The sequence below is a fragment of the Hyperolius riggenbachi genome, chromosome 6, assembly GCF_040937935.1.
Source record: "Hyperolius riggenbachi isolate aHypRig1 chromosome 6, aHypRig1.pri, whole genome shotgun sequence".
Classification (NCBI taxonomy): Eukaryota; Metazoa; Chordata; class Amphibia; order Anura; family Hyperoliidae; genus Hyperolius; species Hyperolius riggenbachi.
The window spans coordinates 253,545,408-253,617,496 of record NC_090651.1 but is presented as its reverse complement, the minus strand read 5'-3'; the positions used below and the strand labels follow the sequence as shown (position 1 = coordinate 253,617,496).

Genomic DNA, 72,089 nt, shown 5'->3' with positions numbered 1-72,089 from the left:
CATTTAAAATGACAGTTTAGCAATGAAAGGGAAGAAAACAGCATTTTTTATCCTGCAGTCTCATAGATGGTAGGAGCTGGAGGACAGAAAATGAGTCAGGAAAGAGTTAACTAAGGAAGAGAAGCGACCACTGCTACTAGGAAAAAAAAAGAAAAAGTCATAAATTAGGATTAGATAAATTAACAACTTTTGGGGTCAGTGTCAAAGCTGTAAAAGAGGTGAAGAAACTGCAGAGCTCACTGATGTTTGGGAATGCCTGCATTAAAACTCAGCGGAACTTAGTTCTATCTGCTTTGTAATGCAAATTTCTGGTATTTCTCACATTGATCTGTAAGTCTATCACACAAAGGAATGGATTATCAGGTGACTGTTATGATTGATCCTGATTGTTTTAACACATCAGGAAGTGAGAGAGAGATGCAGGGATTGGGGAACTCTGGAATTCAGCTATTAGTGCAGAGCAGGGCGCTGGATGGCTGCGCTGCGGGACTAGAAGAGATGATTTACTTTGACATATGAACTCTTCTCTCTCCAAGTCATGCCGCCCTTCTTATCTAATTTTATCGCCCTAGGCCGTGGCCTTGCCGGCCTTTCCAGAAATCCGGCCCTGCACAGAAGCCCTGACTTACAAAGGCTGGAGTTTGCATTGTCCAGTAAACCTGCACGGTTTTACAAATTGTCTGCTAGTAGGTGACAAAATAATAGCAGGCAATGTTTTAAAAGAATCTAGTTCAGGTTTTCAGGACTGCTCAGGCTCTCATTTCATCTTCAACCTAAGAAACTCAGTGGCTGAGTGTAGAGACAAAATTACACATGTATGTTACCTAAAATTCTTATAAGGTCACTGCCTCTAGAAACATGCTGTACTGTTAGGGTCGGTTCACACTTGTTTCAAAGCCCTATCCGTGCCCTGGACAAAAACGGAGCCCCAGATACCAATGTTAAAAATAGCGTCCGTCTTCACACACTTCAGAAAAACGATCCGTGGGCTCCGTTTTAGAAAAATGAATGGAGAGTCCAGATTTTTCAGATTTTCACGGAGCCCAGATACCTACAGAGACAATAAAAGGCAACACAAAAACGGACCCCCCTCTACACAGAGAACTGCATATAAAATGGATGCCAAAGCAGATTGCCTACTGCCAGCTCCTCCCCTCAGCGTCATCTTTGCGGGTCTGTTTATCCAATAGAAACACACAGGAAGGAAGGACACGTTTTTGACATATGTTGAAACTGACCGGAAACTTATGCTGCAAAAGCACGCCATTTTGAAAAACTGACCAGTTTTTAGAAACACTGATCTGTTTAAAACGCATTCCGATCTGCAACCTGACAAGTGTGAACCGACTCTTACAGCAGCAAAATCACACAACTGACAAAGACACTTAGGCCCGGTTCACACTTGCGGTTCTCTGCCAAACGGACCGGATGACCTGACCGGATCCGGACCGGATCGGAACCGTACGGTTCTGATCCGGATCCGATCCGGATCCGGTCAGGTTGCATCAGGTGTTCATCAGGATGCGATCCGGATCCGTTTGGCAAAATATAGTAGAAATAGAATAAAAATGTTGGGGTCTGGGAGGGTCGCAGAAGGTGGACCTGTGGAATCAGGCCCTCCGCTGTTTAGCACTCACCTCCACCTCCGACATACTGCCAACATCTCCAGCACGTTTAAAGTCACTGCTGCTCCACTCCAAAATGCTTGCCCATGTGTCCCCATCCAAAATCGCCGCTACAATACGCATAGGAAGTGGGGTAGAACATCCGGATTTTTAGCCAGTGTGTTGTGCGCTCTCCGGTTCTCATTGGTTTTTATTGGCCGGATGGTGCAGTCCGGCTCCGCTCCGGATACGGCTGCCGGAGGAGCCGGACCAAAAAATAGCGCATGTTGGGTCTTATGCCGGAGTCCGGATCCGGTCCAGATCCGGTCCGGACGAAACGGACGCATGTGAACGGACGCATAGGCTTTCATTGCTATGCCGTGCGTCCGTTCCGTCCGTTCTGCATGCGGTCCGGCTCCGGCACGGCGATTCCGGACGACGACCGCTAATGTGAACCGGGCCTTAGGACAAGGGAATTGGACGGGTGAGCAAAGAAAGAGGGACATCTTCAAGACACACCCCTGCCACACTCCAGTCATGTCCCTTGTCTAATCGTAGCACAAAGAATGACTAAAAAATGTATTACTTTCCGCTCTACTTTTCCTTTAATTTACAGTTTCAGAATAGACAATATTTACACTTATAGGAAAGCATAGGCAAACACAGAGGGGCATTGCAGCTGCCCACAACCTCCCCTCAGATCAAGGCTGGTGCAGTGTCTGGAGACAGGCACAAGTTGAGACACCAGAATATCTGCAGGCATCCTGCAGCTCATTGCACCTGCTACAGTTGGATATGGATGGAGCAGCAGCATGTTTACAGAGCATGGAGCAGCAGCATGTGTACAGAGAATGGAGTAGCAGTGTGTTTACAGAGCATGGAGCAGCTCTGGGGAACTTTCCAGAGCCAGGGATGAGCACAGCCCTGTGCCCTGCTGTGTGAATGCTTCACTTTGCCCTTCATTAGCAATGTCGGTTGTTCTCATTATCATCTATATCCAAACTGCTCCTCAACAATCCCGTTGTCGATCAGGAGCAAATTGGACATTTAGGAAACAATTGTCAGATCCTGTCGGTCGGAGGGGAAATTGCATTATGTGTACCCAGCATGATGTCCTACCATATTACTATACTGTATTGTGCGTGCCTGAGGGAGACTTTTCAGGACCCCCCCCCCTCCTTTTAAAATCTTGGCAGGGAAAGACGTTTAGAGTTACATAAACACGTATTTAGAAAAGAAATACATTTATACCGTACTTCATATATTTACACCGTACATCATATATTTACACTTATCTGTACATCAGTTCTGAAAGAGGTACACATGAGGAAGAAAGAGGGACAGAGAGGTTTAGCTCCAGTAGAGCATTCCCCTAATTACATTTTTTTCACAATACAGTACAGAAAGGGATCAGCTCATTAGTATTGTAAAACACTCAATCTTTATTTCAGGGAGATGGACATATGGACAATCAGCAATTCAGCAGTTATACAACTACTGAATTGCTGATTGTCAATATGTCCTTTTTTCACAAATAAAGATTGGACGTTTTATGATGCTGGTGAGCTGATCTCTCTGTGTATGGTGGAGTCTGGAGCTATGGCAGCTTGATCATGCTCCCAGTAAATGGGGTATGCTGTGGCAGACGATCTCTTCTGTGTGCATACTGCGTGCATACAGTCTCCATGTACAAAATATGCATTACAGTTTTTTTTATTACTTACTTTTGTTGTTACACGATACAGTATTGTTTAAAGAGGAGGAGCTGTCAGCCATACTATCTCAGAAAAAAACCCACATATATCAGTAGATAAATACTTACTCTACTTTCATAACATATGTATTGCACTGTCAACATTTTGATTTGAGTGATTTTTCTACAGTAAAAAAAGAGAAATCCTTCTTAGCATTTCCCATTTTAACTGTGGCTATTTTGAAGCCAATCCTGATGTCATTTCCTCAATTACTCTCCTCTGCCTGATTGTGTGTATGCATTGCCCACACTCTACTATAAAAATTGCATTGTCTCAGCATGAGAAATATTGGCCAGAGAGGAACAGAGGTGTGGAAAGGGAAAACAGGAGGGAAAGAGGCTTCAGCAAATCAGGTTGCATTAGTGAAGTCTGAGGGGAAAGTAGAGAAGCAAAAAAGGACATCCCAGCATGCCCTGCAATTTCCTTTGTGCGGCAATGTACCAAATAAGAGTCGGGTAAACTGGGGAATGATCATTTATCAACAAGAAAAGTAATAGTGATTTAAACTGTTGATCCAAACAGAATGAGGGAGAAAACATGGGGCAAAGGTCCTTCGGTGTGCCACTGCCTAAGACCACAGTACCAAGTGGCCAAAAAGCATCCACAGAGACAGGCACCACCTATAGCAAAAATAGCCATTTTAAACGAGATGTCATTTTAATGATTTCTAAAGTGCTATTTTTTACTATAGTTGGTGCCTGCCTCTGTGGACTTTGTTTAAACTGTTATCATAAAGCATGTTGAAGATGAGCAAAAAACATATTTTATACTATATGTCTAAACCCTGAGTTGTCTGAAAGTAAATCCACGTTCTCATATGTATACACATGACTCAACTTGCAAAAAATCTCCCGAAACATAACCTGTTTGTAAGTAGGGTACCGCCTGTATTCCTCTAAAAAGTGATGGTTGGTAACCATGCCTGAGATGCAGACATTTGTGCTGCTCTGTCTCAGAAGCTGTCTGGCTTTCTTATCCCCAGCAGGAAGGCAATGGAGAGGATATCTGCTCCTGGGCATCCAATAATATGCCACGGACATGCAGCAAGCAGCAGGATTGTTGTTCCCTGATGGACAGCAATGGAGCAATGTGTAACCCAAGGCTTGAGGGGTACACATAAAACACAGCATCACTTGCATGAAATGCCCCCCCCCCACCCCCCATTTGCTATTGAAAATAACATACATTACATTCTTCAGCTTTATTAGCACGATGAGGGGTTCCATATTGTTGTTTTAGTGTTAGTGACTAAGGATAGGAACACACTAGGCAGAATCACATATGCATTTTCCACTGTGCTATGGAAAACACATATGCGATTCTACCTAGTGTGTTCCTACCCTGAAAATGTATGAGCTTTGATCCATATTTACTCTCACACTTAGGCCCTTTTCACATGGGCAAGTGACAGGCAGTGAATTCACGACCTGTCAGCTGCTCTCCTGCACTGGCTGGATGATCAGGACCGGCACTAGACAGGCGGCCCCCATGGAGCCAGATATGAGCTTGGCTGCAGCCATGCTCAGACTCGACATGTTGCGGTCCTCTGCCGCGTAGTAACACCGCCACCTGTCAGCGATTAACATGCGTGGTGCTACTACCGCTACTTTTGGGCTGCATTTAAATTGCAGTGGCAGGCGGCAGCCGGCAGATGGGAGACTTAACTGCTTGGCAAGAGCGCAGTTCAGCCTCCTGTTTGAAGGAGGCCTTACATTACTGCTGTTTATTCAGCTTTTACACAGAGAATTGATGCCCTGATTAACTTTAAGTCACTATCCTGCTGCCAGGAATGTTTCCACAGACATACACAAAGTTTTATGAGCGTCCTCATTCGTGCTCCCGTTGCCGGGAGTCTCCTGCGCACTTGCGCAGTACAGATTTTCTCGTACTGCACCTGCGCAGGACACTCCCATCAACGGGTAAGTGTAACTGAGCTGCAGTGGGGGAAGGGGCGGAGGATCGTTGAGGACCGACGCCGGCACATGGCGACTGCAGGGGGACCGTAGAAGCCCCAGGCAAGTAAAACTGCCTTTTTATTTTGACTTAAAGGGCAACTGAAGCAAAAAGGGATTATGGGGCCTGCCATTTTTATTTCCTTTTAAGCAACCCCATTTGCCTGGCTGTCCTGCTAATCCTCTACCTCTAATACTTTTAGCCATAAACCCTGAACAAGCATGCAGCAGATCAGGTGTTTCTGACATTATTGTCAGATCTGAAAGATTAGCGTCATGCTATTCAACGCTGTGTACTATGTTGGCGCTTTATAAATACATTAAATAAATAAATAATGCTTGTTTCTGGCATTATTCAGCCACTACTGCAGCCAAATAGACCAGAAGAGCTGCCAGGAAACTGGTATTGTTTAAAAGGCAATAAATATAGCAGCTTCCATAGTCCTCTCACTTCAATTGTCCTTCAAGAATGGATTGACTGCAGAAAATGACATGATTCAAAATCCCCACTGCAACAAATACAACATTCAAGTAGGGATGGTCAATGAAATGCATCAAGTTGGATAGATCAATTAAATCTTGCCAAGGAGGATTCGAGTGGTAAATTTTCAAGCTGCATACATTTGCATATAAAATTTGCATAATACTGCATCAAACTCAAAATGATTTGCATCTAATTGACCATTCCTACATTCAGTTGAATTTAAAGTGATCACAAGCCAAAGCTCGGGATCAAAATCAGCGCCATACCTTAATAGAGGGAAGCTTCAATAGGTTGTAGGTAATTGAGGTTTCCCTCTCTGATTTGAAGCCCCCATTGTTGAGCGCAGTCCCCCTCCACATCGGGGCCGCACAGTTCTTCCTTCTGAAGCGTAGCCGTGCGAGCCCCCCGCCCATGCGCAGTAGCACAGAGCCCACAGCTCCGGCCTACGTGGGCAGGTTGGGTCAGCTATAATACAACAACATAATAAAAATGGCGTCGGACTCGGATGCCACGGCCACAGGGCTCCGGACTTTTTTCTTTTTTTCCCCCTAATACACCCTCGCTGCGCTTACCCGATCTCCCCTATCTATCTGGGGAACGGGCGTGGATCGCAGGCTGCCGAGCGGTTTGAGGAGGACAGAGGCTTGGGCCCCGGCAGGGACTATCGCAGCTGGGGGGCGGGAGGAGCGCCATGCGGCCGAGCATTGCTCGCTACCTACGCTGCCTCCACTCAACCTCCAATGCGCTGGAGGGAACCACCAGCGGCACCATGTCCTGCCACTTGTCGGCCTGCTCCTCCATTACCCCATCCCCGGATCAGCGGCCCACCTCAATCCACCTTGGGTTGCTCCGGCCCTTCCACGTGGTTCCGCCAGGCGCAAGAGGAGCTCCGGACCTCCCAAGCGTTCGTCATCAGCCTTAGCCCGCTGCCTTGAGGACTCCTGCCATCCCACGTGACCTGTCCTCCAGCGCGTCTGTGAGCACCACCACCTAGCCCTGAGGATCAGCTGCCCACCTTCCTACACACGGCGAACCGGACCACAGAGCTAGACATGGGGTTATCTTGCCCAGCTCTGCCTGCCTGAGACACCGAGGTTAGTGCTGCTACTCCTCTAGCCTACAGCTGTTGCCCAAGCTGCCGCTGCTACATAGCTCACACCCATCATAGGGCCATAATATATATCATCCCCACGTGGCTGTGACCATAGGCCCAGGAGCTGCTTCACCTGATGCAGGCGCTGCCTTCACTTTCTGTAGGCCCTCCACAGAGGAACTTTTGCCGAGCCCATCCTGGTTCTCCGGGCCCTGCTCCAACAACCTGGTGCTGCCACCTTCCACCTGGTCTTCACGTGGTCTGCCAGGCTTAATAATCCAGCATCTGGCAGGGGCCCAACGATCTGGCACCTACTGGCACCTTACTACAGATCCACACCGCTCTCCATGTGGGGCCACTACACCACCACTGCCCGGAGATGCCATCACAGAAACAAGCAGGCAGCTTCACCGCCGCAGCCCAGAGGCCTACACAGCAGCCCTAGATCCCCGCAAGCTCTGGAAGGCCTAGTTTTCCTCCACCACACCTCCAGGAGCACCGGGTCCCCTCTGCCTGCAATCACCATCAAATGGAGTCTGGTCTTGACCAACTCAGATTGGGGAGCAAGCCAGGGCTTTAAGCACATGGTTTCGGACTGTTTGTCAGACTGTACCCAGGGGTGCTTCAATCTGCAGGCCTCAAAGTTCTCTGCCTCTGTCTCTCTCCTCTTGCTTGGTTCTCTCTCTTTCTGACTCATTCTTTCTTTAGCTATCCCATCTCTCTCTCTCTCTCTCTTTCTCTATCCACTCTTTTCCAACACACTACGGGGCATCTGGAACTGCTGCAGAGCAGAGCGAGTGCCGCCGGTTGATGTGGCTGCTCCCCTCACATAGCCCTCCAGACTTCCCCACGCGTCCTTCACTATAGTTATGTGCTGAATGTATATATAGGATATGCCTACTTGTACTATACCTGATTGTATGTGTTGTACGATCGCATGTATGTGTTGTACCATCACCGACCCTGTATGAGCCAAAAACAATTCCGGGTACGACCCCCATTGTACTTGGCGAAATAAAATGATTCTGATTCTATTGCGCAGCCACGCTGGAGGAAGAAGAGCTGCACGGCCCTGATATGATTAGCGACAATGCATTAATAGATTAAAAAAAAAACTGCGCTCGCTCTCTATATTGCGGTCCAGTGAAGTCCCAAATGCACAAAATATAAAAAACTAATGGGATAGTCGTCACAGAGGCCAGCAATAGTGTAGTCTTCTATTTCAATATCCAAGTGTTGCAAAACAGTCTCTGGGTTATAGCCAATAGTTCAGAAATGATAACGTTATGGTATTGCGCTCTTGGTGTAGAAACTAAATTCATGCATCAATACTTCCCCGTTCAGGAAAGCACTCACTGGATGTTGAGGTCTTAAAAGACCATTCAGCGCATTTGGGGTGTATGCCCCCCCCCCTCCCATCGTCTCCCAGGCTCACACCCCTTCCTTCTGGGATGTGCCAGGTGATGGGACAGTATAGATGTCGTCCTCTCAGGGGTGGGGATGATGCATGGAAAAGAATAAAACGGAAGACCGGCTTCCAATAGTGTAATCCGTTTTTAATTTTGCTTAAAAAGGTTTAAAAACCATTAAAATTGCAGGCAGCAGGTGTACATATGGCCTAGGGGAAGAGTCAGTTTCCTTATGGCCGCCGTGTTTGCCCCGTTCCACCCAAAATCATTGCTGGTTCGCTAAGCCAATACTGCAGCCTGCGTCCAGCATCTGATGTCGCTCTGTGGCTCTACCCTACGCGTTTCGTTGCCTAACAATTCATCAGGGGCTACACAGAGTGACGTGTGTGCCCGTATTTAACTCCATTATGCGCGCCAGAGCCGCCAGCGGGGAAGTGACTCCTCCTTCACATAAGCTTCACAGAATTGAAATTAAAGTTAAAATTATATGGACATATTGCGATCACAAGTGCAACTTGAATATCAATGAGACTACTTCGCACGTATTTTGGAAAAAAAACATATAGGGTTCACAGTTCCTATATCATTTACACATATCTCAATTCCTGATTTAATCATATGCTTTTAGGATGCAGTCTACACTAAACCAGTCCACCGCATTGGCAGCTGCTATTTATATATCATGTAGAAGTGTCTCCATTATGTCAGCACAGCACAGCACTGCACTGTGGCTCTATCAAGTATCACAGAGACCTCAAAGGAAAACCTTGTCAGCCTAATTGCTTTGTGCTATCACAATAAGCACCATATTTTTCAAGCAACAGAAGTTACAAAAATATTCAAATTAAAACATTTAGTATGTAAATATAAGTACAGGGCAAAACAATAGGCAAGTGTGCTGATTCATCCCACCACCACACTAGGTAAAATCTCAAAAATAGATGTTACATTCCAGGCTAAATGAGCTCTGCTCATCCCAATCCATCAAATGATTAGCTCAACAACATGCCTAGACTGAACACTGAGATCTGATCACACAGTGAGTGGCCATGAATTGTTCAAAAAGCAGTTCAGATCTATCTCAATATTCAGTCCGGCAGGTTCAAGGGTTTTCAACTCATAGATGTTTTGTTTTCAATAATTTTTATTGGTTTTTCAACATAAACAAGAACAATAACCAAGATAGTGAATCTTATGGTACAACGTCATATCCAACAACTCATAGATTTTTTTTTTGTCTCCAATTTGGACACCCCTTTGATTTTATTACATCCTCTCCAGGAAGGCTGCAACTTCTCAATACAAATTATTTTCATTTTATTTAGTTTACAAAAATGATTATTAGACCAGGTCTAAAAACAGGTCTAAAACATTTGATAATAGTGAATTTCACTTTGATGCAACTGACCAAACCATCAGTAGGCTAAAAACCATCAGCAGACTAGTCTAAACTGTTTAGTGAATTGAGGCCATAGTGTCCCAAGACACTTTACTAATAATCATTTTTGTAAACTAAATAAAATGAAAACGATTGGTATTGAGAAATTGCAGCCTTCCTGGAGAGGATGTAATAAAATCAGAGAGCTGTCCAAATTGGAGACAAAAAACATCTATGAATTGGAAACCCTTGAACCTGCAGGACTGAATATTGAGATAGATCTGAACTGCTTTTTGAACAATTCATGACAACTCACTGTGTGATCAGATCTCAATGTTCAGTCTAGGCATGTTGTTGAGCTAACAATTTGATAGATTGGGATGAGCAGAGCTCATTCAGCCTGGAATGTAACATCTATTTTTGAGATTATGCCTGGCGTGGTGGTGGGATGAATCAGCACACTTGCCTATTGTTTTGCCCTGTACTTATATTTACATACTAATTGATTTAATTTGAATATTTTTGTAACCTCTGTTGCTTGAAAAATATGGTGCTTATTATGATAGCACAAAGCAATTAGGCTGACAAGGTTTCCCTATGAGGTCTCATTGTGATACTTGATGGAGCCACAGTGCAGTGCTGTGCTGACACTTCTACATGATATATAAATAGCAGCTGCCAATGTGGTGGACTGGTTTTGTACAGACTAGTTTAAAAGCATATGATTCAATCAGGAACTTAGATATTTGTAAATGATATAGGAACTGTGAACCCTATATGTTTTTTTTTCCAAAATAGGTGCGAACTAGTCTCATTGATATTCAAGTTGTACTTGTGATCACAATATGTCCATATAATGTTAACTTTAATTTCAATTCTGTGAAGCTTATGTGAAGGAGGAGTCACTTCCCCGCTGGCGGCTCTGGAGCACATAATGGAGTTAAATACGGGCACACGTCACTCTGTGTAGCCCCTGATGAGTTGCTAGGCAACAAAACGCGTAGGGCGGAGCCACAGAGTGACGTCAGACGCTGGACGCATGCTGCAGTATCGGCTTAGCGTACCAGCGGTGATTTTGAAATTAGTACACGGCGGTGACTGATGAGGTGGATCGGGGCAAACACGGTGGCCATAAGGAAACTGACTCTTCCCCTAGCCCATATGTACACCTGATGCCTACAATTTTAATGGTTTTTAATCAAAATTAAAAACGTATTTACACTATTGAAAGCCGGTCTTCTGTTTAATTCTTTTGCACGTATCACCCCCAGCCCTGAGAGGACGACCTCTATTCTGTCCCATCACCTGGCATATCCCAGAAAGAGAAGGTGTGTGCCGACGGGGGGGGGGGGGGGGGTTGAGGCCATACACCCCGAATGCGCTGAATGGTCTTTTAAGCCCTCAACATCTGGTGAGTGGTTTCCTGAAGGGGGGAGGATTGATGCACGAATTTAGTTTCTACACCAAGAACGCAATACCACAACTTTAGCAAAAATGCCGTGTCGCTCATCTTCTAGGGGCCGTGCTCAGTGACGGGGGGCAATGGAGTAACGAGGGAAGCTTCAATAGGACTGAGGCTTCCCTTTCTTTAGGTAAGAATCTAATCTTGTGCCCAAGCTTTGGCTTGGGTACACATTAAAACTGTTGAAAGCTTAACTGCAAATATCTGTAAAACCACCAGAGGGAGCTCTAGGCCTGAAACATTTCTGTGAAAAACGACAAAGATACATACAAAATACAGTTGCATGTGGTCAGTGTTAGTCACGGAGAGAATCCAAAGACAGAACCACAAAAGTTGTTTAGGTGATACCTTTAACGACGGTACTGTAGATTTCTTGTGCAGTCAGTTAAAAGTATCACCTAAACAACATTAGTTGTTCTGTCTTCAGAAACAAAATACAGGCAGTTTCAAGTTAAAGGACAACTGAAGTGAGAAGAGTATGGAGGCTGCCATATTTATTTCCTTTTATACAATACCAATTTCCTGGCAACCCTGATGATCTATTTGGCTGCAGAAGTATCTGAATTACACAAGAAACAAACATGCAGCTAATCTTGTCAGATCCAACAATAATGTCAGAAACACCTGATCTGCTGCATGCTTGTTCAATGCTTGTTCAGGGACTATGGCTAAAGTCGGGTCTACACGCTGCGATGTTACTTATCAATCGAGCCGCTAATGCGGCTCGATTGATAAGATCCGACAGGTCCGATCTCGCTGCCGCTCGATTCCCCGCGAGCGGACAATAGTGGGGAATCGAGCGGAAGATAAGTGCAGCCGGCGGGGACAAGCGGTTATTGAATCCGACGCACACGGGGACACGGCGGGGATGCGGAAGAGGCGATCCGGGGGCTAATCGAGCCGCCGGATCGCTCCATGTAGACGAAGCATAAAGAGTATTAGAGGAAGAGGATAAGCAGGATAGCCAGGCAACTGGTATTGCTTAAAATGAAATAAATATGGCAGCCTCCATATCCCTCTCACTTCAGTTGTCCTTTAAGGGCTGGTGCATACTGATTTGAAATAATTTGAAAAGTGCTTGCTAATGTAATGCTATGTGTTTTTGTTTTCCTTAACCACATTGCTCAAGTGAGAACACTCATGGCATTAGAGTAGGTTCACACGAATCCGTGGTTCCGTTTTTTTGGACCGGATCAAAAATGGGGCCACGGATACCAATGTTAAAAATAGCAGCCAACACCTGAACAGGACAGTCCGGATTTGCAGGATTTTAACGGACCCCGGATACATGGAGGGGTAGTGAAAACCTATGCAAAACCGGACCTCCCTCTACACAGGCATCTTTGGACACAAACGGATTTGTTTCCTGTGTCCCAGCGCTGTCTGTGGGTGGGGAGGGGGCCACCATGCAGGAGGGGGTAGCAGCCAGGAAGGGGGGCAGGGTGCACAACGGCAGGGAGGGAGTTCGCCCCCTCCCTCACCTGGGTCCCCCCTTCCCCGGCGATCCGCGTGAGATAGACGCGAATGGAGGCAGAGCTACAGCTGAAAGACCTGCCTCCCCAGGCAGCAAAATCCACAACCAAGAAAGTTGTGGATTTTTGCCCTGGTGTTTGAAGGTAATTAGGGCTCATTTTGTCGAGGGATATCGGCGGTTCAGCTAATACATTAGTGCTTAACAAGACTGGCTAATAAAAAGGGTCATTTTCAGAGGCTTCAAAATTACATTAGCAAGAGCTTTAAGCCACAAGGATGGGCATAGGAAAGCCAGACACAGTCAGCATCACCATAGGCCATAATGTAAATTACTGTTATAGCTGTGCTTAGTCAGTAATTTGAGTGACATCGTAAAAGAGCCCAAATTACAATCAAACCAGGCACCATGCCCCTGGATTAAGCTCCACCCCCCCCCCCCCCCCCCCACACACACACAAGGATTCAGTCACCTGCTTCTGCTGTGTGCAGCAGCAGGAAATTTGACGACATGTAAAGCAGCATCAGTTCTAGATAGTGCAAGTTGCAGGCAACTTCCACTGTGTCAGTGCCACATCTACTTCCCCCTTCCTCTTCCTCCCAGGCCCCAGCTGGGAACACACTAAGCAGTGCAGAAAACCATGTGTTTGCTTCACTATAAGTTTTACTTTTTGTTGCTTTTTTTTGTAAATTTGAGTTTCATATGTCTGCATTGCTCATGCATGTACCATTTTTATTTTCAATAATAAAGCAAAATAAAGTGGCATTTTTAAAATGCATGTAAAAATTGAATTCCCCTGCATGTTTAGAAAAATGATGCAGGAAGTTGTGCACAAGGCCAAGCGGACAGGTGGAAGCACAGCACTGGACTCTGGGAGGTGAGAGCACATATGCCGCACTATACTTTGCATTTACAGCCTGGGGCTGTGGGCGACAAACTGACAGATTGTTTGCATCACATGGACTCCCTGTATCATGCATCCACCTTGTTAGTTTATATTCTCTGGTGCCTAGGTTCTCAACGTGTGGTACGCGTACCCCAGGGGGTACTTCTGATGGTTCCAGGGGGTACTTGGACTTGATATACTTAACCAAGAACAACAAATTTAAAGTTTAAGAAAACTATAAATCTTATTTAAACAACACCAGATTTGTATTTTAGCTAATTAAAAGCAATAATAAATGCTTGGAAATGGTTTAGGAATCAATTACCATGTACTAGGATTAAATATATATTTGTCAAGGAGTACTTGTGATAATGTTTACTATGCTAGGGGGTACTTGGTGAGTACAGTGTTTTAATAGGGGTACATACCAATAAAATGTTGAGAAACACTGCTCTAGTGTATTTTTGTTGGCAGGAGGTTAGGGTGACAGGACTTCTTGACTGGGGTGACAAAAAGGCTGGAAATGGACATGCCGGCTTCCCTTACTGCTGTTAGCTGCTCCATTACCCAGATGCCTCACTGTTTATTGGGAACTGTTTAGAGACTGACTATTGCACAAAGAGTAGTGCAAGAAGATCAACAAGCTCAATTTTTTTTTTTGCTTCAGGAAAAGTCAAAGTTACCTTTAAAGTGTAACTTAGGTATAAAATCTAAAATCATTTTAGCCATTTGTAGCTGTTAAAGTTTAAAGGATGCTAGACCATTCAAAAATCCCTCTTCCTTTTATTTTCCAATAGATTACTCCCTATGTCCTCTGGCTCTTAATTCATACATCTTCCACACAAAGTTGCAGGGAATTGCTCTTTACTTTCTTCCCCTCAGACACACAGCTTCCCCACTGATTACTCCCCTCAGACACAGCTTGGCTGAAGCCTCAATCCCTCCCATACCTCTGTTCTGCTCTGATTGGCCACCATGGAGATCCTGTTCATTATGCCGGTGGTCGCTAGGGCACAGAGTGGAGCCAGCACCTGTCCTCTATCATGGTCCTTGCCCCCCTCCTGTATTGTGTCCATCACACCACTAATGCTGGAAGGGGATTCCAGCATTATAGAGCACAGTGGGGAGAATAAAGGCAGGGCACACAGACTCGCCTCCTTATGGTTCCTGTCACTGGAGTTCCCATTTATACTCTGTACCACCACCAAACATTGGGGCTGCTGCGAAGGCTCTTGCATCTCACAGGCCAAATGGTGCCTGCCAGTTGGGCAGCAATGTATAAAAGAATGTGATTGTTGTACTGTCGTTACAAGATGAACTGCAGTCTTGAGGATGGGATCTCAATACACCAGAGAATATAGTCCACTCTGAGGCCATAAGCAAGTGAATAATAGGTCAATTTCACTGTTGGGTAGATGGAACCTAGACAATGATGCAGGTTTATTCCACTACTATTAACAATTGATATGGCACACCAAAATAGTAAGGTATAGAGTGCTTGGGGGGGGGGGGGGGGGCATTGGGCATCAGGGGCCCACAGCTCCTTAGCTAAGCCACAGCTACCAGCATTAGGTCATGTCTCCTGTTCTAAAGGGGTTGGGTATGGACACCCCCATGAAGTCTGCCATGTAGAGTCTGTGCATACTGACAGCTCTCTGATATACGTGTTAATCCCCCACAGTTCAAGGTACAGTACTAAGAAGAAAGCAGTAATCTCAGGAATAATTTTAGCAGTTACATTACATGTTCATAATCATTTCACAGCCAGCACATGTGCCTGATTCACTTGAGCCTGTTAACACACTGGTTTGGATTACCAGAGGAAGCATTGAAGCCCAAGTTGACAGACCTGCAACTTTGGGGGGGGGGGGGGGGGGGGGTTAAATCCAGTCTACCTGTGTTTACTCATAATGGTTGCATACATATTAAAAAGCGAACCCTTGTTTCCTTCACTTTGATCAAGATCTTCATTGGACTGCATGCCATCTGCAGGTTAAACTCTTGCTTTGGGTAGGTGTAGTGAGTGCATAGACCTTTGTATAGACATACACCAAGTCCTAAAATGGACTACCCAGTTAGCTTATTTAATTTAGGTATGGGAATGAACTTTACGTCAAGGCCCATAACATTCAGCTGGAGCAGCAGCTCCGTGGCAATCTTAATACGTATGACTAGTGAAACCCAAGACTGAGAAACTCCGGTGAAGATTGTGACAGTTCTAATTGCTTATAGAAAAGTGCTTCATTTTTATAATTATGTATGAAGGATTTAGTCAGTGTTTTCCCATTGTAAAATCTTTCTGCTCCCTGATTTGCATTGACATTTATTACTTGGTTTTTTTTTGGCAGTTAGAAACAGCTGTAAACAGCGGTTATTCCTCACAATGCAGGTAGGCTACCTGAGTCACTGGGCTGAGTGGATCAAGTAGCCGCAAAAACCTATGCCCCGGTGGGCTGCACTGGCCCACTTTCGTGACCTATAGGTCATTACGCTGCAACAAAAGTGTCTCGCAGCATGCAGGGAGGTAGGGGAGTGGCAAGGGCACAGCCAGGGAGAGAGCTGCCCAATGGCAGCTCTCGAGACACTGTAGGAACACCCCTGGCAGGCATTTTGAATAGGGAATTCCTCTCAATGTTTACCTCTGAGATAGCGAAAAATAGCACAGCAGTGTGGGGACACAGGCATGCCAGAAGGCAGAGAACATGCCTTTGTGTCCCATCTGCCCACCTCAGGTTCTCTAATGGCCCATACTCACGGGCTACAATTGTCACCGCAACACGTGGCGTGTGTTGCAGCGACAGGTCGCCCGTGAGTATGAGGCGCAACACGGGCGCGCACCCCAAACCGTTGCTGCTGTCGCCAGACGAATGGCGCGGTCAATCGCCCGGTGACAGTTGCCGCCACAACTGTCGCTAGTCCGTGTGAGTATGCTGACTAGCGACAGCAACATAATAGAATAACCACAGCGCTTCCGGTGAGGGGGAGGAATGGCGGCGACAGCTTCCGTCGCACAGCTGATCCCTCTTCCGCGTGTGTACGTGGAGGGACCTGGCGACGAGCTGTCGCCGGCCTGTCGCGCACACGCTCATGTGTGCTGGCGGCAGGCAACAAATGTAGCCCGTGAGTATGGGCCATAAGACATTCCAGTGGCTGCCATCACTATCATTTGTGCAACCAGCACATAAAAGATGGAAACACTTGGAATAGCTTAACAGTACATCTGTCACTTGGCCATTAAAGTTTTGTAGGAATGCGATTAGGAACACTCACAAGTACATAAATTGGGGCCATTACCAAACACATCGATGGTTATAAGGATCAGTAGCAAGAAGCTGATTTGCCAAACCTAAAGTCTGTCCTAGGCCAATTAGCATTTTACTTTTATGGTCACCAAAAATGCCATTTCTACTTTGATATCAGTGGAATCTATAGATCTGTAGGTGTTCAGAGGCCAGATTAAACTGGCATTCCTTTTAATTGTGAATTTGTGACACCCATAGACATTTTATGTTAGTAGGTCGTCAAGATTTTTTTTTCTTCTTCTAATTCCATGGACTGTTGTAGTAAAAGTGGAATCTGATGTTCAGACTAGGTAACCCCTTTCTATAGCTTAATTCCATGGAAGATTAAAGTGAACCCAAGTTGAGTGATATGGAGGCTGCCATATTTTATTTAATTTTAAGCAATACCAGTTGCCTGGCTGTCCTGATCCTCTGCCTCTAATACTTTCAGCCATAGACCCTAAACAAGCATATGCAGATCAGGCATTTGAAATTGTCAGAACTGACAAGGATTAGCTGCATGCTTGTTTCTGATGTTATTCAGACACTACTGGAGCCAGAGATCAGCAGGACTGCCAGGCAACTAGTATTGTTTAAAAGGAAATATAGTAGCCTCCATATCACTTTCACCTTAGGTTCACTTTAAGGCCTGGAACCCACTAGCAGTACATTACTAAGCCTTTTCTAAGCGCTTGTGACTTGACTCTTGCTAATGTAATGCTATGGGTGTGATCCTACTTGGTTGATGTGATTTTATAAAAATCCCCCATAGCATTGTCTTAGCAAGAACTTTTAAAGTCACCAGCGCTTAGAAAATGCTGCTAGTGGGTTTGATGCTGGGCATACACGGTGCGTTTGTGCCGGAATCAAGCCGCTGCCTTGATGCCGGCGCGTCCCCGCGGATCGATTCCCGCTCGTCCACTTCCTCATCAGCCGCTCGTTTCTTCCATTGTCCGCCCGCGGGGATCAAGCACAGAATCCCATCTGCCGCGGTGATCGGACAGGTTGGATATTATCAATTGAGCCATCAGCGGCTCGATTAGGAACTATTTAGCTGTGTATGCCCAGCATGAGCCCTTAGTTTGCTATCAGGTTTGTTTTTAAGGTGGCCATTCACTTCTAGATTTGCAGCAGATTTGACCATCAGATAGATTTCTGTTAAATGCCTGTCTGTCTAGTCAAATCTGACAGGAAGCTGATGTGCCACACACTAGGAACAGATTTCCAATAGATTTCATTCTGAAATCTATTGAAGAAAAAAAACCAAACAAACAAAAAAAACAAAACAAAAAAAAACACGATCTAAATGCACCATTAGATCCAATGCAACTCTATGGGCCATCGATCTGCTGCTGGCAGCAGATTGACTTAGATTTGATCTGACTGGATGGAAAAAATCTATCGAAATAGATTGCAAATTGATCAATTGGCTGATTTAAAAGAATCAAATTCCATTCCAGTCGATTGCTGAAAACCAGTGTATAGGCCCCTTTAGAATCCAAATAAACTATAGGCCAAAACACTACTTAGATAAAGTGCATAGTAATAAAATGCCACAATAGGTGGGCTATGTAATTCCTTTTACGCTACGTACTGCAGTTAATAAAAACAGCCACAAGAGGCACCTTCAAAGAGTTTATTAGCTCTTCATAAAACTACATGTTATCTTGACTCTGCACATAATTTATTTTGCCTCTCAATGGACTGCGACACAAGATGATAACCTACTAGTAAACAAGGTTGAAGTGTTGAGGACCACAGCCACAATACAAAATAAAGGTAACATGGACAACATGCAGGCACAGAGTGATAGACAAGAAATCCTACTAAAGCAAAGCTTTCAGGACTGAAAGGTCAAAGACTGCAGGATTGATGAGGCCCAGGAACACCACACTGGTCATTGCCTAAGGGGCTTGCAGTAAGACAGGCCTCTACATCAGTGAAGGCTTCAAGAAATCTCCTGCAGGCTCCTCTAAGTGAACGGTGACTATTAAGTGCTCTTTGCTTAACCGTTTAGTTGATCACTGGCTTCCGGAAGTTTCTGCCAGCAAAACGAGCCTTACATCCCAACTCCTCTTCAATCCTAGAAAAAGAATTTTAGACGTTAAAAGCAATAGTCTGCAAGTAAACGGCTTCTGCAGGGCATTCAGAAATCTATCCTCATGCCTCACCAATATTTCATGTTGTATGGTGTATTGCATTAGCCAAGAGAAGAGTGAACAACTGCTCCCTAGAGGTTACATGTGGTGGTTTCCTGCTGCACAGCATCTCCGCTGCAGAGGTGTCATTATGAAGGCCACCACTGGGTTGCATTACACAACCAGCAAAGTTCTCATTACCTACCAGGTGAACCATGTGACGAGAGCAGTCCTGCTGCCCATGTGAAAGGCCACATGAGTCTTAACACAAGATAATGGACCAGATTTATTATTGCCACAGTAAGCAACAACCACAATACAAGGAAACCTGACCACAACATGTTTTTATTCAGGTCTTAATAATCAACTACAGTGGTGATGACTAACATTTTGGAAAATACCACAGAATCCATTAGAAATTAATTAAAATAAACCCATATGCAATGAAAAATACAAGAGTTACCCTTCTCCAAACCATTCTCATTTCAAATGGCTTTTAACATTGTGCAACAGATAAGTAGGGTTCAAAACAGAAGGCCCACAAAACTCACCTTTTCACTCTGGTCTACCCCCCCTCCCATACATACATACATACATACATACATACACTAATGCTTTAAACCTGCAGCTGAACTCTGGTCCCCTACCTTTCTCTAGATTGTAAGCCTTCACAGGGTCCTCGTGTCTCCTACCTGATCGCGCACCCACCATTACTGTGCACCCATGCCATGGATATGAGTGAACACTTTCCTAATCTCCATGCTTCCATCCAGTGACTGACTAAGCATTACCTTTTACTCCTACTGTGCTGTGTGATCTGTTTTGCATGTTTTGTCTTATTGCGGTTTGTCACCCCTAAATATTGTCTGTAATCTTAACTAATGTAAAGCGCTGCATAATACATGTTGGTGCTTTAGAAATACAAAAAGTAGCTTGAAATCGTTTTGCAATAAAGATTACATAAGACATTGCTTAAAGAGGAACTTCAGCCTAAACAAACATACTGTCATCAAGTTGCATTAATTATATTAAAATAGATTTGTAATATATTCTTACCCATCCTGTTTCAAAAGAAGAGGCAAATGTTTGTGATTTCACAAGGGCACCCATCTTTAGTGTAAAGTACGTGACAAGAAGCATGACAGTTCCAACTGTCCTGATCACCCCTCCCAGTTTCTAGGCAACAAGATCAAAAATCCCTTCATGCTTTGCACAGCATCAGGGGGAAAAAGAGCAGGCAGTTTTCTTTGATGGGGCAGAGCTTAGAGTCTGGAGGTTCACTTTAACTTACATCTGCAACCACACCTTAGCAGGGAGGGGAAAAGCAGTTTCCTTGTCATTCTGTACCAGTTCTGGAAGGCTAGGGTGCATGCATTTTCTTTATGACCAAGCTGCAGCTAAGGGGGATTCAACAAGCTACCGAATTATGGGGTATACTTCGCTAACAAAATTGAGAACCCATTTAAAAACTAAATGTCAACTGAGGTTACATATAATTTTAGAACCTGCCCGAGAGAACCTTAAAACTGAATGCAGGTGTGTGCTTTTTTTTTTCTTCAAATATACACAAGAAAGGTCTTGAGAAAATAAGGGCAACACTGATTTAAAAAAAAAAAAAAAAAAAAAAAAAAATTAAACTGGTGTGTTCTAGCATTAGAGATTCAGTGTCAATGTTTAATTTGTAACACATTAGCAGTAAGAAAAATGACATTCACCTGAAGGGGTGCATCTCCATGTGGTCACCCCTTGAGACTAAAGACCTTGCACCATGAGCTGTCCATCTCCCACCTCAGGAGAATAGGAGTGGGTAAGATGCACTGTTAAAGGGTGGGACAGGAAAGTTTCCCCAAAAAAAGCACCCCAGTCCCAATTTTAAGGTAGCAATGCTATATTAAGGCCAATTTGTGTTATATATGGCTCAGTAGAAGTTGCAGTTCTGGTCTCAACCTCTTAACCATATAGGTTGGTGGCTGCACTCTGGGGGAGTGGTAGACACTACATGGTTTCTTAATTTTTAGTGCACTGCACATGTTCTCAGGGACAAAAAGGGTACCATCCTCATACTGGAGGGAGTATTTACATCCATACATTTCTGTACATGGAGGAAACTGGCTCCCATTGCATGTAGTCCCTATACCCAAAAAATAACGGAGGGCAAGAAATTGAAAACTACCCCAAAGCAGTTTGTACCTCCCAATAGTTTAGTTTTCTGAAGGTCCTAGTGAATTTGTCCCAAGTCTGAGCTAGGCATCCATCAACCTGCTCTACCATGTGACATGGAGTACAGTACTAGGGAGAGTCACTTAACGATTCTATAGCTGAATGCTTAAGTAACAGGTCGAATTTAACTCTTAGGTCAAGATTACAGGCCCACATCAGTATAACACTCCTTACCTGAGCAACTGGTTGTACTTTGCCAGGCGCTCAGATCTGCATGGAGCACCAGTCTTGATCTGTAGGCAAACAAAATCATATTAAGAGAAGGCCTTAAAACTACACTATGTTCTGACAGAAGGTATATATAAAAACAAAAATAAATCAATTACCTGTCCAGTACACAGCCCAACTACCAGATCAGCAATGAAAGTATCTTCAGTCTCTCCAGATCGATGGCTGACCATAACTCCCCATCCATTGGTCTGGGCCAGTTTGCATCTATATCAGGGAAAGCAATAGTAAGGGCACTGGGGTCTACACTGCTTTCAAGTTACGAAACAAAATAAATGGACTGACACCCCATTTTCTAGTAGCACCAATGTAGTACTTTTTATACAGCCATACACAGTATGGAGTCCATTATAGCATTTCAAAATAACCTGAATATGAGCCAGTACATGATCCAATTCAAATGAACAAAAGGTTTTAATTGGCTGTTGCTCAAAGTGAATTCTCCCATAGACTGGAAAAAGACCAATATCAGTTGATTGTCTTGACTGCAACCCAGTCTTATGCATCGTGCTCCAGAGGCTTCCCTGATCCTCTGAGACCACCAACGCTGCCCAGGACCCTGTATTTCCCAGCCCACCTCCATTTATGGGCTGGTGCACACCGAGCGGCTTTTTGGGCGTTTTCAGATCAGCTTGCGGCTGCGGATCTGCTTGGTCAATGTATCTCAATAGGGTGGTGCACACCAGAGCGGGAGGCATTTTGCAGAAACGAAAAATGCCTGGGTGAGGCATTTTTTAGATTGTGGATGCGTTTCTGCCTCAATGTTAAGTATAGGAAAAACGCAAACCGCTCTGAAAAACGGCACTTCAGAGCGGTTTGCCAGTCGTTTTTGTTACAGTAGCTGTTCAGTAACAGCTTTACTGTAACAATACAGGAAATCTACACCAAAACCGCTAGACAAAACCGCAAAACGCTAGCTGAAACGCTACAGAAAAAGAAAAAGCGTTTCAAAATCTGCTAGCATTTTGCGGATCTGCTAGCGGGTTTTGGTGTGCACCAGCCCTAAAAGCTTATTAGTAGGGTGCATTTATGTTTGTTTAAGGACTGCACATGCCAAGTAGACCAAAGCTGTGCACAAGCAGCTTCAACCTACTGGGCATACACAGACTACTTGTGCATTCCCAGTACAGAGCAGCTTCTTGGAGCATGGCTGCAACAACATTTGACAAACTCTTGTGGAAAATGCTTAGAGCAACACTGCACTATATCGGTCGGCTCATGGAAGCTTCTGAGCTAGCCAGATACTCCCTCTACTGAGGCAAGAGACTGAAGTGAGAAAGTAATAGAAATCACACTTCCTAGTACTAGACTAGGGTGAAATCCATCACTACTGAAGTAGAGCACACATTACTAAGGAACGTGCACAGAAGCAACAAAAGAATGCTTGGTTATCTGCATTTTTGTCCTATCATAGCAAACCTCACTTTAAGATGTCTAAAACATTTGTTAAATTTAACGTCTAAAAATGTTTATGCTTCAATATCAGTACACAGTCTGGGCCCAAATGCCAAGTTTATACACAATTAAGACCTCCATAGTAAATATACAACAGCCTGCAAGTAGTCATATTTACCTGAGAAGCCTAGTCCCCCAATGCCATCCTGAACTTACCCGACTTCTGGTGCCTGGTCCCACCTCTCTCCAGACAAAACCGCCAAGTTATTTAGTGTAGTAAATAGCAGGGCTGTGGAGTCGGGGCAATTTTGGGCACCCGGAGTCTAAGTTTCAGAAACTGAGGAGTCGGAAGATTTTTGTACCGACTCCACAGCCCTGGTAAATAGCTTGGAGTTTTTCTCTGCAGAAAGATGAGGCAGGGCTAGGCGCTGGAAGTCGGTTGATGCAGGGACTTCCTGACAGCATTGCAGGACAAGGCTTCAGGTAAATATAACTGATTGCAGGCTGCTGAATTTTATTTACTCTGGAGGTCCTATTTAAGGATTGTTTGATATGATTTGGGAAAGGACTGCTTTACATACATGTTACTCTGATATAACAGAGCAACATGTGCTGTTCTATGGAGAAGGAAAGCAACAGGCTAAGTAAAGATGATAAATATTATAATTCCATCTTTGATGCAAATTGTTAACTACTTGCAACTGGGCCTAATGCACTTCCTGACAATTTTGATTCCAAGCTTCCCAAGTTTGCATCCAGCCTGGAATTAGCACTGAAATGCCCTGCCCTGAGTGGTGCCATGGAAAGGGAAACAAAGTGCTCTTATTACTCAGCAGCAATGCAGCGACAATGCAGTGACAGAGGTACATCTGGTATATTCTTGGCTGGGATTCCCTAAAACAATAGTGTGTCAAGTATTATAGAGCCTGTCTACAATGCTTTAGGGGGTATTCAGAGGTGTCGCTTTGGAAAATAGAATTGCAAGAACCCTAGTTTGTCACAGACTGGGTACCGTTACAGTAGTTGAGGTGAGTTAGTGAGAAAGTACATAGGGAACAGGTCTTTAATCACAGCAACTTCTACTACTTGAAGCATGTGGGTGTATTACAACCCATCTTAAGCCTAGCAGTCTGAAAACACTTTTGGAATCTCCAAATGCGTTTTACATGAACCAGGGGCTTAACTAAGAGCCCCTGGGCCCCCCTGCAGAAATTCTGAGTGGGCCCCTCTCCCCTGGGGCCCGCTCATGGCCGTTTTGGGGGGCTGGAGGGGGTCGCAGCATGAAGGGAAAGCTATGGCCACACTCGGCGGGGAGGGCGGACGGTCTGTCCCCCTCCCCAGGCTTTCCCCTCTGCGCTCCCCTCCAGCTTCAATAGCTATACAAGTGCAGCAGAGCGGTGGGCAGCGGCAGGCAAACATACCGTCCGGACGTTTCTCACTCTAGTGACTGACGCAACTTCCCATTTTATACAGGAAGTCGCGTCAGTCACTAGAGCGAGAAGTGTCCGCGCTGGAACGCACGGAAGGTATGTTTGCCTGCCGCTGCACTTATATAGCTATTGAAGCTGGAGGGGAGAGGGGAAAGCTTGAGGTGAGGGACCGTCCCCCCTCCCCGCTGAGTGTGGCCATAGCTTTCCCCTCATGCTGAGACCCCTCCAGCCCCCCAAAATAGCCACGAGCGGGCCCCAGGGTGCATGGGCTGCATCCCCTATTGTTACGCCCATGACATGAACTCAGTGTTAACTTTGGGTCTTTAATTCAGTCCTAGCTTAATTAGCAAACTCCAACACTTCCTGTCCAAGTGCCAGCAGCCACTAAGCACAGGAGAATCTCTACCACAGAACTAAACATTAACTTATGCAACTTGCCACTACAAAATTCCCCTCCAAATGATTCTACAGGAAAGGCAAAGCTGTATCTCATGATTTTAAGTACACTAAGTGATGTACTCAGGGGAATGTTGACATCCTCTCCTTTGGCTCATTGCCCCACTTAAAGTGGATCCGAGATGAACTTTTACTCATTGCATAATTGTGTTCCTTTCCTATTAAGGCCTGTTACACACTGAAAGCGTGCAGGAGAACTGCTCCTGCACGCGTTGCGGCGTGTCGGGAAACTCCGGTGCGACGCTGAGTAGCGGCGGTAGTAGTTAATTAACCCGAAGGGGAAACGGCGATTCCCGACGATAAAATGCGCCGGGACACGTCGTACCGCAATGTATCGAAACGCAGCGTCGGGTGTGAAAGGTAAAAGGAAAGTCTATGGACTTTCCTTTTACCTTGGTTAACGCAAAGTATAGACTTTGCGTTAAAATGTGGAAAATGGGCTCTGGTGTGAAAGAGCCCTTATAGGGCATAACACAAGCCAAATACTTTGTTTTAATACTCTAATTACCTATAAACTAAACAAGCCTCGCCCACAGTTTTTCAGAGAGCCTTGGCAGTAGCTAGGGCTCATGGGAGCCTCCTCTGGGCAGGAGGAGGGGGAGGTATTACTAGCCAGAGATTTCAGGACAGAAGATTCAGATAAGCTTGCCTGTTTGGAATGTTTACAAACATGGCTCCTGTCATTGTATCATGGGAAGAGGAAGAAATAATATTCTAGTGAAACTGTTTGCAGCTAGATTTGCTGTGTAATCTAAACTTTAGAGAAGTTATATAGACAAGTTACTTGTTATCATTTTCTCATCTTGGATCCGCTTTAATGACAATGCGTTTGTGCCATTTGCAACACGGTGGCATTGTGGATAGCCCTCAGCCTGCAGCCCTGGACCCATGGTTCAAATCTGAGCCAGGCCACTCTACAGTTTGTAGTAAAACCCACACAAATAAAGGGGAGAATACACAGTTTCCTACCATATCCCAAAAACCTGCAGGTAGGTTAATTGGCCACATAATTACTGAATACTTACGCCTGCAGAGATTCTGTGACACTGCCAATCTGGTTAACCTTAAGAAGAAGGCAGTTGCAAGCCTTCTCTGTCACAGCTTGCTGAATTCTCTTGGGGTTGGTGACTGTCAAGTCATCACCAACAACTTGGATCCCGGTATCTGCTGTAAACTTTGACCATGCACTCCAGTGATCCTGGTCAAATGGATCTTCAATAGAGACAACTGAAAAAAACAAAAACAAAGTACAGTATATAGATCAGCAAAATTTTCAAGGCTTAAAACAAACTTGTTATAGCACTGGCCATTGCCATTTACATCTGCAGAGTATGAGAGTTACCTGGATAATTTTTCACAAAGTCCTTGTATAGATCAGCTAGTAGATCAGGGCTGATGTATCGGCTGGGGTCATCTGGGGATTTGAAGTCCAGGTCATATTTTCCATCACGGTAGAACTCAGATGCGGCAACATCCATTCCAATCACAATCTTATCTAGGTAACCTGCCTTACCGATGGCAGTCTTCAGAAGCTCCAGGGCTAAAAAAATAAAAATAAAATCATATGCAGGACAAGCCACTAGTTATCTCAAGCGCAATCTCTACCTCATATGCTGGCCACAGATTCCAACATTCCTTTACACAAAAAAAATATATATAATTTTATTGAATAGGAAAGCCAAACTATTTCATTTGACCAAAAATTGCAGTTAAGGTCAACTCAATTTTACATACTTGGAGGGACGCATGATGCCACAATTCATGGACGTATCCGAAGATAGCATCACATGCACAAGCTGACCAGCAGATCCGAAACATGTCAGCTTGTGCATGCGATGCCAGATATGTCCATAAATAAAGTGTTGAATTGTGGCATCGTGTGCCCCCTTTCCTTCAAGATTGATCACCACTGGGTTTGGCTTACCTTGGTTCAACTGCCTGTCCACTGTGGGTTGTAGCATTTTTCACCTGGTTTGCTTTTTTTTATTTTTCTATAGTTGCAATAATTAACTAAAGATTGTACCACTAAATGACAACCACTTTCATGTCCTCCCTCTCCCTTTAGGGCCTGAGCCCACTGACGCAGTTGTCTCAGCTTTTCAACATCTCTAAAACTGATGTGTAACTGAAAAGTGACACCTGAGTCAGTTGGCTCAGGCCCTAAGACTAAACTTGCAAGGGCAGGGCTCTCCCTTGTGTTAGAAGATCCTGTATATTTTATCACTAGACATTGCTTACTGTTCTGCCTACCAACATCTATTTTTATGCCTCCTTGGCCGTTTTACACTGTACAGCCTAGACTATAAATACTGATGTATAGCCCAAGGAAAAGCTTTGTGCTTAACCTCCCTGGTGTTAGGATTTCCAGATTTAGGGTCTAAAAGCCGTGCAATTTTTTCATAAGCTTTTATGCTGGGCATACATGGCTCGTTTATTAATAATAGAGCCGCTGATGGCTCGATTGATAATATCTGACGTGTCCGATCACCGCGCCGGATCAATACCGCGCTCGATCCGTGGGCGGACAATGGAAGAAACTAAGCGCAGATTAGGAAGTGCCCGCAGGGACAAGCGAGAATCGATCCACAAGCCTGTGCAGAGACTTGCCGGCATCCAGCCAGCAGCTTGATTCCGGTGCAGAATTGCACCATGTATGCCCAGCATTAGACCCTAAAAACAAGAAAACCATACCTCAGAGAGGTCTGCAGCAGCTCCTGCATGAAACTCACTCAGGCACAGGATTACCACCCTGTTCTGTGGCTTTCCGTCCCGAGCCTGACTCGGGATTACTGCTAAGGATTAAAGACGAAAGTGAGGATTTGGCTGCAGTATTAGACAGCTGAATTTCCGCAGGTGTGTTTAGTCATTGCCATGGAGCCCTGCATGCATGTCCTTGCAGATTCTGCACTATGTTGCTACTAGTTACTGTAGTGGCAAGGTATACTCCCAACTGCTGTATACTAGTGACTGCCATCACCCACTGCTGTGCCACTACCTACCCCCATCGCTTAAAGGAAGCAGAGGTCTGTTTCTGTAACCACTTATCACTTGCAGAAACATTGACACTTGCTTTCAGCCTTCACCAAAACACCACTAAGCTGAATGTGCAGCAGGCCAATCGTATTCCAGGAATGGGACTGCTCATTCAATTAACATTCCATGACCCACACTGTCCTCTACAGTGAGGTAACGGGGCTATATTTACACACTGGCACAGTCTATCACTCTGCTAGTATACAGTTACAGTAGCAGGCTACAGAACTACATGCGTAGACTCCTTAGAACTGAAATGTTCAGTGACAGGAGGTGTTCTGGCAGAGGGCACAGCACTATACAGAGGCAGAGCAGACAGTCCATCAAGTTCAATAATGAAACCTTGCCTACAAGGAGGTTTACAGGGAATTTTCACAAATTTCATACAGCTTGAAAATGTGTAGTGTGTCTCACCTTCTTTATTTTCAAGAATGTTTGGTGCAAATCCACCCTCATCTCCAACGTTTGTGGCATCCTGTCCATACTTGGCCTTGATCACATTCTTCAGGTTGTGGTAAACTTCAGCACCAATGCGCAGGGCTTCCTTGAAGGATGATGCTCCTACTGGCAGGATCATAAATTCCTGCATCGCCAGCTTGTTACCAGCATGGGAACCACCATTGATCACATTAAATGCCTATAATAGGACATAATTTGTTATGAATGAACCAAAAGCCAATACGAAGCAACAACCAAAATATAAATAGCTCCTGTGAGTATGGAGGCAGCTTTCTTTATTTCTAAAGTGAAGTTCACACTGAGGGTTGCAGGAAGCACATGCTACAATACAACAAGCACATTTCCATGGCATGGGAAAATTGCCTTTATGATGATCTTTTGGCCTTGGCAGTGGGAGAGTCACACCTGAAACATACAGCCAGTGCAAACTGAGCATCTGATCTCCATACTAGTTCTGGGTCAGTCAGCTTAAAGGAAACCATGGGGAAAAATAAAATCAGATCTACTTACCTGGGCTTCCTCCAGCCCCTGGAAGCCTATGTGTCCCTCACCACAGCTCTGCTCCAAGCTGTTCTCCCGGGGTCCTCTCCGTAGCAGCTGAGCATGTTGGTGGCCTCTGCTCATGCATGAGCATGCAACCATGCTGCTTGCACTCCCGCAACGGGGAGAGGAGTGTGAATGAGCAGTGTGGCCATGTGCTACTGCAGAGACCGCCAACCTGGCCAGCAGCTGCTACAGAGGGGTACCAGGGAGAACAGTTTGGAGCAGAGCTGCGGTAAGGGATATACAAGCTTCCAGGGGCTGGAAGCCCAAGGCGAGTTTTTTTTTTTTTTTTTTAAATTCCTGCATGTTTCCTTTAAAGGCTAGGCTCACAGTGGGCATTGCCTGTAAAAGCTGGAAAGCAACAGGAAAGTGGTGCTGCACAATGTCATGTACAGTGAAGCAAACTATGAAGTCACTGTTACACGTGTTGCAGCAGGTCAATGTGGAACTTGCAGCTGTGACTGTTAACCTTCATCCAAAAGTCCCATAGACCAGCCATTTCAATAGCAATTTCAGGCACTTCCAAAGCTGGCATCGCCTAGAACTTCTCTAGCTCAACACTACTGAGCAGCTGGGCTCTGGCCAGAAAGGTTCTAAAGTAGAAGTAGCAAGGTAAAGAAGCTTTCCATTTTCTAAGCCAGGGGCATGACTTCATTACAGAAGTCACAGCTCATTAGAAAAGTCCATTTAAAATTGACTAAGATGCTCAATCCTTTTAAAGTATTGGATTTAAAGTAATTTACCTGGTTGGAACAGGTTTTTCCCTGTTTTTAATTGGCTTGCAAACGCTAGCTTTTGATTCATCAGTCTTAAAGCCCCTAATTGGTAAAGTGTTCTGTAGTGCTTATTGAAGTTGGGCAGCTTTCTAGACCAGTCACCTTTCATTCACCCACAATGTCAAAAACCTAAGCTTTCTTCAGAGCTTCACTTCTGAAACAGCCTACAGTAAAAACATTGTTACACCAAAGCAGTAGCAGACCAGCTGTAACATACACAGACAATGGCCATTCTGATTTTCTAATTTCCTAGTCACTGATGGTCTCAGGTCATGAAGAGTTATGCTGCCATTTTACCTAGACACTACACACTGGTGAATATGCACTGCAAGTTAAGGCTACATACTATGCAACCTTATATTTTAACAGGGGCAGTAGAGTTCTGTCAGGCCCTGCACCATTTGGACTATCAGTAGCAACAACCTTCCTTACCCAATCAGCCACACTGCCTTCCCTCCTGACTATTCAAATAGTGACTATTGAGTAGAGGACATACAAGGTTTTAGTTCACACTGCAAAACTAAATTGCTAAGATTTCTAGAAGGATTTGCACATTCAAACCGATTTAGAAAACTGAATAACTCTGAAAAAGCTACGTACAGCAAGATTTCAAATTGCTGCTGTAAAACACTCATGGAGCAACTGCATTAGTGCTTTGCTGATTGCAGGCAATTGGCAAGCACAGTGCAATTGTCCCCAGTGAGAAACAGCCCTAAAGCTTTACATTCACTTTGCTTTACTCCCTTGCCACAGAGTGAACAGAGGCAGGAAAGGAGACTCAGATTTGGTGTACTGCCAACTGCATGAAATTGCAGCAAGAATATGAAAGCTTCTGAGAGGTAAGTAACCAGACCCATATTTGATTGCAAGGAGATTTGACAACTTTAGTCTAAACCAGTCTTGAAATCAGTTTCTGGGTGCTGATGGATTAGGAGTTACAATTTGCAAGATTGGCCCTTTACAGGACATTACAGTCAATAGAACATGACACTGCCTGCAGTGCGATACAACAGAAGTGCTACGGGTCATGCACAAGTGCACCAGCAGTCCCATATTTTTTCTTTGGTCACACTGCACCCATAACGCAGGATGCAACTTTTTGGCTGTGGTGGGATTGCTCCAAAATGCACTGCAAAGTGCAAGAGGACCCTTAGAAAAATGTTAAGCTTGTGCTGTGGGGGGTACACTGATCACTACTTGCATGAATGCCTCAGGTCTTTCACACACACACACACACACACACACACACACACACACACACACACACACACACACACACACACACACACACACACACACACACACACACACACACACACACACACACACACACACACACACACACACACACACACACACACACACACACACACACACACACACACACACACACACACACACACACACACACACACACACACACACACACACACACACACACACACACACACACACACACACACACACACACACACACACACACACACACACACACACACACACACACACACACACACACACACTTTAAAAAAAAAAACCACTTAACCTAGAGTCAGGCTTGGCTGGAAAGCCCCAATTTAGAGTGGTAATACCGAACTGGATCCATCAGAGGTGTGGAATGTGCAGGGCTGCCGCAGATCTAGCAGTATGATTTTTAGGGTCTAAAAGCTTGAGAAAAAAAATTCCACCACTTTTTGACAATAGATTTGTAAATAATCCTACCGCCAGGGAGGTTAATGCCTACTCCAGTATTTACCAAGTGTAAGGAAGTCTCCTTAAGGGCTCGCTCAGAAACCACCGTATCAGTCTGCTGACAGACTGCACACACGCCGGACTGTCTGCTGAAAACACGCCCAGCAGGAGGTGACGGACCAGTCGTTTCCTGCAGTCCGGCATGTGTACGGGACCTTAATGCTGGGAATACACGTTTCGTTTTTGCCTTTGTTTAAACCTTCGTTTCGATTGAGCCTTTTGTCCTTTTCGATCCTGAAATAATCGACCGTACAGTTAATACCACCCACGGTTTCGTTTTTTTTCCGATTCTGATGGTTTCGTTTTTCCAATGATCGAAGGCTGCAAAGAAACGAAACGTAGTACAGGGATGGACGGCATAAACAAATATATAATCGATCTGAACAGCCATCAAGCCTACCAATGGCTCGATTAGATGGATAAAGAGAGAGAATATCAAACATGTTCGATCACTAGTCGTTCGTTTTTGGGGTCTATTAATCGAAACTATAATGAGATTATGACTATTTTCACATAAGTTTTCAACACTCGATTCGTTTACCGAACGAATCGAAGGCTAAAACGAAACGTGTATTCCCAGCATTATTCCACATAGGCAGGCTAAAAAAGTAATTCTGTTTACGAGAGATTTTAAAAATGTGTTTTCCTTGTTGTCTAATACACTAGAGTGAACATACCGGAACAGGGAGGATGACCTCTGGGTTCCCAGCGAGGTCAGCAATGTGGCGGTACAATGGCACGCCCTTCTCAGCAGCACCAGCCTTGCACACAGCTAGAGACACTCCCAGAATGGCATTGGCACCAAACTTTGCTAGAAGAAAAAAAAAAGAAGCAACCCTATCAGTATAGAAAGGCTCACGAGGCACAAATGTAGCAAGTAAAAAAAAAAAAAAAAAAAAAAAAGGCAGCGACAGCTCGTCGCCAGGTCCCTCTGTGCAACAGCCGTACACAGCGCACAGAGGGACAGAGATGCAGCGGAAGCTGTTATTTATAAAGCGCCAACATATTCCGTGGCGCTGTACAATGTAAGAAAACAAGGGATACATGATACAGACAATGATATACATCAAATATGAACACTGATGCACAATACAGCAATGCTGATTACAATTTGATTTACCATGACGACTAAAATGTATAAATGTCTAACAGTCCAAGCAATTAAATTAATAACATTCCATGACACAAAAGGGTGAGAGCCCTGCCCTTGCGAGCTTACAATCTAAAGGAATGGGGTGGAAACAAGAGGTGGAAGTATACAGTATATGTACAGGCAGGGCGTAATTAGGTTATTTAGTGGGTGATGGCCTAAGCTAGAGAATATGCATGTCGGAAAAGGCGGGTTTTGAGGGAGCGTTGAAGCGGTTGCCGAAGGTTTCTCCCCCCCCGCCGGAAGCTCCATACAGTGTGTATGGGGTTGCTGTCGCTAGTCTGCATACACACGGCGGACTAGCGACAGTTGCAGCGAAAGCTGTTGCCGGCAATTGGCCGCGCCAATCGTCTGGCGACAGCTCTGAGTAGCGACGGTTCGGGGTGCGAGTCATATACACGGGCGACCTGTCGCCGTAACACGTACGTGCCATGTGGTTGCGGCGACAGTTGTAGCCCATGTGTATGGGCCATTACAATAACTGCACTAAAATGTGGCACTCTAAATAACTGTTGACTACAATGTGTAAAACTACCTGCAGGTAAAAACTAATTTCCTCCACTGCACGGAAAGGATTTCAGCAGCATTTTAATGCAGCCGCTTACACAGGTGATAATATTCAGTTAGGGGATAAATAGCTAAGCATTTGCACAGGTTGCTTAAAGAGGATCTGTAACGTCAAAAGATCCCCTGGTGTACTCACCTCGGGTGGGGGGAAGCCTCCGAAACCTAATGAGGCTTCCCACGCCGTCCTCCATCCCTCAGGGGTCTCACTGCAGCCCTCCGTGAAAGATTACTTCAATATTTACCTTCCCGGCTCCTGCGCAGGCGCTCTGACGGCTGTCGGCTCCGAACTACACGGAAATACCCGATCGCCGTCGGGTCTGCTCTACTGCGCAGGCGCAAGTTTCCGACTGAGATCGGGTATTTTCGTGTAGTTCGGAGTCGAAAGCAGCCACAGCGCCCCCGCTGGAGCCAGCATAGGTAAATATTGAACTGACAGTTGGGTCTGTCGCCGGCTGTTCGGAGGGCTGCAGCGAGACCCCCGTGGGACAGAGGACGGCGTGGGAAGCCTCATTAGGATCCGGAGGCTTCCCCCACCTGAGGCGAGTACCCCCCAGGGGATGTTTTTGAGGTTACAGAGTCTTTAACCCTCCTGGCGGTTTGCAAAAAAAAAATCGCCAGGGGGCAGCAAATCTTTTTTTTTAAATTTTTTTTTTTTTTATTTCATGTAGCGAGACAAAGTCTCGCTACATGATAGCCGCTGCTCAGCGGCATCCCCCCAGCCCCTCCGATCGCCGCCGGCGATCGGAGATCCGGAGATCCCGTTGAAAGAACGGGATCTCCTGGAGGGCTTCCCCCGTCGCCATGGCGACGGGCGGGATGACGTCACCGACGTCATCGACGTCGTGACGTCAGAGGGGACTCCGATCTGCCCCATAGCGCTGCCTGGCACTGATTGGCCAGGCAGCGCACGGGGTCTGGGGGGGGGGCGGCCGCGGCGAGAGGAATTGCGGCGGATCGGCGGGTAGCGGCGGCGATCGGGCACTGCACGCAGCTAGCAAAGTGCTAGCTGCGTGCAGCAAAAAAAAAATTATGCAAATCGGCCCAGCGGGGCCTGAGCGGTGCCTTCCGGCGGCATAGCCCGAACTCAGTTCGGGCTTACCGCCAGGAAGGTTAAATCCAGCAACTCTTGCATATCTTTAGATGTGCTTCCTTACTCATGAAATAAATAGTCAGTGCAGAAAGTTGAGGGTAATGCTATGTACACACTTAGAAAAAGGCAAGAACAGACCAATTTCACCCCCTTACGTGTAGTACAAGAGCATACTCAGGCTCGGACGGAGCCACCGATGGTCCCATCGGTGGGCCCCGACTGCCCCTCCTCCTGGGGGCCCCAGAGCTAAGCGGGAGGGGGGCACAGAGCAGCAGGGAGGGGGGGGGAAGCGTCCCCCCCTCACCTAGGGCCCCCCCCCTTCCACGCACCCCCCTCCAGAAGTGCAGCCAGCAGCGAGCGGAGAATAGCTACAGAGATGCTAGCTCCGCTCCGAGTCCGCATGCCGCTGCCCTGCTGGTCTCTGTCTGCTGTAGCGTGTGACGCTGTCCAATCACGCTCTCGCAGTACTTCCTGCGAGAGCGTGATTGGACAGCGTCACTACAGGAGACAGAGACCTGCAGGGCAGCAGCGGCATGCGGAGCTATCATCATCTGAAGCTCGGTAAGCTATTCTCCGCTCGCTGCACTTCTGGAGGAGGGGGGTGCGCGGAAGGGGGGCCCTAGGTGAGGGAGGGAGGCTTCCCTGCTGATCTGTGCCCTCTGCCCCCCCTTCCAAGCTGGGGGGGGGGGGGGGGGGGGGGGGACTTGCATTGTGTGGGGGGGGTTATCTGCAGCCAACCTGATTGCATTGTGTGTGTGTGGGGGGGGGGGGGTAACTGCAGCCAACCTGATTGCATTGTGTGGGTGTATCTGCTGCCAACCTGATTGCATTTTGTGGGGGTATCTGCTGCCATTTGACTACTTGATGAATCATCGTGAGGCATGTAACTACTTGAATATTTTATCTAAAAATGTATCTGGTCAGACCTAATCTCTGAATAACGCCGCTACTTATTTTGTGTTTTGTATTTTTTTTTTTTTTTTTTTTTAAGTCTGCCCATGCTGATGTTCCAGTGCGTGGTGACACCCATTTCGTTTTGCTGCAGCGCGCCGCATTTACACATATCCCTATTGGAGACTGTCCTCAGAATTGCTCACAAGCTATTCCCTACCATAAAGTCCTGCAAAATTTCTAGAGTACATGTGTATGTGAGCCCAAAATGGGGGGGGGCCCAGGCTGAAACTTCCTTGGTGGGCCCTTGGTGTCCCAGACCGACCCTGCTACACAGTATTCTATTGAGAACTCCATCAGAAACAAAAAAATATATCTTTGCAAAAGATCCGTTCCTGCAAAATGCATTTATAGTTTATGATATCTGCAGATCTCATACACAACTTGTTTAACTGACAATCCGCACATCAGATCCACCAGGATAGATCTTCAAATCTGCAGATGACTGTCCGTTAAAGGACTCAGAGGCCAAAATCTGCCCCCAAAAACGTAAGTGTTAACTACCTGCATGACTTTGTCAGGCACGGAGGACGCCGTCCACGCCCTCCGTGCTGTTCCACCTGGTCCCCTCTGCTCAATAGCCCCCCAAAAGGCTGCGACCCTACGGTCCGGGTCGGTATCTGCCTGTTATGTGGATCGGGAGGTTGGCCCTAGAGCTGCACAGCCGCAGTAGTGGCTATGCGGACTGCGCAGCCGTGGCCAGCTCCGGCGGCCATCTTTATGCAGGCTGCAGATACCGACCCGGAACAGCACGGAGGGCGCGGACGGCGTCCTCTGTGCCTTACAAAGTCATGCAGGTAGTTAACTTTTTTTACGGTTTGGGGGCAGATTTTGGCCTCGGAAGTCCTTTAAAGATCTGCAGATACAGACAATGAATGCATTTTGCAGGAATTGATCTTTTGCATGTGTACAGCATCTTTGTGTACATCTTGCAAAGATTTTTTTCTGATGGCGAGTTCAGCTCACTAGAATAGACTGTAGAGATGCTCTCATTCTACACAGAAGGGAGTAAAATTGGTCTGTGATCTTGCCTTTTCCAAAGACTTCTCAAGTGTTTACATAGCATTAGGCTTTCTGCTTTCGCATGCCATTCAAACCCACCTTACCAAATACTTCTGGAATACACAAACTAATTTGCATTTTTCTGCATGCTGATGCTTGTGAGAACCTCTGGAGAAGTTTTTGATCAGGTGATAGATTTGTAGGGCTCTTATTTACTGGTCAGTGTGCTAAAGCACTAAGCGACCTCAAAAAAAGGGCACCAATTTTTCGGCCTGATAGACCATCCAAATTGATCATTTTATTGAATCAAATGAAAAGTTGCAACAAGCATGCTTGAGTGACAATTCGATTTCACTGATTTCGGTCAGATCAGTCAATCACGTATGCTGGGAAATTGAACCAACATAGTCAATCAGGAGTGCAGCAGTAACAGCATGCGTTATTGTGGTGACTGACGAATACGATTGAACCCCTGGCTGCTGTCACGCGCTATATGCAGCAACCACGTGGGGCAGGAACAGCTGGACACTTGTGACAGCTGCAACAGGCGATATGAATGCAGGGGCGCATTAATGGGGGGGGGGGGGGTCATTATTCACAGGTAGATGGTAGTTAGAAAAAAAAAGGAAAAAGCTTAAAGTCGTTATGACCAATATAGCCTTGACAATTCAGGGTCCTTTACCACTGTAGCAGTGGTTCAAGTTTTACACAGAGCCTTTTCTGTGGTAATACTGCACAGTATGTACATTTGGATATGAACTGGCAAGAAATACTGTACAACATTGTATTAGGATACTTACATTTGTTCTCAGTGCCATCCATGTCCAGCATGAGTTGGTCTATCTTCTCCTGTTCCGTAACAGTTAAATTCTACAAACATGAAAGGTTCCAGCTTAGTATAACTTCTGTTTGAAGACAGTCAAGATCTACATGTTCCATAGCTAACAATTTCAAAGTTTATGAAATCAGACAACTCTGGAAGAAGTCTCAGTTTACTGAATATGGACTAAAGAAGCCAGAAAACACTTATGCATATACCAATCAACACCTCTACAAAGCATTGAGGTTTCATTTCAAATCTGTCAAAGGTTATCAATTGAGAATGGTGTGGAGCCTTGCAGATTATTCTATTACATCTGTGCCTAAACCACATCTAATGCGGCTGGTGTTTGTAAGCCTGTATCAGATATACATCAGTGGTTTGGAATGTAAAGGTGCAAAGTGATATGTATGGCAAGTTAAACATAACGCTTTAGCTCTGAGCCACTACATCATCTACTGGAAACTTAATAGGATGAGCGAGCCATTGCTCAGTCTATGCAGTTTCTAAGTGGCCAATTAACATATATTCAGGTACTGACTGCCATTATTAAATGAACAAGCTTATAAAATGTGCCGTGGTGACTTCTGTCTTTGAAAAGGAACTGATAAAATGGCAAAGATACTCTTGGGTAGCTCTATCAAGACCAGTGCAAGGAAAACTGTAAGCAAAACTAGTTGCTCAGTGTGGCCATTCTAAACCCTTGGTCTGGCCATGTGCTCCAAGTTGCCTGCATCAGTTTGGGTCAGTTTGACAGTACTGTACTTTCTGGTTTCTTCCACAAATTCAGAGTTAATAGATGCCATTGCTGACGCCAAGTACTGCCATTCAGATGCATCTTGGTGTTACACCATTTAACATTCAAAAATAAAGCTTCACTTGATAAAGCAAGAAGCAACCAGTAAGAACAAACAAGTTAATCAAGATCAGGACTAAGGCCACATACAGACATCAGACCATAGTCTTTGGAAAATGAAAGATCAGACCAATCTTACCACCCTTCATGTAGTATAAGAGCCATACTCTACACAGTATTTTCTATGGAGCTGAACTCCACATCATGAAAAAATCTTTGCAAGATGCTGCACACAGACGCTGTACAGACACAAAAGATCAGTATCTGCAAAAGATCTGTTCCTGCCAAAAATCCATTCCTGCAAATTGCAATGATAGTCTATGAGATCTGCAGATCATCATACACACGATTTAACTGACATTCATCTGCAGATCTGAAAATCCATCCTGGTGGATCTGATCTGCAGATGAATGTCAGTTAAATCATGTGTGTATGATGTGGAGTTCAGCTCCATAGAAAAGACTGTGTAGAGTATGGCTCTTATACTACAGGAAGGGTGGTAAGATTGGTCTGATCTTTCATTTTCCAAAGACTATGGTCTGATGTCTGTATGTGGCCTAACAGTACATCCAATGAATAGTCAGAAGACATGGTATTGGCAAAATTAGAAACAGATAGATAGATAGATATATGCTAGAAAGTTTAGTTTCTGCCAGAAGTTGCAGCTGCCTGAAACCAGATACTCTACCTAAAGGAGGCTGGCTAAGACTAGCAAAAGGTTTTACATATAAAAAAAAATCAACTGTCAGGGTCCCCCGATCCCTTAACAGGCAAATATGTGACAGTGGCCATGCTTCACAGGGCTGCAAGATTAAGGGCGATTGGCTTCAGTTACCCATAAGCAAGATCAGTTACCTATTGGTTGGCAGGCAGCCAAGCTAATACAGCTAACATACTAGCTATGAAGACAAAACCATTTCATTTGTTCTCTTTAGAGTTCATTCGGAACATTCCTTCATTTAGAATAGCCTTTTGCTGCTAAATGCTTCATTTTATATGCGTGCAGAAGGTCTCCCACTGGGAGATACAATAGCAAATCAAGTTGATACCCCATTAATGTAGCCGAGTCCAACACTGTTGACATGTGTCAGCCTGACGCTAGTTGTCCTATACACAAATGTCAGATTTTTAGTAAAGGAGGCAGGCAAGTGGCTGTAGAGTTGTGGGACAGACATGGGTTCTTACAGGCATTTTGCGTTCTTACCAATGAAATTTGTGGGATATTTTTCCTGATGACTGCCAGAGTCCTTTTGAAAGACTTTTTAAAAACTACTGGTAGACTCTAAGCTCAAAAGTATTCTTACTTAAAGGGAAGGTTCAAGCAAAAAAAAAAAAAATGAGATTCACTTACCTGGGGCTTCTACCAGCCCCATGCAGCCATCCTGTGCCCTCGTAGTCACTTACTGCTGCTCCAGTTCCCCGCTGGCAGCTTTCTGACCTCGGAGGTCAGGGCCACATTGCATACATTTTTACGCATTCCAGCTAGTGCAGGAACAAAAATGTACGCGTTTCACCACTAACGCACCAGTAACGCGTAAAAATGTATGTGTTAATGTTCCTGCACTAGCGGGAATGTGTAAAAATGTATGCAATTTGGCCCTGACCTCCGAGGTCAGAAAGCTGCCAGCGGGGGACTGGAGCAGCAGTGAGTGACTACGAGGGCACAGGATGGCTGCATGGGGCTGGTAGAAGCCCCAGGTAAGTGAATCGCTTTTTTTTTTGCTTGGACCTTCCCTTTAAGGTTTCTAAAATTTGAAAAAAAAAGAAGCTGAAAGCATTCAGACTATGCACTATTTTAATTTGTGCTTGCCCATTTTTAGTAGACAGACAGCTTGCAAGTTAGGCCATGTGCAGGTTCATGTAATCTGCTTCTATCAAGTGTCTTCACTGACACCTGCTGCTGTAAGTCTACAGTAGTTAGAAATCCAGTCCTTACATGCCATTTACATGGAGTCTATATGCATTTACCTACATGGCTTGGTCAGATGCCCTATAACTTGTTGGGGTCAAGACAGCAATTTAATGTAGGAAGATGCAAATAGTTAAATCTACATTAGTCCAGGATCAGATTTTGCTTCATAAAAAAAGTACAACTGCGTTATGTTGGGTCCTTGCAGGTTAAGCAAGATGTCAGTCACATAATCCATTACATAGAATAGTGTGGATTACACAGGTCACAATTGCCAGTGTGGTATAATGGCTACTAAGATGACAAACTTGCTAACCTAATTATCAACCATCCTTTCCTGCCATTAGTCTGAACTCTACCAACCGGGCACTTGTCAGCCTGAATAAAGAATGCATCAGTTCTTTACATAGGTTTATAACCAGGGCTGTGGAGTCAGTACGAAAGTTAACCGTTTCAGACATTTATAAAACAGACTCCAGGTAGCCAAAATTGGGACAACTCCCTTACTCTGACCCCACATCAATGTTTATAACAATGCTATCCAGAAGGGAGAGGGACATTATCAGCACCTGCCTCCACCGGATCGGACAAGCAACAGACGAGTTTATTTTAAGCATATTCTAATTAGGAAGACAGAGGCACTCAAGGGGAGCAGACACATGGCAGCAGTTCTGTGAGTAGGATGATGAGCACTACAAAGTGCATACCGTAACTACTTGAAGGTTTAGGAAATATTCAGATTTGTTTATGTAGTGTGCATTGGAGCCTGGTGTGTAGCCAGTATATTCCAGAATTATGAAGCTTGCAAGTTTCTGTATTGTTTGGTTTATTAGAATGACAACAGATGGCAGTCTGTCTTGGCAGACAAGACCGCCACATCCACAAAGTTAACCATGTAGGACAAGGTGCATCAGCTTGTTGCTGCTTAGTGTGTATTTAATATGACTGCTTCAAGACACAGCAACATTGTGGAACTTCCTTATGTCAGCTTATTTTTGGTTTCACAAATCAGTGTAAAAGTAAATTAAAAAAAAAATATTGCAGAGTTAAAGGCCCCAGCTATGCCACATTTTCTTCTAGAATATATGAACAGGAATTTTACTGCAGGTCAGAACAGGCTGCTGAGCTCAGAGCAGATCCTTTGCATGCAATAGATGTATCCTAGGAGTTCTACTGCACACTCTTGGCTTTTTCCCCCACTGAGTAGGTATAAAGTTATTGTTGCTCTTACACAACCCAACCTTCCATATCATTGATGCAGCCCATGTGTATTTTATAAAATCTGTGAATCCCTATCACACGATTGATTCACTTACCCCTGCAGCCTTCCAAACCTTTGTGTTGCCAAGCACCAGGCATACTAATGCTTGTTCTGTAGGTCACAATAGCACATGCATGTAATGTAGTAGGCTCTCCATTAGGAAACATTCTTGATTACTTATGCCACAGAAATCCTTGTCCTGTATGAAACAGCCAATTTTGTCGCCACAAAGCATCCAAGATTTTGGTGTTGCCATAGGCTGTAATGTGAACTAAAGCTATACTGGTGCTCATAATTTGGGTGATCGCAATAGCTGGAACCCAAATTACACAGCCAAAAAGGCAGTAGGGGAATAGATTAGAACAAAGGCAGGAGTATAGGTCGACCAGTGTGAGAAGCCTCATCTTAACCCCGTGCCCAAATTTGGCCATGCATGGTTTATTCTCTGTTACGTGAATAACAGTGTTTCACCATGGTCCTTATGCCTAGCCTCAGACACCCCTCAATAGTGCAGAGCAGAAAAAAGTTAGCTCCACCCACTGTTGTGCAGACATGCATCATGGGAGAATCTGTCAGAGCATATAAGGTAGCAACAGTAAATCAATTCCATCCCATGTAGCAAGCAAAAAAAAATAAATCTATAATCCTGGAGACTAGGGTTGGTCAGTGAGATGCAATTAATGCAAAGGATGCATATTTTATGCAAATTGTTACACCAATTAATGCAACCAGAAAATGGACCAAAATACTGCAGTGACTACCACTGGTCCATTTTCAAATGGAAAAGATACACAAGCACAAACCTTCAACTGAATTATTTGCATCCCACTGACCATACCTACCGGAGACCAGCTTTAATTACAGATTGTAAAAATATACTCTTACAACTTCACGTAATGGCACAATGTGTTACAGTAACCATTTCCATTACAGAACACAAATCAACTTTAAAGACCATGTCTGAACCAGCTGAAAGACATGATAAGATTTTAGTGGGGGTATTAGTAAGACAAGGTACCATACCTTTCCAACCAGTGCTGGTGCAATGGTTTTATTGATGTGCTCAACAGCTTTACAGACACCTGGAAGGGGGACAAGCACATTCAGTCACTGCATTTATCACACACTTGCACACTCCAGTGACATTACTAGACTGGCAATTCCTGCAAAAAGCTTTTCTGGTCATGCATGGTGTTGGCAAGCAGGAGAGATTGGCCGTCTAGGAATGTCAGTTTGGAGAAGTTAGTCACACCCCATGCGCAGGGAGTAGTGCACTGCACAGGCTCCCATTACCTGGGTGGTCAGGGCAGGTGCCAGAAACTCATTTATATATTTCACAGCTCTCTTAACACCTGGAGGAAGGATAAGAAATATGAAAATTAAAGCCTGAAAAAAATGTTTTGATTCATTAACAGCAGCTAGATTATGTGATTCTGGCTAGAGATGGCATAAAACAAATTCCAACTTGGGCAAATGTAATACAAACTATATGCAGGTTGGGACTAGGCCAATCAAAAAAACAGAAAACACTTTACTGTCCGATTTCTATGCAGCTTGCAAGTTAGAATTACATCTCTAATGGCAACCTTTAGATGACATTTAAACAGGAGCCCTTGACTGCAGATTTCTCAAAGCAATTTTCTTGTGTCTGGTACACAATGCAATTTCCTGTCAGATCGACAAATTGATTTCCAACGGATCCCATGTGATTTGATAGTTTTTCCTGATTGATATTTTATAGAAGAGATCGGAAGATTGATCAGAACAAACAGAAATCAGACCTGCTGGAAATTATCGATTTGACGGCAGTCTGACAGGAAATTGCATAGTGTGTACCAGGCATTACCTAAAGTCGGTCATCAAAAGTTACAAGGAAGCATTTCTGGTAATTAAATCAACACCAGGACCACCTGACATGGCTGCTGGTTAACTATACAGCAGCTTCAAATTTCAGCTCACTGTCTGGTAGGAAGCAAAGTGACCATGTGCTGCCTGAACTCAGAGCCAAAACAGAATGTCTCCTCTGCTGCTAGAACTATGAGGCACTGACCGACTAAATCACACCGGAAGTGAGGGGGATATGGAGGCTGACAATACTCTCCTTTTAAGAAATCCAAATTGTCTTGATGTCCTGCTGATCCTCAGCCTCTAATACTTTAAAGCAGTATTGTCACCATAAAAATATAATTTCAACAGCATCTGGTCTGAGTGTTTAACTAATAAAGATGCTAATCCTGCATTCAAAACGTTTTCTGCTTTTATGGTTTTGAGTTCTATACTTTAGGAGCACTGGCCCTTTAGTAGTCAGTGCCAAACAGTTGAATGCTGGGAGTTTTTATCTATAATATATTCCTCCTCTTCCATTTCCCTGCCTGGCTGCCTATCTTACACACCGCTCTGCTCACTTGTGTTTACAAGCAAGGCTCAGGTGACTCAGCGATTGGAGAAAAAACAAAAAACAAAACAACCCACGACATTTCAGTTCCTAGTATACACCTCCAGTGGGAGTGTGTGAAGACTCTGGGAGGAGGGCAGCTAATGAATACACAATGAGCAAGAGAAGTGAGGGGGGGGGGGGGACAAGAGTCAGTGAGGATATGATGTCAGCATTAGCTTGGCAAAATGGACATTGCCTAGAATAGGATTTACTGTTTTTCCTTTATAAAATTCACAGGAATCATGTGGATAGCACAATACATCGGTTATGTAAGAAGTAGTATTTATCTACTTCTATAATGTGTTTTTTATTTCTAGGTTAGCATGGGTGTCGCTTCTTTAAGCCACTGTTCGCCGACCCTGTCCTCAGGGCCCACCAACAGTGCATGTTTTGTAGAAATCCACAGAGGTAGTTTAGTTTAATTAGCTCTATTGAGACACTAATTACCCTACCTTTAAATGTTTGTGGTTTCCTGCCAAACATACTCTTGAGGTCAGGGTTGGGGAACTTTAAGCCACAGGCCCTGAACACGCAAACAGATCAGGCGCTCTGTCACCCAAACGATCAGGACAATCCCTTTGAGTGATAACCAGTGCATGTGTATGCATCAGTAAACCCCTTACCAAAGAAAATGTAAAAAAAACAAAAAAAAAAACACAACTTTGCAAATTATTATACAAGTTTTAGGTGGAATACAAAGTTCAATATTGCTTTCAGACCAGTGATCATTTGGGCAGCAGGTTAAGAAAGGGCACTGTACATAATGATACTTAGCTCTGTTCTATGAAGTTTTAGAGTGGAGACTCATATTAGAGCAAATGCTTATTCATGACCAGAGATCATTAAGATGTTAGGTATTCTGACTTTGCTGCAGTTTGTATGCAGCTGGAAACAGCAGTTGCTGCCAATTTGGACTGCGCTAAACCCAAGCTGTATGCAAAATGCAACAAAATAAGTTGAGGGAAAAAAACAAACCAAACAAAAAAAACAAAAACAAAAAAAAAAACCCAACATGACAATTTTCTCTAAGGCCTGGGCTACAAGAATAAGATGATCAAAGGCTGTTACCATTAACCATTTAGCGGCATTGTAATGTATTAAAACGTCATGCATTACCCTGTTAATGGCGACAGTTTAATACGTCGCGCGTTCCTGCCGCTGCTCTGCACGTGCGCGCACCGCAACCGCCGCCGTTTCCGCGTTGAGCGATTGGGGACCCAATCGCAATGCCTGGAGTGAATGGACGTGAACGTGAACAGCGGCCGCATCCATTCATAAAACAGGAAGCAGTCATAGTATTTAAATGTACAAAAAAAAAAGCGAACACTTCCTATATCGGGAAAATGCTCACCAGTGCCATCTTGTGGCCAAAAAGTAAAATTACACAGACACATAAATACTTAACCAACACTAATAAAATGAATAACTCATTACCAAAGCCCTCCCTACCCCCCCCCCCCCCCCGTCAATATAAATAAATAAATAAATAGCTGCCTTAGGGGCTCAGCTTTTTAATCTATATTTTATGATGGGAAATTACTTTTACTTTACATAGGGGGCTTGTAATTGTGGACCAGACAAAAGACAAACAAAACAGAACAACAACACCTATTTTTCAAAACATTATATTGTCGCCGTACATTGTGATAGGGACATAATTTAAACGGTTTAATCTTGACAACTAGGCAAATAAAAGGTGTCCGTTTTATCCACAGAACGTTTAATTTTAAAAACTATAGAGGCCGAAAACTGAGAAATAATGATTTTCCATCATTTTCTTTTTCCCAAAACACATTTAGAATAAAATTATTCTTAGCAAAATGTACTACCCACAGAAAGCCTAATTGGTGGCGAAAAAAACGAGGTATAGATCATTTTCTTGTGATTAGTAATAAAGTTATTAGGGAATAAAATGGAGGAGTACTGACAGGCGAAAATTGCTCTGGTCTGTTAGGGTAAAAACCCTTGGGGGTGAACTGGTTAAGCAAGAGGGATATGGAAACTGCCACAATACCAGTTGCCTGCCTTGACATTTCTGGCTTCAGGCACACTTTATACGAAATGCATACATTTTAAATAGGGCATTTCATTAATTTGCTTATTAACCGATTACTCTTACTATGTAGTCCAGGCCCTATAGATTCCATTGTGTCCCAAAATAAAACAACAAGACAAGACAAGAAAACTATTGTAAAGTAGTTTCATTTTGAGCTTTTGGTTTTGTTGCATGTTAAACCCAAACTTACCCTTTCCGAGGTAGCGAGTTTTGTCCCCATCACGGAGCTCAAGGGCCTCATAGATACCAGTAGAGGCACCACTGGGTACAGCAGCGCGGAACAGTCCTGCAAAGAACAAACAGTCAATTGCTGAGCAGTCAATGCAAGCACAAACTTGGCCAAAAATTGACCATAATAACCTTGTTATGAGTCCTCAGATTTCATGTGCAATTCACAATAGACAAAGTGCATCTAAAAACTTGTTTGCCCATCTCTACTCAAGCCTCACTGGGCAGTGTCAATACATGTCACAAAGCATTAGATTAGTGTTGGTACAGGATCAAGCAAGCTCTTCCATTACAGCCCCAGAATTGCTCAGTAGCCTGTAACAGACTACTGGGATTGAAAGAATTCATATCTGGCAACAGCACACTTATGAAGATAGGTCCATATTAGATATTAGAAGATTAAACCCAGCAGCGCCCCCCCCCCCCCCCCCCCCCCCTAATCATGGTGGCTATGGAGTTGGCCTTGATTCACACAAAACAGGTGTCCAGTCCTGTCCATTTTTCACAGTTGGCATCAGTTTGTGTTTCTATGGACGTGTTCACACAAATCTATACATTCAGACCTCTCCGTTTCAGTTTCTATGGTTCACACAAAAGGTATACATTTGGTAGTCAGATAAAACTACTAGAAAACTGATGCAAAACTGACAGGACTAGACCAGAAATTTGTGTGAACAAAGTCTTACTATTGCTCAAACTCCCTGCAAAGGGATATTATCAGCATTGTGAAGGCAGGTGTATAGTTTGTGTAGATGTGCATAGTGGGGCCCCTCTTCAATCTTCATGCACCACAATGTACAGCTCAAGAGAGCTCCATGCTGGTCTGCTCAGCAATTCGAGCAATCCCACTGCACAGGATAAGGCATTAAAAAGGAGTGGTCATCCATACTATCTCACAAAATAAACACATACAAGTAGATACATACTTGCTCTACTTACATAACATATGTATTACTGTATACATTTTGATTGTGATTTTTCTGTAGTAAAAGAAAATACTTCGGATTTTCCATTTTAACTGTGGCTATTTTGAAGCCAATCCTGATGTAATTTCCTCCCTTTAAAGGGAATGTCCAAGCAAAATAAAAAAAAATGAGTTTCACTTACCTGGGGCTTCTACCAGCCCCATGCAGCCATCCTGTGCCCTCGTAGTCACTGCTGCGCCAGTCCCCCACTGGCAGCTTGCCGACCTCGGAGGTCGGCGGGACGCATTGCGTACATTTTTACGCATTCCCGCTAGTGCAGGAACATTTTTACGCATAACTGGTTCAATGCGTAAAAATTTACGCATTGAACCAGTAAAGCGTAAAAATGTATGTGTTAATGTTCCTGCACTAGCGGGAATGCGTAAAAATGTATGCAATGTGTCCCGCCGACCTCCGAGGTCGGCAAGCTGCCAGCGGGGGACTGGAGCAGCAGTGTGTGACTATGAGGGCACAGGATGGCTGCATGGGACTGGTAGAAGCCCCAGGTAAGTGAAACTCATTTTTTTATTTTGCTTGAACCTTCCCTTTAAACTCCTCTGCCTGATTGTGTATGCACTGACACCCTGACACCCTCCTCACAGTCTTCAGACACTCCCACCCAGCTCAGTGATTTTCTCAGCTTTTAAGCATGAGAAATATTGGCCAGAGGGGAACAGAGATGTGGGAGTGGAAGACAGGAGGGAAAGGGGCTTCAGCCAATCAGGCTGCATTAGTTATGTCTGATGGGAAAAGGGGTAGAAAAAAAAAAAAAAAAAACCCAGCATGCCCTGCAACTTCATTTGTGCAGCATATGCACTAAATAAGAGCCCGAAACTGGGGAATGTTTTATGGCTAAGGAAAGTAAGGGCATCCTCATTACTTCTTTACCAGATAAAAAGAAAGAATTGATTTTTTATTTCATGCCCGACAGTTACACTTTAATAGATGGCAGAGAACATTAATCTTAAAGGAAACCAGGTGATCAAAGCTAAAAAAGTTTTATACATAACCTAGGGCTTCCTCCTGCTCCCATGCCACCATCCTCAGTCTTCTCCCTCTTCAGTACCAGGTCCCGTAGCTTCAGCCAGTCGGGACCAGTCTGACATAAGAGAAGTGTGCTCTTTATGCATCTCTCCAGCAGCTACTAAAAGAGATACATACATAGAGGGTGCACTTCTATTGCACAGACTGGCCGAAGTTACAGGACCCGGTACTGGAGCTGCAGAAGGCGGAGGATGGTGACGTGGGAGCAACCAGAGCTTATGGGGATGGAGGAAGCCCCAGGTATGTTTAAAACTATTAACTGATCAGCTCTGGTACACGAATATTAAATGTCAAAATGTACAGAATTCAGAGAGATCAACTATGCTTACTTTAAAATGTACTCCTCTGCATTGCCACTGACTTCATGTCTGGAATGCATGTAGTCACTTTTCTGAAATTGACCAGAAAGTCTAATTCAGAGTTTCCCAACCTATGTGCCACAACACATGCCTTGGGCATGTGTCGCTGCTTCGCTCTCCCTCCCACACTGCTCTTCTCTGCCTCGGCTCCGTGTAAAGTTAAAGCAGGGTTACAAGAATATTGCCGCCACTGTCCACAAATGCAGCGATCAGCAGCCATTTTGTTGTAGCCATGCTCTAACTATAGTAGACCAACGAGCCAGCTGCCTGTAGAGGCAGATGTGAGCACTAAGAAAGTGATACTAGAAGGTCCCTGAGCAGAGCAGTCAGTGGCCCAAGGATCTCCTGCAATGTAAGCTGGGCTCCTGATTCCAAAGAGGATGAGTATTCTTGCTGTTTTTCTGGCTGTACCTCCGAAGCTGGCTGCTGGAAGGTGAGGCCTGTCTGTGGAATAGGTCTGTCCTCTGTGCAGCCTCTGGCTTCTCTCCCCAGCTTAGGTCTGATAGCTTTCAGTTCTGTTCCTTCTGCTACAATGCCCATAGAATGCTGGGAATACACCATACAATTTTCTGTTAGATTCTTCTGTTATGCTGGGAATACTTGGTGCGTTTATGCGCCGGAATCGAGCCGCTGGCTCGATACCGGCTCGTCCCTGCGGGCGTGCAGATAGATTCCCGCAGCCTTCCTTCTTTTGTTCTCCCTGCTGGTATCGGACAGGTCGGAAATCATCAAGCCATCAGCGGCTCGATTGATAATGTCAAACGCACCGTGTATATCCAGCATTAGATTCTTCTGTTAGCATGCATAATTAATTGTTTTCTGTAGAGAATGGTCATCTCTGGTGCATTGTCTTCTGTGTATCTCGTGCTGAGTAGAACAATTCCTAATTGCTTGGCAGATAGATGGTAAGATAGATACATTTCCAACATGTTGAACTTTATCTGGCAGGTAAATCTAAAGGGGCCCATACACCTAACGATTTTCCCACCGATATACAGTAAATTCAATCGCTGTAATCGAATCTGCTGTGAAATCGTTGCGCAAACGCTGACCGAACGATCGATTTCCGTCTGAAATCAATCGTTCCGTCGATTCGTCCGTGCAGTAGATTTCGCTCGATCGCCGGCGGGTCGGGAGTGCGTCGATAGTGTCGTTCGAATGCCCGACGACTGACAATACATTACCTGCTCCGGCCGACGCATGTCCCCTGGTCTCTGCTGTCCCTCTTCCGTGCTCGGCTCCTCCAGCTTCACTGAACTTCCTGTCACGGCAAGAAGTTTAAACAGTAGAGCGCCCTCTACTGTTTAAACTTCCCCAGCAGCAAGTTCAGTGAAGCTGGAGGAGCCGAGCACAGAGAAGAGAGACAGCAGAGACCAGGGGGACACGCGCCGGCCGGAGCAGGTAATGTATGCAGGGAAGGGGGCAGAGGCAGCTTCACAGATTGTGATCGGTTTCATGCTGAAATCGATTCACAATCTGTTTGCAGTAAAGGCAGCCATACGATCCCTCTCTGATCAGATTCGATTAGAGAGGGATCGAATGGCAAATAGACCAGTGTATGGCTACCTTAACAGAAAATTGTAAGATGTATTCCCAGCATAATACATGATCATTGCTGTGTATATACATGTCTGCTGCATCACAATGTATTTCTGGACTACAGTTCATGTAGAAATCAAGTGAACACTGAAAACGCCTGGTGTGAATGGTCTAAAATTTCTCAGCTGCAAGTAGAATTTCAAACTTTCCTAGATGTCTCATGCTAATACACAGAACAGGATTAATGTACCCAATATATCTTAACCTGCTGAGCGGTCTGGACGAGATCAGCTTGTCCAACACCGCCAGAGGCTGCCGCTCAGGCCCTGCTGGGCCGATTTTAATGAAATAAAAAGCAGCACACGCAGCCGGCACTTTGCCAGCCGCGTGTGCTGCCTGATCGCCGCTGCAGCGCAGCGATCCGCCGCGAGCAGCGGCGAAAGAGGGTCCCCCCAGCCGCCCGAGCCCAGCGTAGCCGGAACAAACAGTTCCGGCCAGCGCTAAGGGCTGGATCGGAGGCGGCTGACGTCAGGACGTCGGCTGACGTCCATGACGTCACTCCGCTCGTCGCTACTTTCAGTTGGCTGCATGAAATAGTTTTTTTTATTTAAAAAAAACCCTCCCGCAGCCACCTTGGCAATTTAATCAGAACGCCGCCAGGGTGGTTAAAGTGTGCTTGAAATGAAAAAGTGCCCCTCTTATACAGAAAACACGAAGCAGAGGCAGAGCACAGAAGTGTGAAAATGGACCAGTTTAAACCCAGGTTTAAATTGATTGGTCCATTTTCAAGCTGCATACATTTGCATAAAAAAAAAAAAAAATTGTGCATATCTGATCGTCTCTAACTGGCTACCTATACTGAGGGCACCTACATAACTATACTAAGAGTACCCTACATACCCTATACTGAGGGCACCTACACCTGACTTCCTTTACGGAGGGGGAAATACACCTGGTTAAACTACCTATACTAAGTCTAAGGGCATTGTGTGTGGTCACAGGTGTCTAAAAAAAACACGCAGTGCAAATTGCGGCACTGTGCAATCATCCCAAATATTATACGTATGCAATGTGTCAGATCTGAGCGTTGTGTGACGCATCACAACTTCAAAAAGGTCGGGAACCACTGGTCTAATTCACCTATTTTCATTCCACCACCTAGTCCATCAAAATATGGAGCAGCATATTGCCTAAACACCACAGAACACTCAGGAAATCTGCCACAGGTTCACAAGACCAAAAGTGTTCTGACAGGAGCCAATGCTGCTGCCAGACAAGTAGTGAAGGTGGCAGAATGATACTGAAAGTCCCCATACATGAAACAGGCTACTACTATCAGTGTACCAAGCAAATTGTCCTATAATACTGCTATCACAAATCACTCCCAAGGATGCAGCACCTATATTTGAGTGCAGAATTGTGCAGCAGGTTTACATTACCAGTCCTAGATGTCATGCAAATCATTTGCAACAATGTGGTCAAACTCAGAATCCATATCTGCTGTTCTGCACACAAGCTTAAATATACATGATTTGTATGTACATATGGATGCACAGACAAACGCATGCAAATTGATTTCCACAACTTTTCCCTCATTCTGTAACAAACATTACAGCTTCCTTCACAATGTCTGTTGGGTCACTTGGCATGTTTAAGGGGTGGTGCATTCTGTTGGGATAATGCACTGCACACAGTGTGATACCAGCTGACCTGTGCAGTTCTGGGTGCATTGCAAGGATAAGGCTCCTTTCCCACTATGCAGATTGCATCATAACATATTGCATGACAATGCAATAACATACCTATGGAGCCATTACATTGATTGTGTGTTCCGTTGGGATAATGCAGTGAGTTTACAGGGCAATGTACACATTTGCAGCAGTAAGGCATACTTTCATTGTCCTGTATGCCTCACTGTATGGTCACAGTGCAATGCATTTTTCTTCAGCAACATTGCAAATAATAACTAAGCAATCTGCATAGTAGAAAAGAGCCCCAGTATATGGATTGTATGTGCTGCAGCAACATGCAATGTGACTTTCCATTGTTGCGATCCCATCTTTCTGGATGTGCAATGTAATGGATATGGTGTTAAGGTAGCCTTAAAGAGTAACTGTCAGGCTGCAGAAGCTAATTTAAACCTCTATTCTCCTGTGTTAAACAGTTTAGAAGGAAGCCCAAAAGCCATTAGTGAAGATAAAAATCTCAGTTACCTTTGATGTGTGCTTATCAGCAAGTCTGTTATAGACCCATAAGGACGCAAGCCGCATACTAAACTGCAAAGCATTCTGGGGCCCTCCCCTCGGCTGCTAATGAGACGTTACAGAAGCTTGTAATCAGTCCAGCGCGTAGCACTGATAAATCTCCGGGCAGAGTACACTGCAGGAGTCAGCTATTGTTCCTAGCCACATGGCTCATTAATATTCACTGCACACTGTGTTGTTCAAGTACGAGCTTATCTGTGATCAGGAAGCAGGCAGGACATGACACATTTGACAGAAAAACATGGAGCCTGCCATGAGCTGTCAGGAGCATCTATCTCTGCATATACTATATACAAATTCTGTGAAATCCAAACGTGGACAGTGAAATGCATATGTAATGTAAGTACAGCCAATCTTTAGCTACTGATATATGTGTTTATTTTCTCTGAGACCTTATGCCTAACAGCTCCTCTTTAAAGCCTTGTTTTTTTTGGATTTGTGAGGGAAGTGTGACATTATGTTAAAGACAGTTGTATTTTAGTAAAGTGCTTTAGTGTTGTACTCTGAAACCCCACAAGCTACCCATTTAGGTTTGGTAGCCTAATTATCCCCAATTAGCCATTGCAGGGGAGAAAATGCTCAAATGTGCAAATGGGTCTGGAGTGATCAGGGCTGTGGAGTTGGTACAAAAATCTCCAGCTCAGTTTATGAAATCACAGACTCTAGGTACCCAAAACTGCTCCAACTTAGTCTAATTTTTACAATGGCTATTGATTTGGTTCAAAAATCATCCAACTCCGATTACTCAGTTCACTGAAACCATTGACTCCAACTCCAGGTACCCAATATTGCTCCGACTCCACAGCCCTGGGACTGATGCAGTGCTTTATGGGATCACACTGGATGCAGTGACAATCAAGGAAGTTACTGCAGTAGTATAGAGATGGAAACTAGCAGCAACAGAGGGAGAGGGGTTCATATGGAGAGGAAAATTAAAACCCCAAAATACTTATGCTGCCCACCCTGTCAGCTTCAGTAAAATGTATGTAGCTGTTCTAGGGAAACAAAACATGAAATAGTTATGTTCAGAGGTTAGCAACAAACCTTTAGTTGTATACAGGTCAACCTCCACAGTGGGGTTACCACGGGAGTCCAAGATTTCTCTTGCTAAAATTTTCTGGATGGACATGATGATGTTCTACCTACAGAGGATGGGGAAAAGTAGTCAATTAGTTTTCATTCCTAGAACTACCCATGTTAAGAGCACAACACTGATAAAAAAACCCTCCTGTAGTCATTTCACTATGGGGGAGAGAATCTGGTTAGTCTGTGTAAAGACATCACAGCAATGAGGCTGGATTCTCATTTACATGCAGCAGCACAATAGCAGAGGCAGCAACACAGAGATCCTTTCAGCATTCACAACACAGCTAGTCTCTTCAATATGGGCCACATTTTTTACACTTCTAGGCTGTTTATACCAGTTTTGATATACATTACATGTCACAAGTATGTATGCAGTCAGATGAAAGCCAGATTGACACTGACAGGATAAAATACAAGTTTGGACTTGAATACATTCCTACTGAAACCTGTACCACGAAGGGTTAAACTATAAGCCTAGGAGGAGTGGTTTGAACAGCCATTTTCACCTCCTTCACCCAAGGTCAGAGCATCCACTGACTTCCCTCATACATGTGATGCTGCAGTGTCCAGTAAACAGGCTGCAGATTTCTGGACTAGACTCAAGACATCAGAATTCCCTGCAGATCGCTGTTAGCTCTCTGTATGCATACACTGCCTGCAATGTCCTTGGCCAGGCATCTTCCTGGTTTCTCTGCCCTGCCTCCCCTGCAACGTCACTGTAATGCAGCATTTCACATCAACTCCTGAGGCACAGGATGAACAGACTTATTCCACATCACCACGCTCAGATTATTTGTATAGACCCCTTTACTACTGAGGACTTTCTTTAGATGTTAGCCAGAGGACAATTACATGCCAGTAGAAGGAGGAAGTCTAAGGGCAGCCTCCTCCATTCATTCACATTATGGTTCTCACGTAGCATCTTACAGCGTGAACTGGGCATGCTCAGAAGATCAGTTCACACCAGCTTCAAGAACATATAGGGCAACAGAAGGGACCATTAGAGCATCTAGCAGGGATGATAACAGTTCTCTACATTACCAGGATTACTAGATTTAGGTTTTTGATTAGGATCAGGATAGCACTGCCACTATACCATCAGGAGTAAGTTATCTGAGTGGATCTGTAGTGTCAGGATAGAGATATAGGCCTGGTGCACACCAGAGGAGTTTTTCTGAGCGTTTTGAGTTTTTATATCTGCTGCTAATGTTATCCTATGTGTCTGTGCACACTGGAGCAATGAGGTTTTGTAAAAAAAAAACCATAGCATTACATTGGGAAGAGCTTTTGAAACCACTAAAAGCTCTTCCCAATGTAATGCTATGAGGTTTTTTACAAAACCTCATTGCTCCAGTGTGCACAGACACATAGGATAACATTAGCAGCAGATTTAAAAACTCAAAACGCTCAGAAAAACTCCTCTGGTGTGCACCAGGCCATAGATATGTTACTACATGGCATAAACACTTCCTGAAACCTGTAGTCCAAAAACTGACTTTATATGCCAGAGAATATTAAAGAGAACCTGATCTCACTAGTAAAGGCTCTCAAAGGGGAGGAGTCACAATCAAGGAAATGCAGAGATACTGAAGTCAGTGGTGAGATGCTAGGCCTGACTAAAATGCATCTTCCCAGACTATGTCATGCACCAGCAGGTTTACACTGTTATATTTCCCCCTGGTGCAGTCTTGTCACTGACAGCAAGTACCGGTACATCATTCTGGCAAGTAGGCAGCAAAAACGATTGATTTGCTATAACCTTTATCTGACCACACAAGACAGCGAGACTTCCTGAAGGTCACCAGTAAATGAAGCTCTGTTCAGAAACAAAATGAGCTTACCCTTGCAAGGTACACAATTACATTTTGGCAAAAGTACCATTTCACCAATTCCACTAGATTAGAACACTGCAAATCGCATTCTGAAATGAAAAATTCTATCTGCACCAACAGGTTGCCCCCAAAGAAAATCAGGAAGTTAAAAATTTGCCCACACAACTTCATTGCTCAGTACCACTGGTCAGAAAAGCTCCACAAACTCAGCCAGTCTGATCGCTTTTATCTTTTTCCAGTCACTTCCATGAGAAATCAAGCGCAGAATCGATCAGGAGTAATATCGGACATGAGGGATTTTATCAATTGGATGCACCTATTGCACGGAAACTCGTACCGTGTGTACCCAGCATCATATGGTGTTGAATGGGAGTGTATTTAGCAGGCAACACCATCATGTGGGATCCAAGCTCAAATGAGCAAGACTATCAAAACAGCCTGACTGCTCCCATTTAACATTCTGCTGGTGGCATCTGTCAAAGCCACTAACAGCTCATCACTAAGGACACCTTAAGGGCCGGTTCACACGGACGCCTGCCGGCGGTATTTTTGGTTGTTTACACGTTGCGTTTTAACCACTCGTAATAGGTTTCTATGAGAGCATTTATGTTCCTATCATCTGTCAGCGGTTGGGCGAGTTTTTTCAGCGTCGAGGTAGATGGCGTTCTTTCGAACGCCTCATGCAACTTCTATTGACGGCTGTGTTTGACAATCGTCAGTGGTAAACGCATACAATCGCCGTTGTAAGCACGCGAACGACGTCCTGGAGTATGCGGTTGACAGGAAATGGACCAGAATTCATAGGGAAGCTATCAAATGTTTTTGACCGTGAATGCTCCCTCAAACGCTGACAACCGCAGGCAAACAGTTTTGTCAGCCGCTGTTTAAAGAGACTCTGTAACTTCGAAAAGATCCCCTGGGGGGTACTCACCTCGGGTGGGGGAAGCCTCCGGATCCTAATGAGGCTTGCCACGCCGTCCTGCGTCCCACGGGGGTCTCGCTGCAGCCCTCTGAACAGCCGGCGACAGGCCCGACTGTAATTTCAATACTTACCTTTGCTGGCTCCAGCGGGGGCGCTGTGGCTGCTTTAGGCTCGGAAATACCCGATCTCCGTCGGGTCCGCTGTACTGTGCAGGCGCCCGAGACTTGCGCCTGCGCAGTAGAGCGGACCCGACGGCCGTTACAGTTCCTCTTTAAACGACATGACGATTTAGGTCATTCGGCATTTAGCGGTTGAACGCTTATAAACACAGACAGCACAGACATCCGTGTGAACCGGTCCTAAGAGTGAAGTGCCATTATCCACACAGGGCAGAGGCCCATGGTATTCAAGTAACCATTTACTGTAAAAAGTGATAGTCTCTGCACATCTACATTGGATAATTTACAAGCCCAGAAGGCAATGAAACTCCAATTTTCACTTATCAGGATAAAATAAAATTGCTTTGTAGCACAGATCTATAGCAGTTTAACATTGACATGTGGTGGGCAGTCTCAGTTGGCAGCTCATTTACTCGTCGCCTTACTGGCATCTAACCTTAACTGCTGCCATGCTCCCAACATAGGTAGAAAATGTTGCCATTTAGCAACATTGTACTACATAATTTTCTTAATAAGGGCACTTTATATGAAAAACAAAGCTATTTTATAACATTAATGCACTCAGATTCCTGCAAAGTGTGATTTCAGAAACTGGTACGCTTTAAAAACCAAATACAGAAATCAGTTTCTTGCTGAGCTAGGTTGTCCATCATCCAACACGCCCACCAAACACACCCACATCTGAACACGCCGGGAACGAATGCACAATGCTGCAGGTTGTTTTTCCACACGGTACAAAGGTTGAAGTAAAAAAGTAAAAGGGCAAGGAGGGAGGGGAGAAGAGGAGGGGAAAAAAATAAATAAAGAATCATTAAACAGCATTCAAATGCTTCCTCTGTAGTCAGAGCAGTGACCCACTTGCAGAGCCAGATTCAACTGATGCCTACAGATCTGTTTCCAGCATCTGTCCCTAACCCAAAAGGGTAAACTAAGTCTGTTTGAAGCACAGGAATAAGTCAGCTACGGTAGGTTATTTACGCTTAAAGGTCTAGCAACGCATGAAACTGCTGTGTCTTCATCTATGTAGGAGGGGTTAACAATTACTCATAACATCACTTCCTTCCCAGCACAGGCAGGCCCTGGCAACAGAGATGTGGAAAACCCAGTGAATCAGAAGCCAGCATTGCTCATCTACAGAAAGGCTTGCTGTGTGAACGTAAGCAAGGTTTGCTGTGTGGACGTGCAGATGCTCACATGACAAATATGAATACTTTCTGTAGATGGGGATACCACAAAGCAAAAGCTGATCCCCACAAGTAGTATTAGGAGCAGTCATTCTCAATATTGTGGGCTGGGGAGAAGCAATGGCGATATGAGAAGTCAGATCTTTCAGAACACTAAGCTTGTAATTACTGTACCCTGAAGTATTCTTGTCACCATCACGCTTTTTCCTCACCCAATTTCCATAGCAATCGGATTTGTCAGTTGTCTCAAGTGTGGGAAAAGGGAGCTAAATACGACTGGTTGTTGCAGGCAACAGCTTTCTCAGTTATAGTGGTAAATGTCACCACACTAGAGATACACATTCAAAAAAAGTCAATTGACCCAATTTTGCAGCAGTATCCAGTTAATGGTGCCTCGTTCAGACTATACGCGCTCCCATGCGCAGCGCGTATAGTGTGCGACACGCAAGAACGGTAGAAGGGCATAGACAGCCCTTCTACCGTTCCCATCATATGCGCTGCGTGGCAGCACGATTGCGCTATCGCGTGCTGCATGCATTTTGGGGAATCGCAGCGCAGATCCCATTAATTGTAATGAATGGGATCTGCAGCGCATAGTAGCGCAGATGGCGTGCGATCGTACACGTTGCGTTCCAATCGCACATCCATCTGCACTAAATGATGTGAATGAGGCCTAGAAGCCCAAATAAGACTGGCATTTTTAATTCTTATTTATAAAGCAAAGCGTCAAAGGTTCAGTTGCAGCTTTTGCAGCACTGGATGTGATTAGAGGACTGGCAAGGCAAATCAAATAACTGTTGCAATGGGTATTAGAAAGCTCAGGCACTGCAGATGAAGCCACAATACAGAATGCAACAGGCTAGCTAAAGTTACATTTTATTCTATCACTGAACTACAAGGGACCATTGTTAGCATTTTATTCTTCAAGAAGTCAGTGGTTAAAACAATATTAATTTGCACACTGACTGTGAAACATGGCATCCTAAAGCAAGAGTACCACACCCACCTATCTATTGGCACAATCAGCTACAGTGACAGTTATGTAGCCCTTACCAGCATACTACCCAAGTTATAATCAGTGTGATTGTGGGAGATGCTAGCAGCTAACACCAACCAAGGGCTTAACAAGCACCCAAGGGAAGGCTATGATAGCATGGAGACCACATCCATTTTAAGAGGATGACGCAGTTCCTTTACTTACAAGATACAAGGTTTCACATTTAGGAGGAAACATGAGCAACACTACAGACTGTCTACACATAAAAAAGGGACCTCTCTGAATCACCCCTCATTGATCACCTTCCAGGAATTAACAAAATGCTTCTACAATCTGCTCTACAATGAATGGGTCAAGATGAATTGCAATATGACAGCAAGGGGTTAAGGGTAAAAAGCCTAAGTAAGGAATTAGAAACCCACCGTATGCATGGAGCTATTTCTGTCAGGCAGCAGCTGAGATCAGGCATCTGCTGCAGGCATAGAGTGCAGCAGCTACCAGGGCCATCCTCCTATCCCTTACATAGGAACACTTGGCTGACTATATGTCCCATCTACTGCTAAGCAGCCATATTTATTCTGCATGTACAGGCTGGGAGTTCATCCATGAACACATAGCAACATGATCACAGAAGACAGACACATCCTTCCCCATGGAAACTGCTATGCTGTAGCTAGCATCAGTGAGGAGCTGACATTACACACTAACCCAGCCGAGCCAATACAAATATAGTTTGTCAATTAGCTTTTTTTGTCTTTTTTATGGACTCATTTTAACTGCATTTTTTAAAGACTAAAATATTATTACATAACAGATTAAAAGCTAAACGCTGCCAGCGACGGACAGCGACATATTTCTTTATAAGAGCAAAGACAGACACAGTACACAAGCATAGGAGAATAGCGCAAAGCCCCAGCTCCTGGTACAGATAGCAGCCCCGCCTCTTACCTGCGCTGCACGTATTATGCCTTCTGAATACGAGAAAGGAGAAGCTGGATGTCAGCGGCCGAATTATATACAGCTCAAGCCCATCAACCTGCCACGCCTTCTAGAGTTCCAGCGCTTACAGCCTATTGGCTGGGAAACGGTCGTGCGACAGGCAGCACAGACAGGAAGTGCGGGGGAAATAGCTGTCACTCACAGGTAGACGGTCGGCCGCTGAACGTGTGAAGAGCTGGACTGGGGGAGTGAGGGGAGGGGTAAGGCAATCCGTGACATACGTAGAAGTAGTTATGATGAAGGAAGGAGTCCCTGCACATGGTCACCACATGATGCTATGCTTTAATGATTACTGTAGTAGTAAATCAGAGCCCTTGTTCATACCTCCCAATTCTTTGAGAGGAGAAGCAAGAAGTTTTGAATTAGGATGATACCATTTATTGGCTAACTTAGAGATGGATAAACAGTGAGCTTTAAGGTGGCCACACACGATACAATAAATTGACCCGATTTTACGGCAATTCGATAAAAGCGACCGTATCTCCCGAAAAAATTGAAAGCTTTATTCTCATTCGATTAAAAAATCCGATCGGATTTCCCGTTTTCTTCGATTTTTATCGATCCGGAATGCCAGATATTTTTCCTTAATCTTTCTAAAGATTGTATGGTGTGTGTTAGATTGTCAATTTATTACTATACACACCCTAGCAATTTTGTCAGTTTCCAATCATTTTTATCATAATTGGGGAAAAAATGAACATAGGTGTGTGGTACATTGGTCAGATTTTTGAAATGTTACAATCCAGTCAGAAAAATTGATTGCAATTCTTAAATTGAACAGATATTTAAAAAATTGTATGGTGTGTGGCCACCTTTAGACTTATAAAAAGCGTTCGTCTGGCTTTTTATAAGTCGAAAGCTCACTGTTTATCCATCTCTAAGTTTGCCAATAAATGGTATCATCCTGATTCAAAACTTCTTGCTTTTACTCATGGCTAACATGGTACAACACTTTACTGCTTCTACTTTGAGAGGAGAAAGAGGGACACTAAAGCCATGCCCCTGCCACACCCCTGCTCCCGCACCACCACACCCCTAGTCACGCATCCCATAAAGATTTCATAAGAAAAATATGTTTTATAATTAAAATGTCACTGGTCCTTCCTATCCTGGCTCATTTTCCTGCTGTCAGTATTCTGATTAGAGTAATTGGCATGCAATTTTGGACTTCATTTCAATGTATGTGTAAGGGTCCTTTTACACTGTTGCAGTGCGATTTGGAACAATCACGTATGACTTAAAGGAATACTGTAGGGGGGTCGGGAGAAAATTAGTTGAACTTACCCGGGGCTTCTATTGGTCCCCCGCAAACATCCTGTGCCTGCGCAGCCACTCACCAATGCTCCGGCCCCGCCTCCAGTTTACTTCTGGAATTTCTGACTTTAAAGTCTGAAAACCACTGCGCCTGTGTTGCCGTGTCCTCGCTCCCGCTGCCGTCACCAGGAGTGTATTACGCGGGCCCAGTATGGTCTGTGCCTCCACAGTATGCTCCTGGTGACGGCAGCGGGAGCGAGGACACGGCAACGCAGGCGCAGTGGTTTTCCTACTTTAAAGTCTGAAATTCCAGAAGTGAACCGAAGGCGGGGCCAGAGCATCTGTGAGTGGCTGCGCAGGCACAGGATGTCTGCGGGGGACCAATAGAAGCCCCGGGTAACTTCAACTCATTTTCCCCTGACCCCCCTACAGTATCCCTTTAAGGTGCACTTCTGGGATTACTGTAGAAGTTGCACGAAACCCACTGCAGCTTGTGCATTACTCCTGCTTTACCCAGAGCACCTTCGTCACAACTAGTTGCACTGTAGACAGTGTGTCGTGTCTCATTGATTGGCTACCTAATTGGTGGCTGCTAAGCCGGGGAAATGCAAGCTATGCAGCAACAGAGGTTTCTGAAGAGCTTTGGAAACATGGCCGCTACTCAGGCCCAGATTTACCTCACAGGAGCCTATATGCACAGATGCCCTGACACCCTAGACTTCTCCCTCCATGAACCTACAAACCCCCACCAAACTACAAGATCCTGGGGGGGGGGACCCATGTGGCGATCCTGGATAAGTGCTAATTGCTTGATCAGTGTCTCATGAATAAGCTAATTAGGCCTTATCTGCAAAGCCAGGTATATAGGGTTATATAGGGGTATATATATAAGGGTTGACTTGGTGTTTGATGCACACACCCTTTTTGCAATAAGTGTGCTGTTTGTCCCAGCTGTCACTTCTCTCTGACTTCCCCTGCCCGTAGCTACAGATGCCCCTCATTATTAGGTTGCCAGAAGTACCCTCAATATTAAAGCGGAATGAAACCCAGCATTTTTTCTTTGCTCCAAAAGATTATTTACAGCATGTTATATACTACCACCATTTTTTTTACTAGAACAGCATTTAACTAATTAAACACAGCACTTACAAGCTCAGTGCAGAGAAACCTGGACACATCTGGAGATAATGTTATCTTGTGTTTACTTAATTGTATCAAGTGAGGAATGTGACACATTCTCTGACTGAACACAGACAGACAATCAGAGAGCATTTCTGCCTTCAATACAAGATTAATAAAACCAGTTATTATGAATAAAATGCAAAGTCAGCTCTCAGAGCAAAAAAATTTACTTTGGGAACTTGTAATTTCTAAATTAATAATAATACTTATGCACAAAAGCAAATATGATAACTGTATGGCATATAAAAAGTAGGAAAACATGTTTTTATTGAATATTATGTCAGGGTTTTATACTGCTTTAAGCATCTAGAGGTGCCCCCGACTGAAGGGAGATCTCATCAGTGACATGCTGAAACCTGGGTGAGTAACCTTTTATTTTCACTCTAATCAGGACTCTGCGTAGGGAAAGAGGGCGGCATTTGGGAAGAGGATTAAGCCACCTTTCCATCATCAGGCGCCTGTAGGCACATGCCTACAGTGCCTTATGCTAAAATCGGCCCTGCCGCTACTGCACAGCCGAGGAGGGACAGAGTGTCTCCTGTTACCTGAAGATGTCAGGACAGGTGAGTATTTAGCCACGTGACTCACCCCATCCGTCCTCAGTAAGACAGAGCCTGTCATTGACAGGCACTCTCATTTTAAGCATAGGTACTCTTTAACCAATGAGAATCCTCTTGGAGGAGGATTTTCATTGGGCCTCTAGTCTAAACTGATCAATTCAAATCCACCACAGGGAGCCTCCCCATGAGTGCCGGCTTCCTGCGCCTTTGCAGACGAGTGCTGTGGTGCTTCCGTGGCACTCTCTATCTCCGATACAGAAAGTACCATGGCACTCATCTGCAAGGGGGTGGGGCTACGTGCCAGAAGTCAGGGCATGTGGAGAGACTTGAAAGACCCAGCAAGTCATTATGTTTTATCAGACGGGGATCCATACAATGTTTATTTTGGCTGTAAATCTAAACTTACCTCGGGCTTCCTCTACCCCGCGAGGTCCTTCGGTGTACTCTGGGTCCCCTCCATGGTCCTGCTGGTGGTTGGATCAGGTGCGCAACTTCAGCTGAAGTCCATACACCCGTCTTAATCACCCGCCCATCACTGTAAGCATCCTGCACATGCGCGGTTAAGTCTGTCGACAACTGCGCAGGATGCTTACAGCAACGGGTGCTTGATCGACCCGGGTGTGCGGATGGGCCTCATATGTGCAGTTGGGAACGACTTTATTCGAAGTAGCGCACCTAATGGAGCTGCCAGCGGGACTACGGAGAGGACGCTGAGGGACCCCATGGGCTATGGGGGACTAGAGGAAGCCCCAGGTAAGTTCAGATTTCTATTTTATTGCTCTGCTCAGAGTCCCTTTAAAGAGGAGGTCTTGCAGACAGCTGTAGTAAAAGTATTCCTGTGGTAAACTGGCCTGCCTACAGTCCAGACCTGTTATCCATTGGAAACATTTTAAAATCATGAAACAAAGATGACAAGGATTGAATATTAAGGGGACTCTGAGATCGGCTGCATAAAAAAAATACACATGGATAAAAAAAATACGCTTGATAAAAAAAATACACATACCTGGGGCTTCCTCCAGGCTGATCATGGGCGGACTGCACCTGCGCCGACTGGCCCCGACTGGAGGATGCGGAGGACCCAGGGGGCGCAGGAGGACGGCGAGGGAGCGATCAGCCTGAAGGGGGCTGGAGGAAGTCCCAGGTATGTACAATATTTTTATATCCCCCATCTCAGGTACCCTTTAAGCAGCTGAAATCCTACATCAGGTAAAAATTGATCAATGTCTTATTATCAAAACCACAGCAATTGCTCTCCTTAGTTCCCAGACATTTCCAGAGTGGGTAACCTACCCCTTTCCAAACTTTTTTTAAAACATAATGGCCTCAATTCACTAAGGGCAAACCGGTAAAATCATTTAGGTCGATAAAATACCACATTCTGTATAAGATTTTCCGCATGAGGTAGAAGTTTGTTGATTTACCGAACAAACATGCTTCAATTCACTAAGCCTGCTTGGTAAGTATAACTTACCAGCTGTGGAGCAGGTCAACAGTCAGGCAGGTAGTTGAGTGTATGAGACTGGGTTTTCTGTCAAATGCATCCCCGACATTCCTTTAGATATGCTGCAGCCACCAGGGGGAGCTCTTCTGTATAAGAGTGTACAGATTTTCACTTCTAAAGGAATGCCGAGAAGCCTCATAAAATGTCTCTTTCCCCTGCTCTGTTTTAGAATGAAATGCCACCTTCCAGGATGTTGGACCAAAGCATGACAAGAAGCAAGGCTGTGTGGCTCTCCCTATTGGCTGTCTGTCAATGTTACCGCATGGAGAGAGTGAGTTATCAGCTGGTCAGAGCTGGAGAAAAATACCAAACACTTTTGCTTGATTTACCAAATGCATTAATCTTTGTAAATTGCAATTTCGTGACAGGTATTTTCCACACAAGTTAGTAATTTACCTCGCTAGTCAGTAATTTTAATTTTCTGTGCAGTAACAGGTTAATGAATTGGAATTTGGAAAGGTGATCGGTAAAATCAGTTGTTCCGAAAGCGGTAATGCTTAGTGAATTGAAGCCATTGTTGGCATAAAACTGTAAATGAGCATTTGTTTGGGGGGGGGGGGGGGGGGGGCGCTATCAAATTTTTCAGTTTCAACATTTGCTATGTTGTCTTTAGGGATGGTCAATGAGATTCTGAGTTGATGCAGGATTATGCAAATTCTGTATGCAAAAAGCATACAAGCTTGAAAATGAATCATATTCTACTTCCATAGGTTCAGAATTATGTATACCTCATTGACCAATTCCAATTGTCTTTCTATTGTTTTCAATTTAGAGTTTATGTGATTTGGAAATTATTACATACTGTTTTAAAGTCTTGCTGGGTTTCTACTTCTGTGGCTGAACAGCACTAGAAGATCACAAGTATAGTGTTCTACAAGTCACATAGTCAATTCATTATAGCCTTATGCTGCATACACACTTGAGATAAAAGTCTCTGGAAAAGGCAAGATCACAGACCAATTTTACTCCATTCCATGTAGTATGAGAGCCATACTCTACACAGTCTATTCTATGGAGCTGAACTCCCCATCAGACAGATATCTTTGCAAGATGCTGCACACAAAGATGCTGTACACATTCAAAAGATCAGTATCTGCAAAAGATCTCTTCCTGCAATAGATCCATTCCTGCAAAATGCATTCATAGTCTATGAGATCTGCAGATCATCATACACACCTTGTTTAACAGGCAATCATCTGCAGATCATCTGCAGATCAGATCCACCAGGATGGATTTTCAGATCTGCAGATGATTGCCAGATATGCAGATGAAGTCTGTTAAACAAGGTGTGTATGATGATCTGCAGATCTCATAGACTATGAATGCATTTTGCAGGAATGGATCTATTGCAGGAAGAGATCTTTTGCAGATAATGATCTTTTGAATGTGTACGGGCAATCTTTGTGTGCAGCATCTTGCAAAGATTTTATCTGATGGGGAGTGCAGCTCCATAGAATAGACTGTAGAGTATGGGTCTCATACTACATGGAATGGGGTAAAATTGGTCTGTGATCTTGCCTTTTCCAGAGACTTTTATCTCAAGTGTGTATGCAGCATTAGAAACAATTGTACTGAGTACCGTATATAATCCTGTATAATGCATGAGATTCTGTTTTTCCTGCGCCTTACTGTCTCTCAGCCAACCTGTGTGTATTAGCAGTGTCCATAGCAACAGGACGCAAAAGCTGAAAAGAACCTGCCAACTGAAATGTAAAGAAAATTAATCATGAAGTTAAAGAGTGGCTTAAATAGCAGTTATATACAGGATAATACAGCATTTCAACTTTCTTTTTTTATTTGAATGTATTCAAAATTTTTACAAAAGCAGCAAAACCAAGAAAAGGAAAAATAGAAAGCAAACATCAAATAGTGGCAAAGATAACACTAATGATACGAAACGATGCACACTGTAAACAGAAATTGTTGGTAAAAGTGCAATGGTAAGGGATCTTTCACACCAAGTGAGTTCCAATCCATTTTTTGGAACGCTGCGGATTTCCCAATAACAAGGTCAGCTTCTTTGTACACTCAATTGAAATTGTATTATGTGTGAACTCGTCAGTTCACTTCCAATTACAATTCACTTGCTCGCTCCACATGGTGGCCGCAGCCCAGGAGAGACAGCTTCTCACCTCTTAACGCCCATCCACCACTGCCCCACCACGCTGGCTCACATGCGCCCCACTCAGCAGCCCCCAAAGCCCATTCAGCAGCTTCCAAGCATTGAGTAGCTGCTTCATAACGAGGGCCAGCTGAGCAGCAGCCAACGGCCTCCTGGCATTCCAGACTCTCAGGGCTCTTTCACATTAGCCAACGCGTGCACTAACCCAATTTCATGCACGAAGTTGCGGGTCGACACTGATCAGTGGCGCTCGTTCTAATTCACCGGATGGGAAAACGCCGGCACTGCATGATTAAAAAAGTCCCAGATGCATTAAAACATAGTGCACTGGAATGCTTTGTCTAATGTGAAAGGTAACATGAAAGTCAATAGACGTCTAGGAGCGATCAGTCAAAACGCACAGATCAGCTCCAAGTGTGAAAGAGCCCTTAGGGTGGCCACTAATGATCCAATCTTTTTCATCCAATCTTACAATTTCTATGTAATATAAGGGAACTGCCTACATTTTCCATTCAATATAATCACTCAATTTACCCTAATACTACATAGATTTGGTAAAATTGGATGAAAAATATTGGATCATTACTGACCACCATTAGACTTTTAACGAGCTAGGCATCATGGTGGCCCACATCCTTTTACATTTGATCGGAGTCTGATGCCAGGCCACTACTGCCACTGCACGCTACAAGGCCATCACAGCCCTTCCTCTGTGGATTCACTGCACTTCAGCTAAAAGTTTTCCAACTTTACCCACTGCACAAGCTTTATCAGCCACCAGTCTCTGCAGCAGCCAGAGGCCTACAGCGAACTCTGCCAGGGGAGACAGGCCTCCCTCGTCCTACCGCTGCTCACCACTCTGGACCCACAGACATGGTCGTCTGCCTCCACATGTCAGTCATTGGTCCTCAGGGCTCCTTGCAAGAGGGGACATGCAGGACATCACTTTTCTCTCTCCCTCTCTTTTCTCTCTCTCCTTTTTCCTCTCCTCTCTCTCTTCCCAGGGGATAGACTGCAGGGTATTAGATTCATTTATCTCTGAAGAGCGTTTTGAATGCCATAGCCAGGCAGCAGATTAACTCCTGGCCCTTCTCGTTTAATGCACCATTCTGTTGTTTATTGTACCACTATATGTTACTGTACCATTACCGACCCTGTTGTGCCAAAATCAGTTCCGGGTATAATCCCCATTGTATTTGGCGAAATAAACCTGATTCTGATACACACAACATTTAAAGTGAAATTGAGGGGAGAGTGATATGAAGGTTGCCATATTTATTTCCTTTTAAACAATACCAGTTGCCTGGCAGCCCTGTTGATCTTTTGTTATCAGTAGTGTCTGAGTCACAACCATGAAACAAGCAGATGGCTAAATCAGTAAGACTTGAATCAGAGCAACTGATGTGCATGGTTGTTCAGGGTCTATGGCTAAGGGCCCGTTTCCACTTGTGCGGTGAAAATTAGTAGTGGAAAACGCAAAATGAATTTGCACGCGTATGCAAATTTTACCGCGAATTTGCGGACGTTTTCACATATGTTAGTAAGTATGCGAATTTAACCATGTCAATGCCTGTGTGCTTTTACATTGATTATATGCGAAAACGCCCACGAATTTGTGGTGAAATTTGCGGTGAATTTCCAATTAAATACATTGTATGCGATTCGCATAGTGGTATGCAAATTCTGCAGGGTCTACCGAGCAGATTTTCTCTGCACAGGAAAACGCTCAGAAATCCTGACAAGTGGAAACAGGCCCATCCACTTGTATTGTCTATGCGAATCTACATGCAGGAAACGCATGCAGATTCGCTCTAGTGGAAACAGGCCCTAAAAGTTATAGACACAGGATCAGGAGAACAGCCTGGCGACTTTCATTGTTTTAAAGTAAATACCGGTTTATATGGCAACCATCATGTCCTTCTTCCCTTGGTTTCCCTTAACCTCCCTGGCGGTAAGCCCGTGCTGAGCACGGGCTATGCCGCCGGGAGGCACCGCTCAGGCCCCGCTGGGCCGATTTGCATAATTTTTTTTTTGCTGCACGCAGCTAGCACTTTGCTAGCTGCGTGCAGTGTCCGATCGCCGCCGCTACCCGCCGATCCGCCGCTATACGCGTCGCCGCAGCTGCCCCCCCTCCCAGACCCCGTGCGCTGCCTGGCCAATCAGTGCCAGGCAGCGCCGTGGGGTGGATCGGAGTCCCCTTTGACGTCACGACGTCGATGACGTCGGTGACGTCATCCCGCCCCGTCGCCATGGCGACGGGGGAAGCCCTCCAAGAGATCCCGTTCTTTGAACGGGATCTCTTGATCTCCGATCGCCGGCGGCGATCGGAGGGGCTGGGGGGATGCCGCCGAGCAGCGGCTATCATGTAGCGAGACCTCGTCTTTTTTAAAAACGTATTTGCTGCCCCCTGGCGGATTTTTACAAACCGCCAGGAGGGTTAAAACAAAAACATAATTATCAAATGGGCTTTAATCAGGTAAGCAATTGATTGTTACGTATTGTTACGTGGGAATTGCTGTGCTTCACTTGATGTTCTGTCAGATGTTATCAGATATCTGGAAGAATGTTGATCTCATTGCTACTACCACTAGCTTTATACTGCTCAATGTTTGCACCTCAGCACCTTCCACCTGTCTGCTCATGTTCCTCCTCCCAGTCATTCTCAAGTCAAGCCATGCTTCCAGGCTATAAGTCAGTGAGGAGGCATAGCTTCAGCTGACATCAGTCCCCTCCCCCATTCTCTTCTGACCAGGGCCGGATTTAGGCCAAGGCCATTAGGCCATGACCTAGGGCACCACAGGAGGAAGGGCACCAATGCAGCAGGCTAAACTGGTGCAGCATTTGCAAGCTTTCAAATGCTGCAAGGCAGGGAAATCAGGCGAGCACCTGACCGTGGTACTCTGCTGCTAGCCGCCTGTGCAGCAGCCACCTTGCTCTCTGTGCACGTTTTTATTGTGGCTGGCGGCTATGGACTTGTGCACTGGAGAGGAGCAGAGAAATGAGTGACACAGATGGCTGCTGTGGTGTGAAGGCGAGCTGGCTACTTACACTGAAAGGTGGGGGGGTGGGAAAAGGAGGGATTAAGGGAGTCATCTGGCTACCTATACTGGAGGGAAAGAGGGGAGGAGTCATCTGGCTACCTATACTGGCGGGTCATTGGGCTACCTATACTAGAGGGAAGGGGGAGCGGTCATTTGGCTACCTATACTGGAGGGGGGAGGGGTCATCTAACTACCTATACTGAAGGGGGGCGGCTGGTGATAGTGGCCTAGGGCAGTAAAGAGTACAAATCCGGCCCTGCTTGTGACTACACTGGTGGTTCAGAGTGACAGGGACTGAGCAGGAAGCTGTGGGTCTCTGAGAAAGCAATGTACTGGTACAGCAATTGTTTTTTTTTTTTCAATTATTGTGCAAAACACTACACTTTTTACAAAACGTTATATGAAATGCTAAGATAAAGTAATGTTCAGCTAAATGTATATAAAAAACAGATCTTGGCCGATAGCTTTAGATTCAGATGTTGTACAGTAATTCTACGATTTCATGCCACCACTTTGTCTTTATATGCTTGTTTTTCTAAGCATGGTCACCAATGTTATTATTATTATTATTATTATCCATGGTACTTTTACTGTGACAAGGAAACACTGATCCTAATGGTTGTTATAATTCAATTGTACTGTTATTATCATTAATGTAAACATTCATGGAAAAAACTAAGTGCTGTATTGTATTGTTTTCTTCAAAACCCCAATAAAATACTATTGAAACTAGATTCAGATTTTGTTTTCTGCTGTTTAAATGGCAATTAATAATTATTAATATTTCAAATACAGGGACACCAGAACTTCTAGGCAGTTATACTAGGGTGTGGCTGATACTAGAACATACAACGTTAAAATAATAATACCTTTGGGAGATCTCTTTTCAACGTTACAGGCACACCCAATTTTCAGCACGTCAGGTGTTCTGCCTCTGGAGCAGCACAATATCATCTCGTTCTGAATCTGAAACTGGCGGTGTAAGAAAATGTCTATTGTCCAACCAGACAGACAAATCACAACCCCTCCCTATGAGCATACATCCCAACTTTTTGAGATGAGAAAGAGGGGCATTTTAAGACATGCCCCTGCCACACCTCTAACCACGCCCCTAGCACACCCATTGTTACACATATTACAAAGAATTCAGAATCAAAAGATGTAGTTTTACCATTCAAACCACACTGGTCCTCTCTATCACCATTAGTTTTCCTTCATTTTAACACTTGAAAATAAAAACATACCAATTTAAATGATGGGAATAAAGTTTAGTGTCATGTCAACATATTTTTCAGTAGACCAATATTATGTACAGTATATGTATTTATTTGAAATTCTGTATGATATTATAATAGGTTTCATGACATCCTATAAGTTGTGATAACACACAGATAATCCATGAAAGTGGACCATTGACAGTGTAAACTCAGGTACAAGTAATAGGTATAATCACATACAGATATTATGCTAGTTACATCAGGAAATCTAAAGTCTAGATGACAAACAAAAAATATGCATCTTCATCCCAAAGTAGAATATTGCCTGAATACAGCCTTTAAGTATATTGCCTGAATTTCAATTCGAGGAAATTTCCCTTGAGGATTGTTGGGGAAGCCAAGGGATGGCATGTAGCATCTCCTCCCCGGCCTACATTGCCAGTGCTGAAGCAGTGAGGAGATCGGTGCTTCTTTGAGGTACCTTGGGCAAAATTATGTTTTCTGGTGCTGCTCAGAAGGTTCCAGTTGATGTCTGGGTAGACCACTCCATAAATAGGATGGTAAAGTCAGCAGCCATGGCCTTCTTCCCAACCCAGAAGCGGATCATGTCATTTAGAATCAGAATAATTTATTTCGCCAAGTACAAACCACGAATTGGTTTTGTACCCTGAATTGGTTTTGGCTCATACAGGTTCTGGAAGGATGGGGGGATAATGTCTGAAAGCCAAGAGCCGAGGCTGCCATACTACGGCGCCACCAGTCCCACTTGGCAATCATATGTCATCCCTAAGGAGACATGGGGGGGGGCAGAGGGAGGCGAAGGTTACGCAGTGATGACCCAGTTCTTCATGAAAGAAACCTGCAGTGATGGCTGACGCTGCTGAGGATCCCGTCTGGCAGTGCAGGCCAAAGTGTTCCAGTTCAAATGGTGCAGTAGTGTTCACTTCTGTGGTGGGTCCCGACTCCTGGGCAGCATTTGGCAAAGCTGGTCAAGATAATCTGGCTGTAACAGAAGTAGCCGGCTGTGGTGGCCTTTACTTTCAGTTTAGTGGCTGGCATTATGCAGTGGCTGAACCAGAGGTGTTCCTGCTGCGGTGGAGCAGCAGCAGTAGCCAATGGATGGAAGGATTGATGGAGCTGGCATCCAGCGAGGCCAAAGGTTTCCTGATGAGTGGAGTGTCCTACCTCAGTGTAGCCCCGACCTCCTGGGTAGCAGGGGTGGACTGCACTCGGCCTGTACCTGCACAGACAACAGACCCAGGCAGCGGGAAGGCGGAAAAACTCCAGGTCCAGAACGCTTTACGACCCGCACCAGCTTCCCAGGCTACACTAGACCACACTGCACACCTTCAGGGTGAAAAACAAAGTGAATTGGTAGGAAAAAGGGAAGGAAAACAAAAGAATCCAAAATCCTGTGGCCTTGGCTGCCAATTAAGGCGTCATCTTTCTGAACCGCAGTTTAACAGTTATTCAGTATTCAATAGTGAATAGAGACCGGGTTTTTTCCCTAATCACACCCGATATTGAAAGAGGGTTCCATTTTATCTTACACATAAGTCCCCTTACAACTTAGACAATCAGACATCTGGGATGGTAATTAGCTAGCTGGGACAAGGTGCTTACTGTTGATGAGTCACTAGCCATGAGTTATTAGCCAGCACAGATTATAGTAAAAGGAGCAGCTACTCTTCTTTATATAGCTCTGAGCATCCCTAAGGACTATGAACAACCATTCCTAAGTTAGACAATGCTCTGAGCATCCTACAAGACAGAGTATTTGCAATTATTGTTGATTTTACTAAGTTGCTACGTACTCGTAGCTACTAGGAATCAAAATGTAAGTGAGACAGCTGTAACCGCAGGAGAGGGGGTTTAAAGAGACACCGAAATGTCTTTTTTACCTTATTTTCTTATCCAGTCCTCTTCAGTATTAAATTCTAAGCTGTTCCACTGCATCCTCGCAGCAGAACAATCGATTTATGGCCCAGAAATAGCCCTACAAAGTTCAAGGGCTCACAGATTTTTCTTCCTGGTAGATGCAGAGTTGTGCACAGTAGCTCGGCCTTCTCTCCAGTCAATCTCCGCCGATCTCCGCCTATCCCCTCCCCTGTCAGTCTTCTGTCACTGAGGGGGGGGGGGGGGGAGGTGGAGATTTACTGGAGAGGAGACTGAGCTACTGCGTTCAGCTCTGCCTCCCCCGGGTAGCAAAATCGGTGACCTGCAAAGTCATGGAACTTTGCAGGGCTATTTCTGGGTCTTAATAACTTGTTCTGCCACGGGGATGTGGCAAATCAGCTTAGAATTGAAT

General features: G+C 44.7%; 1 protein-coding gene across 2 annotated transcripts; it reads right to left on the bottom strand.

The window, feature by feature from the left end:
• Positions 1–18,396: 18,396 nt before the first annotated feature.
• Positions 18,397–58,957, bottom strand: ENO1 (enolase 1). 2 transcript variants are annotated; one of them, XM_068240703.1, is made up of 12 exons: positions 58,851–58,957; positions 52,747–52,844; positions 45,494–45,589; positions 42,104–42,162; positions 36,765–36,834; positions 31,882–32,015; positions 28,089–28,311; positions 25,984–26,181; positions 25,667–25,868; positions 21,459–21,567; positions 21,307–21,365; positions 18,397–18,857 (listed from the first exon to the last, which is right to left on the bottom strand). In XM_068240703.1, the coding sequence occupies exons 2-12, from the start codon at positions 52,829–52,831 to the stop codon at positions 18,788–18,790; spliced, it is 1,305 nt and encodes a 434-aa protein (XP_068096804.1). In that variant the 5' UTR covers positions 52,832–52,844; positions 58,851–58,957; the 3' UTR covers positions 18,397–18,787. The 2 variants fall into 2 exon arrangements, with proteins under 2 accessions (XP_068096804.1, XP_068096803.1); XM_068240702.1 differs by lacking the exon at positions 42,104–42,162 and adding an exon at positions 41,834–41,892.
• Between the last annotated feature and the right edge of the window lie 13,132 nt (positions 58,958–72,089).

Coding starts and splice junctions, on each gene's coding strand:
- ENO1 (XM_068240703.1), bottom strand. CDS start 52,831: ATGTCCATCCAGAAAATTTTAGCAAGAGAAATCTTGGACTCCCGTGGT. Junction 45,590..52,746: donor TGACCTGTATACAACTAAAG/GTTTGTTGCTAA, acceptor TGTTCTTTGCAG/GACTGTTCCGCGCTGCTGTA. Junction 42,163..45,493: donor AACTCGCTACCTCGGAAAGG/GTAAGTTTGGGT, acceptor TCCTTCCTCCAG/GTGTTAAGAGAGCTGTGAAA.